At 45.6% G+C, this 71,592-nt stretch overlaps 1 protein-coding gene across 1 annotated transcript; it reads left to right on the forward strand.

Annotated features, from left to right (window-relative positions):
• The first annotated feature begins 11,369 nt into the window (after positions 1 to 11,369).
• ASB1 (ankyrin repeat and SOCS box containing 1) lies at positions 11,370 to 40,890 on the forward strand. The gene is made up of 5 exons (XM_036766245.1): positions 11,370 to 11,606; positions 15,406 to 15,547; positions 19,852 to 20,154; positions 25,998 to 26,383; positions 32,917 to 40,890. The coding sequence occupies exons 1-5, from the start codon at positions 11,474 to 11,476 to the stop codon at positions 33,048 to 33,050; spliced, it is 1,098 nt and encodes a 365-aa protein (XP_036622140.1). The 5' UTR covers positions 11,370 to 11,473; the 3' UTR covers positions 33,051 to 40,890.
• Positions 40,891 to 71,592: the final 30,702 nt, after the last annotated feature.

Genomic DNA, 71,592 nt, shown 5'->3' on the forward strand with positions numbered 1-71,592 from the left:
CAATGGGTGGGAACAGTAGAGAGATTCCACCTTGGTGTCAGGGTGGGGGAAGGGAAAATGCTTCCTAACAATTTGAGCTACCCAAAGGTAGAATTGGCTGTCCCAAGACCTAGGGCTTTTCCCTTCCCTGGAGGGCTTCACACAGAGGCTGGAGGATCACTTGTGGGTGATGGAAGATTCTGAAATGGGGACAAATTTGACCACGTGGCCTCTGGTAGCTTTCTCAGCTCTAGGTTCTATAATTCTATGACCTGAGTCCAGGGCTTCTAAAGCCACACCAGTTTCTACCTCTTACTAAAACTGGATGGTTTCCTTATTTAACCTTTCTCTGGGTTCAAAGCTTGGGTTTGAATATGTTCTGGGATATAATCCAAATTACAGAAGCTCTTCTTAATCAGTTCATTGCCTCCTGCTCTAGTCCTCTGACTCTCCCTTTTGGACTAGCATCCTCTCTCTCAGTATCAATCTGTACACCCGATTCCCTTTCTCTGCCAGCTGAGGGGGATCGGGATCAGATCTTCCTCTTCCTTCTCCTTTGTCTTGGTGACAGCACATCTCTCCTGGAAGGACCTTAGAAGTCTTCTGGGAACTAAAAGGACCTCAGTGTTCCCTCTATGGTCTTCATGTACTCTAGCCAGTGGATGAAGATGTCACTGGATGAGGGGTGGCATATAAAAAGTATTTTCAAGAGAGAGGAAGTCCTAAGTCAGAAGTGGGCATTAGGAAAGTCTCCTGTAGGAGATAGTGCCTGAACTGTGCCTGGAAGAAAGTGAAGAATTTTATTGGGTGGGGGGGAAGGATGGCAGAAAAGATCATTAAATCATAGCATCAGAGATCTATTAGTGCTAGAGGAGATGGCAGAGATCAGCTAGTCTAATCCCTTCATTTTACAGACGAAAAAACTGAGGCTCAGAAAGTTGAAGTGAGTTGTCCAAGGTCACACATGTAGTAAGTGGATGCTCTGGGATTCCCACTCAGGTACACATAATGTCCATGTGTAATGTCACACAAACGAGGTAGCTGGCATTCCAGTTTGAAATGGAGAGTGTATGAAGGAGAGAAGGATGAAGAATTCATTGTGCAAAGGTGGGGGGTTGCATTTTGTAGGCTTCCAATCCCAAGCAGAGATTGCTTTACTTTACCCCAGTGGCAGTAGGCACTCACTGAAGACTTGTGAGTCAATGGAGTGCCGTGATGGGGCCATGCTTTAGGTCCATTGATTTGGCGGCTGGGTGGCATTAAGGCATTGTAATAAGAAACACATGAGAGGCGGTGTTCCTTGGCGCTCCTCCCAGATCAGCACTGATGTTCTTGGACAAAATTAAGATTGACACACTACAAGCTTTGACTCTGCCAATTCCATACTAGTCTCCTGCCTGCTGAGACAAAAAGCCTCTCTCAGTAAGCCCCATAGATAGAATGGTGCTCTGTTAACAGCCCCGAATGCTATTGCAAAGAGATGATCTTGAGGGTGAAATGGCTATTTTAGATGGACTCAACCTGGCTCTTCTTTCATTTTGCATCTGGCCAACCTTCTTAAAAAATATCTAAGAAGATTCATTGATGCCTTTTTTTATATCACTCTCATTTTAGGATATTATCTTCTCTCCTCCCCTGAACTAAACCTTTCCTTGTAATCAAAAAGAAAGTTCAGCCCCAACAGCCAGTACAGAGACCCATGTGTCGATGTGCGTCTTGTGCCCTCGTCGTCCCCTTCCCCCACCCAGAAGAGGGAGCGATGTGTCATTTTCCTTTCTCTGGGACCTTCACTCGGGGGCTCACATCTTGACTTCCTTTTGGTGACTTTCCATGTACATCGTTGTAGTCATGGCACACATTGGACTCGTGGCTCTGCCTGTTTTTCTCTACGTTGGTTCATACAAAGCAGCTCATGTTGATCCAAATTCCTGATACTCAGCCCTTGTTACTTCACAATATTATTTCATGACATTGGTGTTCTACAATTTCTCAGCCATTCACTAGTCAAAAGGCAGAGGCTTTGCTCCTAGTTCTTGACTATTGCAGTGTCGCTATGACTATGAGGCACATCATTGGTTCTTGGCGTCTGTCTTCCTCCTCCTTGGGACATGTGACCATTTGGGGGATGGTTGAGTCAAAGAGAGTTCAGTGGGTGGTTCTTCTTGTGGATCATCCTTTTGCAGAGGAAGGTGGCCCATTTCTGAGCACCCCCTCCTCCATCGATTCCTGTGTCTCCAGATCACTTCCAAAATTCATGCCTTCACTGAGGTCAAATGTAGACATGCTATGAATGTTAGAACTGAGCCAAGAAAGTCGGGTGTTCTTACTTTCAGTTCTGTACTGTCGTTGATCCTTCCTATAAATGCACCTCCTGGCCTCTCAGGCAGCTTTGGACTTTACCAGTTTGATCAGTGTGTGGCCTAGTGAAATGAATGCTGAATTGAGAGTTGGGAGGCTTGAGTCTTTCTTTGACCCTTTCTAGGGCCAGATCATTTTCACTTTCCTGGTCTTGGTTTCCTCATATGTAATATGAAAATAATAATGCCTGTGGCACTGCCTCACAGCTTTGTTGTGAAGTTCAAATTGGATATAGACATAAAATGCTTTGCAAATCTTTTTTTTTTTTAAGTTTTAAGTGGAGAATTTATTAGCCGGCGGCCACTGGGGTACTGCACCACAAATCAATGGCCATGTGTTGGGGTATGCTTTGCAAATCTTAAAATGTTTTCTAAATGTCAATTATTATTACATTAGTCTCCAACATGGTCTCCAAGGTCCTATACACTGGCAGCAATGGGAAAGGAGAAGGAACCACTGGCCATGCCCTTCACTCAGGATATTACCTGGATAGGAGAATGCACTCATAGAATCAGCCATCGAATGCCCAAGTCAAAGTTTTATACTGCTAGCGGGAAAGCAAAAACGTCTTTTGTTCTCACAGCCAGCAGTGTTGGACATCAGGCTGTGGGTGCCCAGGTTGGCGCTTGGCATCAAGAAGGCACTGCTCATCCTTGGCTGGGAAGTGACTTTACATGAAGTCTTCATTAGTCATAACTCCAAAAGAAGCAATTCATGGCCCTTTTCTGTCTCCTTCCTCCTCCTCCTCCTCCTTCATCTCCTTCCTCCTCCCTTTTCCTCTTCCCTCTTCCTTCTACTTCATCCTCTTCCTCCCTTCCATCTTCTTCTCTCTCCCTGTCCTTTCCATCTTCCTCCCTTCTCTTTCATCTTACACTGTCATTTCATTTCCTCTTCCTCCTCTTATTTCCTAGCCATCCTCCATTTTCTTACACCTTCCTCTTTCTCCTTCTCATCTTCTTTCTTCTTGCTTAGGGAAGCTGTTTGTCTTCTTCTTCCTACCTTTTTTCTTCCTCTTCTAGAGGCAGAGTGGCTTTTGTTTTCATTCCTTCAGATCCTTGAGAGGACAGAGCTTGGGACTTGGAATTGGGAAGTTCTGCCTCAGATCCTCCAGAGCTGTGTGACCCTGGGCAAGACATTTTACTTGTATTCGCATCCCTTTTCTCAACTGTAGAATGGAGATAATAGTAATGCCCCCTTCACAGGGTTGATGTGAGGATCAGATGGGACACTTGGACAGAGTTTTGCCAGCTTTCAAGCTCTATAGAAATGCTAGACGGCACTATTCATCCTCCTTTCTCCAACAAAAATCTGTATTTTCCTCCTTTACCTAATCTTTGAAAAGATACATTTATCTTCCAGCAAATGACGTTTATTTGTGATCTGAAAACGAAATGCCAGGTAGATTGTTCAAGACAACCCCTTTGTTTCTCTGCACTGAGAATACAACATTCAGGCTGGTGTGAGTGAATGATTGAACACAATCCCTTGGCCAAGAGGAATGCTGATGTTTGGGAGAAAAATGAGACCAGGGACATGACATGAAACCATGGGGATTGGCTGGCCTGCCTCTGCATCTGACCCAAAGCCTGGGTCTACCTAGAGCTGGCTCTGCCTCTGGTCCAAGGGCTCTTCAGCTTAGTTTGGCATTTAGATGGAGCCTGAGCCCCCCAAGACAGAAGAAAGACCTTTCAGGTCAAGAGGAATGCTGGTTTTCAGTAGATGTCATAACTAAGGCCTCCTTATGCCACTCAGGTATTATAAAGATTAATGAGCTGGTGTGTGTAAGCTGCTCTGTTTGGCCTCCTGAGGAAAATGGGGCTGTATAAATAGGAGACATTATTAATCTTTCATAGAAAGAAATATTAACTTTGGCGAAAGTTAGAACTTCTTTGCTATGATAATAGAAAAAATAAACATTTGCTGAACACTGCTATGTGGTAGGCCTGGGACAGAACAGAAAAGTGGACACAAGGACTCTGGAGAGAGACAATGGGTCTCCTAGAGAGGGCAGAAGAGACCCCACTTCCAGTCCTGGTTCTCCTTATAACTCACTGTGTGTCCTGGGGGAGCCCCTCTAACCCTGGCTCTCAGTCTCCTCACACAGTCAGTAAAGAAACTAGACTAATGTAGATCCCACCACTGTAATTTACTGTCTGTGTGACCCTGGGCATGTTCATGAGCCTCAGTTTCCTCTTTCTGTCAAATGAGGGGATTAGACCATCTGGCCCCTCAGTTCCTTTTCATCTTGAAATCTGAGATCCTGAGCCACTTCACCAGCACTGGCCTCATTCTCCTTAGCTGTAGAATGTGGGCCTCCCAGGTCCAGTCCAGCGAGAAGCCTAGGCTTGAATACTATTATGGTCCTCTGGAGCTCTAAAGGGCCGTTCTAATGTAAGCTCAGGAAAAGAGTCACATAAAGTTCTCCTCTTCCTCTCTATTAAAAGACTAAAAAGGAGCCCACAAATCAAGGGCAAGGTTGGAGTTACCAACCCAATCAACCTCTGTGCACAAACTTACCTCATCAAATGGTTATGAAGCCAAACAGCAGCTCCTGTTGCATCTTGGTTTTCAGTGGACCTTCCCCCGACCTTAAGTGCAGAGACTAATTTATACTTTGAACAAATGCCCAAAGAGATGAATCTGCTTGCCTCAGGGCACATAGCTAGGATGTAGGACTTGAACCCAGAGCTCCTGACTTCAAGTGCACTGTTCTTTCTCCTACTTTTCACTGCCCTAATGACACAGAGACTATTGTAGGCTTGGTGGAACACCCTGGACTTGCAAGGGATTAACACCAGTTTAATGAGCCAGCCAGCTCTAAGTCTAAAAAGTACATTTAGCCTGGCCAGGCAGAGACAAACTACTGATTGCCTGAAAAAGGAGGGCAAAGCTTGGGGCTCTCTCCACTGCTCTGGGTCACTGGTGCTTTCTCCTCAGATGGCCGGCCATCTCAAATTGCTCTAAACAACTATGCCAATCACATATATCATGTGTGAGTGCGAGTCCCTCTGATCTCTGCTAGGCTGGACCTGAGGACAGACCCAGAGTTCAAGGCCAGGGGCAGAACCCAGATTTTCCAAATCAGTAGAACTTTGGGCTGTGCTGTCAGAGCCAACAATGAGGAAGGGTCCCCTTCCATTCACAGGATGGTGCCCGCTCTTCTTTGGCATAACTTTCATGGTCAGGAAGTTAAATTAGCCTCTTTGCAATGTTCACTCCTAATTTTGTGCCCCCTTGAGCCGAGCAGATTCTGTAAGGGCTCACTGTTCCCCCACAGGACAGCCCTTCCTTCCACTATTAGGACTAACCGTTACCTCCCTCCCAGTCTTTTGTCTTAGGAATGACATTCCCGGTTCCCTCAGCTGATCCTCACATGGTACAATCTGGAAGCCCTCCACCATCCTGCTGCCCTGTACTTTTTAATGCCTTTCCTCCAAGGTGGTGCCCACACCTGAGCACAACACCCCAGGTTCCACTGGGTGCACCATCGGCTGAATGACTCTAATCAAAGATGGCTCATTAATCCTTCAATATCATTGTGTCAGGAGGTCTCCAGTGGAGTGCTCTGGGATCTGTGCTGTTTAATATTTTTGATCAAAGACTTACAGAAATGAATAGGTGGCATGCTCATCAAATTTTCAGATGACCCCCAAACAGGAGGGATAGCTAAGACGCTGGATGAGGAAGGAGGAAGGGGCAGCATCGAGACAGTGGGCTGCTAGTGCTTCCCTTAAGGATGACTTTCCATAATATTGCATGCACATACTTGTTTATACATCATCTCTCCCAATCAACTGTAAACTCTTTGAGGGTAAGAACTGTATTTTGCTTGCCTCTGTATCACCGGTGTTTAGGAAAGTGCCTGGCACATAGTAGGTCCTTAATAAATCCTGTGGACTGACTGACTAGGGCAGGGGTGGGAATCAGGGACAGCCTCCAGAAGGGGGTGGCAAGCAGCTAAGTAAGCCTTGACTTCTGATCAGTGCTTCCTTCACTTCACAGAACCACCTCAGAAGCTCTTGGAGGGGCAGGGTCTGTGGCTGCCTTTCCTCATTCTGCCTCAGCACTCGAGTTGGTGTGCACACACTTCAGCTCCAGTGTCCACCGAATGCACGAATCATGCTTCAGCTTCTCTGATGGCTGAGCCTGGCTCCTGCCATGCTACAAGTACAAGCCTACTTCTCAATAGATTCATCTGCTTAACCTTCTCTACTGATTTATTGCCCCAATTGAAGGATTTGCTGGCCCCTCTGCTGATACCTCCATATATCCCAGGGCAATGCAGAAATATTACAGTGAAGGTCTCTGAGGAGCTTTAAATAAAATTACTATGGGAATTTTCTCTCCATACCCTGACTTAAAGGATGGCCTATGGTCCATTTAATCATTGGAACGTTTGTTTTGCTTCAAATCCTAAAGGCATCTGTATGGTATACCAGTCTTTCATTTCACATAGAGGAAGAGAGAGGGAGAGGGGGGGGAGGAGAAGGAGGAGGAGGAAGAGGAGGAGGAGCAGGAGGCGGAAGAGGAGGAGGAGAGCCACAGAGAGGGCACTTATTTGTTTAAACAACAGCCAAGGGTCCAAAGCTGCTGCAGATACACAGACTGTAACTTCTCTCCCACACTCGGGGCCTTCCATTGTTTGCAGGGTGTTACATGAAAGCAAGCTGCTCAGCAGGCCCTCTGATCTACAGACCTGCCCCCCAGAGACACAGAGCAGGCCTTCTCTCTGCAGGACCTGGGCAGTGTCTGGTTCCTGTCTTGGGCTCACATTTTTATAGATGAAATGCAAGCAGGATTTTCCCCTTCAGGGAGGCCAATCCTCTTCCAGCTCTGTCTGTCTTCTGGAGGTGGGTCAGGCTGGAGGAGCTGAAGGGCATCTCCAAGGTCTTAAGTTCCAAGGCTCATCTACCCCTGGAACCCCCGGCAGTGAAAGGCAGCATGGGGGTCTGGAAAGAAAACTAGAGTGCCAGTCTGGCTCGCGTCCAAGTTCTGCCTTCTACTCAGTGTGTAATCTTGAACAAGACACTGCCCCATGGGCATCCTCAATTTCTTCATTAGGAAATGAAGGGGTTTAGGAGATGGATTCTGAGGCCCTGCTGAGCTCTGCCATACTTGAATCTATCCATTCCTATCCTATTGAAGGTTGGGGGAAGGAAAATCCTTCCATCTTCAGCTTTCTCAAGGGGTTATTACATATATGATTTATAGACCCTCCCAGACATTCTCTACTGGTGTAGATGTTGCTTCAGTGGTTTGCACAAGTAAAACCAAGAGCCCATGCCTGCATGTTGGAGGAGAGCTACAAGGAATCTGGCATAGATCCGATGGAAAATGGCTCCCTTTAATTCCCCCCACATCAGGGTCTCCTGACAGGGTATCTCTGAGTCAAAGACTACACTCCCTTCACTTCAAACAGCAAAGGCAGAGGGCCATGGACCGTGGCCTGATTGTGGGGGCCACACGGCTACAGAGGGGAGAAAGCACCAAGGCTGTGCCACTCCCTGCATGGTTCTCACCAGAGAGCATGAATGAAGAAGTCAGTAAAAGGCATGACGAGAGGGGGGCAGAAGCTGACTGGGGCCTTCTGCAGACACCCCGAGTTGTGGTTATACGGCCAAAAGGCTCCTCCCAACAAGTTACAGAATGTCCCGGTGTGCTCCTAGGTCTCCCCAAGGCACCTTCCTTACAGGGCATCATAACTCTATGGGAAACAGGCATCAGCCATGCACTCTGGTGAAGTCTGTGCAGAGAAATCACCTAGCATCTACTCTGATTTGGTGGTGAGCTTCTGTTTGTGGGAGAAACCAGCATTTTATTTTTATTTAAAGTTTGTCAGAGACATTTTTTCTTCACAATGCACTACAAGCAGTTAATTGCAGGAGGAAGCAGGGACTGACCCCACAGAATTTCTTCTGTCCTCCAAGTGAGTTGTAATTACAAGACATTCCCAGCTAGAATATGCAGCATAAAATAAGGAAACAAAAAAAAAGGCCTGGCCACGAGCTGCCACTGATTAAAAGAAACGGCATGTTCCGTAAAGGGAGAACTGGGGACCGAATAGACAGTGCTCGGATATGACTGTAGGACGTCACAACATGGCGCTCCTGAGAGATGAAGGGAACACTGGTGATAAGAAGAACATAGTCAGGAAGATTTGATCGATGGTTTGGATTTAAGGGGTAGGGCAAGATACACGTCTCCAAATTCTATCTGTTTGCCTCAATCCGTCATTAGGAACTCTCTACAATCTTTAAGTTTCCACAAGTTTAAAAGGGCACAAGAATCCCACGAGGGACTCTGGAGTGAGAGAATCCAGATAAAATGACAAAATTACAAAAAAAATGGTTACTTTTGTTTTTGTTTTGTTTTTGTTGTTTTGGTTTTTAGAAGATGCTGTGGTTACTGTAGGCACCAGAAGCAACTGATGCTGAGAGAGGTCAGTGTACCCAGGCTGTAATTTTGGTGCCAAGATAAGTCAATGAACATCTCTACAATACTGTAATGCAACAAGAGGAAGTCTGGAACACTGGAAAGAATGCTGCTGGATCTCAGGTTTAAATCTCAATCCTGACATTTTCTATCTTGACCTTGGACAAGAAAGAGGACACTAGGATTGCCAGTCTGGAGGCCCGGAAGGATGGAGGTGCCCTCGACAGCAATAGGGGAGTTCGGATGAGGCGTAGTCTTGGGAGTAAAGATGATGATGAGTTCACATCATCTCTGCCACAAAGAGAACCCCGTGTTTGGACAGGTGAGGTGTCAGGTGGTGATGTGAAGCTTAGGAGAGAAACTAGAGGAGGAAATACAGATCTGGGAGCCCAGTTCTCTTCACAGAGGTAATAATTGGACCCCGGGAAGCAAAGAGCTAGCCAAGTGAGGGAATGTGGAGACCAAGCCTTGGGGAAAACCCACAGTCTATGGACATGACTCAGACAACGGGGCTGCCAGGGAGGCTTGGGAGGAAGTCAGACAGTATCAAAGACTACTGGGAGGTGGAGGAGAATGAGGATTGAGGAAAGGCCATTTGACTTGGCCTTAATTGGTTTAGAAGAGAGTGAGAGAAAAGAAAGAGATGCACCTGGTGGTTCTGTCTTTTTGTAGCTTGGTTGAGGGGAGGAGAGAGGAGGATGATAGCTGCAGGTTTCTTTTTTGTTTTTTAAGATGGGAGAGGTGTGCGCTGGTCTATAGGCAGCAGGGCAGGATTCAGTGGATAGGAAGTAGGTGATGATCGTAGGGGTAACAGCTGGAGAAGAGGGGAGGGGACGGATCAAGGATACATGGAGGGGGGCCCCTGTTGTCATTTTGTCTCCGTATCCCAGCCAGTAACACAGAACCTGGTATACAGTAGGCACCTATTAAATGCTTGTTGAATTGATCCATCAATTGATTGAAAGGATCTTAGAGAATGGATTCAAGCCCCTCATTTTTCAAAGAAGTGCCTTGCCCAGGGTTGCCTGGGGGCAGAGCTGAGACTGGACCAGCTCTGGACTCTTGGCCTAGAGGACCAGGGTTTTTCTACTCCATCATCTTTTAGGTTCTTGGTTCGCTGAGGTCCTTTGTGAGGCGGTGACCGCCGACACATTTGTCAGGATGAGAGCTCTGGACTTGGGGTCAGGAAGATGTGAGTCTGAATCCTGGTTCATACACTCACTAGCTGTGTCACCCTGGAAAAATTACTTAGCTTTTCTCAGCCTCCATTTCCTCACCTCTAAAATGGGATAATAACAGTGCCTGGCTCTCTGGGTTGTTGTGAGGATCCAGTGAGACAATTGTAAAACACTTAGCACAGGCCTGGCACATAGTAAGTGTTACATAAAGTTATTACTGTTATTATCAACCCCCTAAGATTTCTGGGAAGTTCAAATGAGATTGCATTTTAAAAACAGTTGGCAGATATTAAAGTGTTAAACTCAGTGGCTCCCTATTTTCCCCAGGATCAAATATCAAGCCCTTGATGACCTTCTCCTCCCGGGGCCTTTCCAGTCTTTTTGCTCCTTCCTCCCCCTCCCCCAGTATGATCCACTGACACTGGCCTCCTTGCAATTCCCCGAACAAACCGCTCTGTCTCTGGGCATTTTTCTCGCGCTGTCTGTCTTCCATTCCTCCACCGACCCCTCTCCTCATCTTGTCTCCTGGCCTCCCCCGAACCCTGGTAGTCCAGGCTAAAAGCCCACCTCCTCTCGGGAGCCTCCTCCAGTCCCTCGGAATCCTAGTGCCTTCCCTCTGGATCGTGTCTGATTTATCCTGTCTGGGGCTTGTTTTCTTAGTGTCTCCCCCGTAGAACTGTGAGCCCCTGGGGGCAGGGATGGCCTTTTACCTCCGTATCCCCGACCTGTGCTTAGCTCAGTACCAGGCACCTAATAGGCGCTTACTGAATGCTTATCTACGGGCTGAAATTGGAGTGACAATACTAAAATAACCCCGAAGGGGGGGCAGAGTGGTCCCTCCGAGCGGGCCTGGGGTACTCCATCCCAGCGGGTCCTTCCAAACAGACACGCATGGATGAACCGTGGACCGGAGGCCAGCTCGTGTGGGCTCCTGGGTCGGGGAGGCGGTCAGCTCTGCCAGCTGATGCCGAGCTGGTCCCCTCTCTCCCCGGGGCCGCAGCTGCATCCCACCGGCTGTGATGGCCGGAGAGGAAAGGGGCAGTGAGCGAGCCGGCCCGTGCGTCACGCCAGCCGCTCCTGCGCCTGGCTCTGGGGCCCTCCCGGAGCCGACCCGCCCGCCGATCTCACCCGCCGCACCAGAGATCGGCCCGCTGGGCTTGGGGCATCCCGGCCGCCGGGAAGCGGGCGGATGGCTGGGGGCGGCCCGGGGCCGTCCTGGCCGGGGCCTTGGCGCTGGTGCCCTTTAAGCGGGCGGCGAGCGCAGGAGCCAGCGAGCCGCCCACTGCCCTCTCCTCCCCCGAGGGATCCTCCCCCGCCCGGGCGGCTCCCCGAAGGACGCGGCGGCCCGTGCGCAGCCCGGCCCCCGCCGAGCAGCCCCCGCCGCGGCGCCGATCGGGCGCGGAGAGGGCGGGCCGGGCCGGCGGGCGGGCGGGGAGGGGCCGCCCTGGCCATGGCCTTGGGCTTGGCCGCGGCTCCCTGCTAGGGGGAGGGGAAGGTTCGGGGCCGGTGCTGCAGCCCGGTGACAGATGGCCGAAGGGAGCCGCCCGGACAGCCGCCTCGCTGGCCCCGGGTCCCGGCCGAGGGATCCTGGCCACAGCCTGGAAACCCAGCCCGGCGGCTGGAGGGGGGCCCCCTTCGGAGCCACGGATGGCAACGCAGGTAATGTGCCAGGCCCGGGAGCCCCTTCGCTCTGGGAGGGGGAGGGGGAGGGGTGGGGGTGGGGGTGGCCCCGGCTCGGAGTCCGGGGGGAGGCTCGCTCCCGACCTGCGCCGCTGCCTCGGGGCCTGCCCCTCGGACCCCGCCATGCGCTTCCCAAGCGGAGCTCGGGGAGGGGGAGGGGGAGGGCCCCCAGCCTGGGAAGGAGCTGCCACCTGTCTCGGCCTCTCGCCTTTGCTCGAGCCCCGGGCCTCCCGCAGGCAAGCAGGGTGAGGCTCGAAGTGCCAAGCAGGCAGTGTGCCTCGCCAGGCTCGGAGAGCTAGGAATGGCAGATACCGTGGCTGTCACTGACCAGGCTCAGGCCAAATCCCGGGACTTGGCCCATGTAGTGGCATTAATGGAGGCCGAAGCCTGGGTCCCCCGACACCCCCTGGGTGTGTAACAGTGGGCCTGCCCGTCAGGGCATCTCTGAGCCTTGGTATTCTCCTGCGAGCCAGGGGCCTGCGCAAAAGGCTCCATAGACACTTGATGAATACTCGCTAGTGGACGTGCCCCTCCCCCCACAGGGCTGAGGTTTCTGGAGTCAGGGGCTGTTTGATTGTGCCCGACTTTGTATCCCCAGCGCCCCCCGAAGGACCTGGAGCTAGCCAGGTGATGGGGGGCGGGGAGGGCTGGACTTGGGCATAGGAAGAGCTGACTTCGGATTCTGCCTCAACCACTTACTACTTGTGTGACCCTGGACCTCTCTCGACCAGTTTCTTTTTCTGGCTCTTAATAGACCCTTCTTGGAAGGGGTTGCTGGGAGGATGAACATGCTTATTGATCCCCTGATTGGGAATCATGATGCTTCCACTGCCTCCTTATCAGAGTTCTTGGGCACATTCTTCAGGCACTGCAGAAGTGGGGAGCAATGGAGGAATGCAGCGAATTTTAGGGGCAGGTGGAAACAGATCGGAGAGAGATCAAGCACTCTTGTCATGGAAAGCTCACTTTTATTGGGAGGATGAGGGGGTGGAGGATGGTCAGAAGGCCTGCGCTCTAGCCCTGGCTCTGTCACCAGCTGTCTGTGTGACCTTGTGCAGGCCTCAGTTTCTCCATCTGAGTTGGCCCCTCCCAGCTCTGCTATTCTAGATGTGCTCCTGTCTCTGGAGGGCCAACTTCAGTTGTTCATCTCTGTGATCCAGACCAGGGGAAGGAGCAGGAGGTTGTCCGTTGAAGGAACTCGGGGCCACTGATTTCCCTTTCTAGCCCTCGGAATTGAGGAGGTGACCTTAGATGGCTTCCAGTTTTGCATTTATTATGACTCAATGGTCCTGCAGGATGCTTTCTTCCCCTAAGCCTCAGTTTCTTCAACCATGAAATGGGAGGATTTGACAAATCAGAGTTCCTAGGATAACCTTTCTCTCGTGCCATGGATCTCTTGGCAGTCTGAGTAGTCCTGTAGATCCTTTCCAAGCATCATGTTTTTGAATGCTTATAATAACACATATAGGATTACAAAAGAAATCAACTATATTGGAATATAATTATAAAACAAGATGTTCCTGGATGCCAGCTTAAGACTCCCTGGATAAGATAAGCGCTAAAGTCTCTGCCTATTCTTAATCTATAATCGTATTTAATGGATTTATATTTTTAAAGGAAAAAATGAAATCAGCATAATCAATATGCATTGAGAAAGGCTGTGCAACACAGCACACTCGTGGGCCTCCTGCAGAGGGCGTGGGATGGGAGCATCTTCTCGGATCTCCTGAGCCTTCCTCCATCTTTGTAATTCTGTAACTTTCACTTCTGATTTTTTGCTCTGTCCATCTACATCATTAGAGTCATTATATCCCTTGTTCCCCTGGCTCTGTTGACTTCGCTTCGCATCAGTGCATGCAAGTCTTTTCATGCTTCTCTCTGTTCATCAAATACCTCATTTCTTACAGGGTATTTATATTCCACGGCATTCATGAACCACAATTTTCTTAGCTGTTTTTTTTTCTTTGTGGTATGTTGGTAGATTTTATGTTTTTTCTTCTTTCAGTTTTATTTAGTCCAAGTCATGGCAGAGAGCTTTAGTTTGTATTCCAATCAGGTCCTTCTGAGAAGAGAAGATTTTTGAGAGAATGGACATTGGGTTAGGGATGAGGGGTGTTCCCTTGACTGCACCCCTCAAATGAGGAAACTCCCATTGGCACCTTCTCCATTATTTGGAGTCTTAAAGAGTTGCCCTGACCATGGAGAGTGTAGATGACTTGTCCAGGGTCACACAACTAGTATGTGACAGAGTCAGGACCTAAGCTGCCTGGTTTCTAGCTCAGCTCTCTGGCCATGAGGCTTTCCCACCTCCTACTGAAGTGTCAGATTCAACTCAGCAGTCATTATTAAACAGCAGCTATGTGTCAGGTTTTGTGTTATGTGCTGGAGTAACCACAAGAATAATTTGAAAAACAAAATTAAAAACTATTTCTGGCCTTCAGGAAGTTTACACGAGGGAGAAGGGGAGTGGTATGCATGCAGTTAAATAAGCACAAAATGTATACCAAGCAATTGGGATACCTTGCTGAGGATGGGGGGGGGGGTAGGAGAGCCAGGGGGAGGAAGCATCCTATAGGAAGGATCACTTGAGCTGAACCTTGAATTCCAAGAAGTAGAGGTGAGTAGGAAGAGCCTTCCAGATGGTGGGAGATGGCACGCAAGACCCGGAGAAGTGACCTTCGAGGTCGTTCAGTGGGATCGCCTCCTTTTATTCTTGAGGAAACCAACCCCAGAAAGCTTAGGTGAATTTCCCATGCACACCCAGCATGATAACAGTCAGTTGGGGCCCAGCCTCCAGGTTGCCAGGCATTAGCCTGTACTCATGATGGAGGTCTTCACAGACTTTAGTGACTGTCATGCACAAGAGGGAGTCAATGTCTTGTTTCTCCATAGGGTAGATTTAGGACCAAGTGAGTGGGGATTTGGAGCGGTCAAGTTTCCAGTCGGGGTTCTGTTAATCAAGTTCTTTTCTTGTTAACTTGTTCCTTCATTCAGGGGGAAGATCCCATTGGGAAAGCAGCTGCTTAGTTTCCATGCTGGCCTGGGCCTAGTGTGACTGACCCCTGCTCATGCTGTGGCCTGAGCTTCCAACCAGTTAACTCTCTCTAGGCATAGTTGAGTCAGCCTTCCTCCCTGCTTCCCACCCCCCAGCCTAGGCCCAGGTCCATCTGGCTCTTTAAAATCCCCCACTGACATATTGGATGAGAGAGAATAGGGTAACTAGGAGAGGGTGGGGATGGATTCTTTGGGGCTCCTGCCAATGGTTCTTCTGGTGCCTTCAGCTCAGCCTCCACAGTTCCATCTGAGACAGTCAGGGATGGAACAAATGATGGGACTGGATGAGGCCAGGATGGTCAAACTTCCATCTTCCACTGGAAATTAGTGGTTTGGCTCCCAAGAATGGGCATCCTTGGTTAGTTTTTGTAGTAATCCAGGCACGAAAGGCTGAGGGCCTTGGCTAGGACAGTGGAGGATCGTGGGATCATCACTCTTGAGCTGGCAGGGACCCCAAAGGTCATTATTCCATCTCACTTTATACACATAGAAACTGAGGGCCAGAGACCTTTAGTGTCTTGTCCAAGGTCACATAGGTAGTAATAGGCAGAACCAGGATTTGAATTCAGGTGTTCAGAGAGCCCTTAGGGAGGGCTCTTGAATTGGAATGGAAGGATGGAGATGTCATTTTGAGGTCAGAGCTGCTAAGATGTGAGTTTTCACTGGGATGAGCTCTCACACACCCCCTTCCCCAGTTAACAGGAGCCCACTCTCTCTAGTGCAGGTCCTAATCTGAAGGAGTGGCTTCGGGAACAGTTTTGTGACCACCCGATTGAGCACTGTGAGGACACCCGCCTGCACGACGCGGCCTACGTGGGCGACCTCCAGACCATCCGCAGCCTGCTGCAGGAGGAAAGCTTCCAGAGGTGAGTGCTCTCCTCCCTTTCCTGCGTACCCCAGATGTGTCCCTCCATGACCTCTCACGCCCCCAAACACTTGAATGATGCTTCCCAGACCTTGGGAGAGGCCAGGCATGCGGCTGCTTAGAGACTTCACTTTGTCAGAAGTACAAGGCAGAGTGGGGGAATTGAATAGAGTGATGGAGTTAGAGGTGGAGACATGTGAGTTCAAATCCTGTTCTGTCACCTAGCAGCTCTGTGACTCTCAGCAAGTGTCTGAGCCTCAGACCGCTCTCTAAGACTACAAATTACATACAGTTGACAACCTGCATCGGTGAGTGAGTTTGCATACCAGGAGTTCCCACCCCGATGAAATCATAGGTCCTCGACATGTGCTAGCCACCCAATATAGAGCTGGAAAGGATTGTAGAGGTTGTCAGCTCCAACACAGCATCTTACAGGTGAGGAAACTGAGGTCCAGAGAAGCTAAGCTCCGTTCCTATACACAGCTAGTAGGAAGCTGGATTTGAACTCAGGTCTAAACTCTAAGTGTGGTGTTCTGCTGATTACATAACACACTATGCCGTCTCATCTTGAAACCCACTAGAGAAAGTATCATAGAATCTCACATCTAGAGCTGGAGGGACATTGGAGAGGGCAGATGAGAGACTGAGGCTCAGAGGAGGCTTGGTGACCCTGGGAGTGTGCCATGTCTTGATCCCACCCTACACCTAAATGTAAAGACATTTTCATGTCAATCCTTGTTCTGGGATGTGGAGGGGTGGGCAACCCAGAGCTACATGAGCAGCACCTAAAGGAAGCTGGGTGTTCTAAGGAGGTGGCACCCTCTGGGCCGATGGGCCATGAGCTAGCTGGTGGGAAGGCACTGAGGAGGGGGAAGAGGCTGAGGTTAAAGTGATGAACCATGCTACCCACCTCAGACATCGAACGATAGAGTTTGAATGCAGATCAAATCAGACTGTTTTTTACTTCCTTTCATTCTCTGTCTCTCTGTCTCTGTCTCTTCTCTGTCTCTCTCTCTGCTTTTCTCTATGTCTCTCTCTCTCCTCACTCTTCTCTCTCTGTGTCTCTCTGTTTCTGTTTCTGTCTCTCTCTCTGTGTGTCTCTTCTCTGTCCCTGTCTTTCTTTTGTCTCTCTGTCTCTCTCTCTTCTCTGTCTCTGTCTCTCTCTCTCTGTTTTTCTCTCTGTCTCTCTCTTCTCTCTCTCTCTCCTCTCTGTGTCTCTGTGTCTCTCTGTCTCCCTCTCTCTTCTCTCTCTGTGTGTGTCTCTGTCTGTCTCCATCTGTCTCTCTGTCTCTGTCTGTCTGTCTGTCTTTCTCTCTGTCTCTCTCTCTCTGTCTCCCTCTCTCTTCTCTCTCTTCTCTCTCTTCTCTCTCTCTCTGTGTCTCTGTCTGTCTCCATCTGTCTCTCTGTCTCTCTTTCTCTCTGTCTCTCTGTGTTTCTCTCTCTGTCTCTGTCTCTCTCTCTCTGTCTCTCTCTCTCTCTCTGTCTCTCTCTCTTTCTCTTGTCTCGTTTTTTCTTTTGCAACATGACTAATATGGAAATGTTTTACCTGACTGTACATGTATCTCAAATTGCTTGTCTCCTCAAAGAGTAGGGAGGGAGGGGAGGGAGAGAATTTGGAACTCAAAATTTTTGAAAAATGAATGTTAAAAATTGTTTTTACATGTAATTGGAGAAAAATAAAATATTTTTTTAAATTAAAGAAGATGATTTTGGTAGCTGTGTGAAGGATAGATTGGAGTGGGAAGAGATTAGAAAGAAGCTTGGAGGCCCATTTATCACTTCCATGCCTCAAGTCTTCTATCGTTCATATGTCCCAGATCCAGTCTTCTCCTAGAAGTCTCCTGTGGGCAGTAGTCATGCCTTGTCCCCCTCTGTCCTGTCCTCTCCCCAGGCATGGAGAAAGTAGAGGTTTTGTGAGTAGCTGAGACATGGAGCTGGGAGGAACCTTAGAAATGAGCCGATCTAACTCCCTCACTCTCCAGATGAGGAAGTGAAAGCTTAGGGAGGGGAAGAGATTTTTCTAAAGGTCACTCACTGCTCAATTCAGAGGCAGTTCAAACCTAGTTGAGTAGGAGTTCCTTGAATGCCAGAGAGAGTTTCCTTTTTGTCTTTGGATCTCCAGCTTTTAGTGCAATGCCTGGCACCTGGTGCAAAATGAATGTGGGTTGAACTGAATTAAATTCTGACTCCAAATACATTATTCTCTCTGCTCTACCTCCACTCTCACAACCTTTTTTATTTACAGACAAGGAAATTGAGGCCCAGAAGAGTTGTGATTTTTTGTGTGATGAGGTCACACAGTTTATTAATTGATAGATTGCCAGGTGACCCATTCTAATGGCGTTTCTGCAGCTGGTTCCCAGGGAGACACTCAGAGATCCCATTTCCTTTCCTCGTGGCTTGTGGCATATTCCTCCATTAGGGAGACATCGGTGTTTAAAGGGCAGGGCAGCTATCACACCCCTGCCAAAGGATTAGTCTCCCATGCTGATAGAATATTAGCCTAGGCCAAAGTCAACTCCCCTAGCTTTGGTCTAAGGGCAAGACGTACCTGTGAAACCAATGCTTTTGTGCTTCTGTCTCTGAATGTTTGTCCCACCCCCTCCAGAATCAGGCTGGGAGGTGCTGATTGTCCTGGCCTCTGGAGGGGGAGGGAGAAAGGACCTTCTCTTGGCCCTCCCACTAATTTGTTATGTGACCTCTGGGCCACAAGGTCCTTCTCTATCGAATGAAGGGGTCAGACCCAGTGTCCATTTCAGGGGTCACTGCGTTGGTTTGGATCCTTTTTTCTCCTTGTCCCAAGGAAGATTATTGATGTTCCTGTCAATAAAATGTGAAAAAGGATGGATGGCTTCAGCACTCTCCTGGCCCCAGCTTTCCTCAGGGTTTTTCCATCCCAGACCTCGTTCTCAGCCGCTCTTCACTCCTGTGGCGGTTCTGATTAGCGCTGAGACCTGTCAGGGTAGTGGGAAGGAGGGGCAGTGTGTAAGAAGGTAGACAGAGGGTCCTCTCCCATCACTAGGTGAAAAAAACTCTGAACTCTGGGTCAGCACATCTAATTAGAAGTGAAGTGACCTTGGGTCAGTCATTTATCCTTCATGTGCCTCAATTTCCCCACCTCTAAAATTATGCTGAAGTATTTCCTTCTCCTGTTGTTCCTTGTGGTCCAGGGACCTCCAGAAGAGATGCAGCATTAACAGACAGGACTAGCAGTGTTACCTTGATCTAGTTACTTTCTGTGCCTCAGTTTCCTTATCTATAAAATGTGCCCTGGGGCCCATGGGCTTCTAGAAGAGACTCTGGGCTTTCATGGACCAGGTGCCATCTAAGTAAGTTTATCCCAAATGGTTTTCCTTCCTTGATCTCACTGAACTTACTTGGATTATTCTAAGAAACTCTCCAAGATAAAAAATGAGGTGTAGTTCATGTAGAAGAGGTCCTTAAATGGGGGTGGCCAGGTCCCTAGATCCTTCACTGAGCCTTACAGGATACTAAGGTTCCTTCTTGAGTTGAATCCTAGCTACCATTTACTATCTGTGTGAATTGGGTCAGCTTCTTCTGCTCTCTGAGCCCCAGACTGCTCATCTCTGACATGAGAGAGTTGGAGGAGAAGACTTTGGAGTTCTCTTCCCTCTCCCAATCTGTGCTCTTCTGTGCCTGAGGTAGAGACAAGAAGGGAGAATATTCTAGTCATGGGCTGTCTTCATGCAGAGGCACATAGTCAGGAGATGAAATGTGTACAGGGCATAGCAAACAGGTCAATCTGGCTGGTACAGAGAGTATGGGAGGGGGAGCAAATGGAAAGAAGCCTAGAAAGAAGTTTAGAGCCGGATTCTGAAAGACTTCACATGCCAAATAGAGGACTTTGCGCTTTATCCTAGAGGTAATAGTAAAGTCACTTTATCTCTCCGAGGGAGACTCCTCCATTTTCCTCTTTTGTGAGATGATCTTTCCAATCCCTTCCAGCTCTGACTGAGGTCCTACCTCTGGCGTGTCACACCATAGCTTCTTTGCCTCTTTTCAAACATTAAGGGTAGATCGTCATGATGTTAATATCTGTAAAAACAAGACTCGTTTCTTTATCTGTCAAATGGTGAGAGTACAGAACTAGGTAATCATTCAAATTCTTCCCGCTCTAAGTTCCCTATTTTTGGAACTCATCTATGTCTATGTCTTTGTCTGTTTCTAGACCGTGGCCATGTCTTTGTTCAGTCTGTTTCCATTTAAAGATGAATTCACCTGTCTCACCCACTTTCAGGGCTCACTCCAACAAAGCTAAACTTTCTATTTCCACTCTCTTCTCAGCCGGATCAATGAGAAATCAGTCTGGTGCTGCGGCTGGCTTCCCTGTACCCCACTGCGCATCGCGGCCACTGCAGGCCATGGGAACTGTGTGGATTTCCTGATTCAGAAGGGGGCTGAGATTGACCTTGTGGATGTGAAGGGACAGACTGCCTTGTATGTGGCAGTGGTTAATGGGCATCTGGAATGTGCCCAGATCCTCCTGGAAGCTGGGGCCGACCCCAATGGCAGCCGACATCACCGCAGCACCCCGGTGTACCACGCCTCCAGGGTGGGGAGAGCCGACATTCTGAAGGAGCTGATCAGGTAAGTGAGGCAAATGAGGCAGGTGCTATAGCTGTGACGGTCCCTATTTGTCCAGAGGAGGAAACTGAGGGTCAGGCAAGCTCAGTGACTTGCCCAGGTACATATAGCAATTAAGTGTCAGAAGCAGGATCTGAACCCACATCTTTCCTAACTTCAAATGATTCTGTGACTCTATTACTTCAATGTAGTCCAAGCAGAGTCTAATGAGACTGGACCATTAATCAGCTCTCTCTGTCACTTAGGGACAGCCTTGTGAGCCACACAGCTTCTCTAAATGCGCACTGACCCCGTCTTTGTGACCTAGAACTTAAAATCTCTATAGCTTATACTTTGTGTGGTGCTCCACCTCCTTAGAGAATACAACAACAGCATGTATTGAATACCTACTGTGTGCCAGGCACTGCGCTGATTACTCTACAAATCCTGGCAACCACCCTGGGAGGTAGATGCCATTACGTACAGTTGAGGAAACTGAGGCAAACAGACGTTTAGTGACTTGCCTAAAATCACAGAGCTGAGTATCGGAGGCAGGATTTGAACTCAGGCCTTCCTGACTTCAGACCTATAAATCCAAGTTGACTGGAAACTTTGAGCTGACTGAGGATGCCACATTCAGATGCTCTGCCTTCTCCAGAAACTCAGACTGAAACCCACCCCTGGCTTTTTAGAATGCAGTGAGTGACTTCGAACATTAGGCTCTAGGCTGGTGTCGCAGTGGTTAGAACCCTGGGCTTGGAATTGGGGAGTCTCATCTTCCTGAGTTCAAATCTGGCTTCAGACTCTTAGTGGCTGTGTGACCCTGGGCAAGTCACTTACCTTGAGTTTCGTCATCTGTAGAATGAGCTGGAGAAGCGAATGGCCAACCCCTCCAGTGTCTCTGCCCAGAAAACCCCAAAAGGGTCATGAAGAGTCACAGACTGCCGAAGCGACTCAACAACAACAAAGGCAGTGCGATAGGAAGGGCGCTCGCTTGTCAGAAGCCATGAGCTGTGTGCCCACCTCTGCCCTGCTTCTCTGCAGGATGAGAAGTCACGCAATGGCACTGAGCTGCAGGTTCTTCACCTGTAAGATGGGGAAGCTGGACCCGACGGCATCCAAGGTCCCTTCCAAAGAGGATTCTGCCAAGAGCGTACTTTGTTCTAGGGAAGGGGTTTCATGGAATCGTAGCTGCGGAGACAGAAGGGACGTCTGAGGACCCCGTGCACACTTTCTGGCCATAATTAATGAATACTAAGACAGAGCAGGAGCCCAGGCCGTTGAGCTGAAAAGCAGAGATTCCAGATGGAGAGCACATCCAGACTCTGCCACCTGCTCTGTGTGGGACCTTGGGAAGTCCATCACCTCCAGGGCCTTCCTTTGCTCTCAGTAAAGTGAAGGGGCTGGGTCAGGAAGCCTCTGAAATCCCTGGCTGCCCTCTGGCAGATCACCGTGCTTCTCAGCTTGCCCTCCACCCCTCCAAAAGAAGGGTATTGGACTGGATGATTCACCCAAGTCCAAGATCCTAGAATCTCCCAGGCCTCAGTTTATCCATCCATAAAATGGAAGGGTATTGTGAGATGATCTCTGAAGTCCATCATCTCTGAATCTTCAATTCTTTGACCCCCACGTTCCCCTCTCGCTTTATGCCGATGTGCCTGTGCTCTCTTGCATCCCTCCTTTCCATCGGGTGGGATCGGCTTCTTCTCTTCCCTGTCATTCTTGAAGTCAGCTCGGTGGGACTCCTGGGCTATAGCTTTAAAGCTCCCCTCCCTGACTCCCTAGGAATAATAATATTAATACAAGGCTCTGTAACAAGTGGTATTTCTGTGCATGCGTGAGAGGCATTGATTTATACAGTTCTCCCCAGCGACAGTTTGCCAGCAATATTAAAAGCAAGAGGGGAATTTTGGAAAATATTCAGGATTAAAATTAACTGGCCCCCATCCAGTACCTTTTTATGAGGGGATGAAGGGATGTCTCTTCCACAGCTAAGCTAATACCAGATTGTCATATTGCCCAAAAATACAAATATCTTGGAAGATCCTTTGCTCTGAACCAGCTACAAGGAGTTAGTTTGAAACCACTCCTCCCTCCTTTTTTTCCTTTAACAGGGCTTTGGTAGGTCTTTTAAAAATGAGTTTAATATGTGAAGCAAACAGCAAGATTTCTGTTTGTTTGTTTGTTTGTTTAGAAGGTTTAATGAATGATAGTTTAGAATGTTATTTCAGGTTTATATAGACAGAAGGGAGATTGGTTTTGAATCCTAGGGCCTAGATTTGAATCCCATCTTGGACCCTTAGAGCCCATTTGACCCTTGTCAAGTCAACCTCTCTGGGCCTCAAACTTTCTTATCTCTAAAATAGCATTGGATTAGGTAACCTTTGAGGTCCCCTCCGTTTCTGGATCCCAGGAGTCCATTCTTCTCCCAGTCACTGTGAGAACACAAGGAATAGGCTGGCATGCATGGGCAGGGTCGAAGAGTGAAGAGCACGCCTTCATTTGAACACAGACACTTCATGCTTACCCAGATGAATGGGGGTGGGGGCTGGGGGGTTGGGGTCTGTTGTCTGACTGGCTTTAATAACCAGTGCCTGCCAGCTGCAGTTGCAATTCCTTGGTCTCCCAAAGGGGAAGAGCTTTTGGAATAGGCTTTGAACAGTGCAGAAGAGATCATAAAAGTGGATTGCATTCTGGAACTGTTGGCTTCACCACTCCCATCCCCCATGCCTCACAAAAGCCCAAATTGAAAAGAAACAAAAATTTCCTTTTATGTGCGTGCTGAGCCTCTGAAGCCCTCGTGCTATGTCTTCCCTGGAAGCACACTCACATGCGTGCACACATGTGCACATGCACACCCATGTCTGGTGTTATCAGTCTTACTCTGCCTCATGCAGCCATTTGCTTTTACAAAGGAAGTCCAGAGAACAAGATTGAAAACAAAAGTCACACCCTTTGGTCCTGCTTGGCATGCCTAGCCTTTGCCTTTGCCATCACTGTTGTTTGCTTAGTGCTTGAAGACAGGGCTTTGGTTCTGCCCTCCGAGAGCACAGGATGGAGCACCCAGGTACACGTGGCGCCCTGCTTCCCTCCTCCAGCTGTCACCAGCTGTACAGTTTGGGATGGAGAGGAAGGACACCTAATCCATGCACTTTGCATATGTGTGCTTCAGCAGTGAGTGGGCTGAGTGTGGCTGGGAGCCTTGGGATCAGACTCAGAGTCCTGGCTCTGGTCCTTCCCCAACTGTGGGCAAGTCTCTCTCCACAAAATGGAGACAACCAGCCTTGTTTGCGTGTGTGTGCTCCAAATGAGCAGTAGCATTAGCCTCAGAGAGGAGCAGAATCAGAGATGGAGGAAACCCAGACGGCAGCGCTAAGATTCTCCTTCGGACCTCCAGGAAGGAGTATCGATCTTCCTATGCCCTCCGGCATCTCATGTGCTTTCCGACTGTCATAATTAGCAGAAAGTTTTCCTTACATCTCACTGAAATGCACCTCTCTGAAAATCCTCCCACTTGCTTTTAGCTCTTCTCTGGCTTCTGTATGATAGTTCCTCAGATACTGGAAGACAGTCGTCTTGTCACCCCTAAGTCTTCTCTTCTCCTGCCTAAACCTTCCCTGTTCCTTTGATAGATCATCCAGAAGCAGTGGTTTCCATGGAATGAACCCCAAATGCTACAAATCAGCTAGTCAGCCAACAAGCATTTACTAAGCATCTACTATGTGCCAGGCATTGTGCTAAGAGCTGGGGATGAAAAAAGTAGGCAGCTGGGTGGTGTAGTGGATAGAGCCATGGACTTGGACTTAGGAAGATTTGATTCAAATTCAACCTCAGACACTGAATTACCTATGAGACCCTGGGTAAGTCACCTAGGCTTTCTCAGCCTCAGTTCCTCACCTGTAAAATTAGGATAATAATCGCTCCTACCACACAGGGCTGTTGCAAGGATCCAGTGAGATAATACATGTAAATAATTTTGTGAACCTTAAATACTACGTAAATGCTAGGCACTGTTGCTAGTGTGGTTGTTAATAATAATAGTGATAAATAAAACCAGTCCAGGTCCTCAAGGAGCTTACAGCCTTATGGAGGAGAGAACACATAACAAGACTTAGATGGAATAAATGGGCGATAATCTCAAGGGGGCGGTGCTAAGTTTAAGGAGGACTGGGAAAGGCTTTTTTGCATATTTTGTCGTTTCAGTTGTGCCTGCCTCTTTATGACCCCACTTGGGGTTTTCTTGGCAAAAATCCTTGAGTGGTTTGCCGTCTCCTCCAGCTCATTTTACAGATAAGGAAACTAAGGCAAACAGGGTTAAATGACTTGCCCAAGGGCAGCCAGGTGGCGCAGTGAGTGGAGCACTGGCCCTGGAGTCAGGAGGACCAGCCTCAGACACTTGACACACTAACTAGCTGTGTAACCTTGGGCAAGTCACTTAACCCCAATTGCCCTGCCTTCCCCCCTCCAAAATAAAAATAAAGATGGCTCCCTGAGACAAGTGTTTCTCTATAAAAACAATGGCTTGCCCAGGGTGACACAGCTAGTAAGTGTCAGAGGCTGGATTTGAACTTATGAACTCTTTCTGACTCCAGTCCCAGAACTCTATTCACTGCTGAGACCTGAAGGAAGTCAGAGGCAGAGATGGGGAAGGAGAGAGGCATGGGGAAAAGTGCAAATGCTCGGAGGTAGGAGACAGAATTCCATGTGCAAGCAATAGCAAGGGGCCATTGTCACTGGAGCCCAGAGTCCTATCTATGGAGGGGGGAGCAAGGTATTAGAGGACAGGAAAGGGAGGAAGGATTCGGATTCTGAACGTCTCTAGAAGTCAAACAGGACTGTTTGTTTGATCCTGAAGGCAATGGAGTGCCACTAAAGTTTATTGAATGAGTAGTAGTGTCATGGTCAAACCTTTTAAGAAGATCCAATCTGGCAGATGTGAGGAGGAGGCCCCATAGTGGGGAGAGACTTAAGCAGGGAAGCCCACTAACAGGCTCCTGAACTAGTCCAGGTAGGAGGTGATGAAAGCCTGCACAGAGGTTGTGGCAGCATCAGAGGAGGGAGGAGAGGCTGTAGGAGAAATCTTACACAGGTTAAGTCCATAAGCCATGGCATCTATTGGACTTGGTAGTGAGAGTGAGGATTCAGGTGAGGATGACATCTGGGCTGCGGGACTCAAGGACTAGGGCTCTTGATAGTACAAAGAAAGTGAAGAAGAGGGGAGTATGAGAGGGGAAAGCTGATGAGTATGACATGGCCAAGGAGGCAAGTGGAGGTGTGGGACTGGAGGTCAGGAGAAAAGCTAGGGCTGGACAAATGGATGTGATCTGCATGGAGATGATCATTGAATCCAGGGGAGCTAGGTGGATTACCATGCCAGGTAGTATGGACAGAGAAGAGAAGAGAAGAGAAGAGAGGAGAGGAGAGGAAAGGAGAGGAGAGGAGAGGAGAGGAGAGGAGAGGAGAGGAGAGGAGAGGAGAGGAGAGGAGAGGAGAGGAGAGGAGGGACCAGGCAAGAGTCTCAACCATCTACATTCTTAGGCTTCTCTTTGTCAACATTTTGATTTATGTTCTTGAAAACACATTCTTTGCTATGGCTTATAGCCATCATAAGTCATCACCAACTGCTTTCTCTTTCCCAGTAGGATGATCATAGATTCATTCATTTACTATGACTATGTCCAAAGCTGCCTGAGGCCAGAGTCAGCCGAAATGGCTTCTGTTATCCTTGACCAACATGGCAGCCTTACTAATGGTGGAATTGATGGGTGTATATGAGGGTGGATGTGAAGATGGCTTGTGTCCTTGGCAGAAGAAGCATCTCCATTAGGCATGTGAGTATATCTGACCCTGCTTCTGCTCTCCTGTAGGTATGGGGCAGATGTGGACGTCAACCACTACCTGGCTCCTGGGATGCCTCCCCCTTCTTCCCGACGCCTCACTTCCCTCGTGGTCTGTCCGTTGTACATCAGCGCAGCCTACCACAACCTCCAGTGCTTCAAGCTGCTTCTTCAAGCTGGAGCCAACCCTGATTTCAACTGCCACGGCCCTGTCAATGTCCAGGGCTTCTGCAGGGGCTCTCCTGTCTGTGTCATGGATGCCGTTCTGCGTCATGGCTGCGAGGCTGCATTTGTTAGCCTGCTGGTCGACTTTGGTGCCAACCTGAATCTGGTGAAGTGGGAAGCCTTGAATGCTGAGTCAAGAGGAAGAGTGAAAGTGAACCCAGAGGCTTTGCAGGTTTTCAAAGAAGCCAGGAGTAAGTACAATGAGCTTAAGACCCTACTGTTGCCTTTATGTCCATTCATTTGTTGAGCACCTACAGTGTGCATACTGTGCCAGGTGCTGGGATAAAAAATATATGAAGCACACAGACCCTGTCCTCGAGGGGTTACAATCTACTGGTTGGGGAATGGAAGACAGGGGGAGGAGATATTTACATGTAGCTATGATAAGAAGTTAGGTAAGATAAATCGATTCAATCCAACAAGTGTCTGCTGTATATACTGAGCACTGCGCTGGGTCAGATCAATGCAACGCAACATCCCAGGTAAGGAACAAGGACAGATTTGAGGAGGGGGATACTAGGGAAGGAAAGGCAGGATGCTAGCAGACATAGGGGCAGGGGCAAAGTTCATTTCAAGTACAGTGGAGGGCATGAACAAAGCTACAGAGAAGGAGGAAAGTAGGAGGAGAATGGGAAATAGAAAGTCACCCAATTTGGCTGGAATATAGAGTGCATGAGGAGGAGAAATGGGAGAGGCTAGAAAAGGAGACACATAGTTAGAGCATCCCCTTGCCCCATACATTCAGGCATCTGTCTCTGACCCTGGAGCCCTGGGCTTCTCATTGCCCAGAGTGCATCATATAGAACTGTCCCAGTAGCCAACACATTACTGCTCCGTACCTATCTTCATGACAATCCATGCAGCCTGTGAGCCCCAAACTTGACCTCTAAACAGTAATTGAATGAATAGCAATTTTCTGGAAAAGATGGCTCCACTCACCACTTTTGTGACTTCCCATATCAAAATGCCAAAATTCTGTGGCTCTACCTCCTCGGCCATGGTGTTCTCTCCTGCTAACAAATGGGATCCAGGCTCTGTGGAGGAGCTTATATTCTTTTGTTAGCATGGATGCGTTTGTCCCACTAAATAAAGACAAAACCCATCCAACATTATACAAGTAAGCTTTAGTGCTCTTTAGTGCTTTTAATGTGGTCATGCACATTAGTCTCTGGGGTGATCCAGAATGGCTGTGGGGAGGGGGTGGTCCTGAGCTGTGCTTTGGAGGATGCCAAGAATTCTATGAATAGAGCTGAGGAGGGGGTGCTTTCCAAGCATGGGGGGACAATTTGTGCAAAAGCTCAGAGGTGGGAGATGGATGTCATGTCTTGAACTCCAAAGACCTCTTTCTGCTCCAGTCTTTAGCTGTGTATGACCATACTTATGCATCAGATGCCACCATCTTTAGAAGTGAGCCTCCTTCCAACATCTGGACCTTTGGAATTCCTTTCTGACTCCAGCTCTTTCCCTCATACCCAATCCATCTTCTGTCCTCATCGGAACCTCTGGTTTCTCGGCTCATCACCATTCTTCCAATCTCTCTCTCCTCTATGATTTCTCTTGCTTTCGTTGCTTTCCTTGGTGACATAGCAAACCAGCTCTTCTGTCTCTCTAGCTAGGACTGCCCAAGCATCCTTTCCCCTGCTCTCTTAACACCATTCTTGGCCTGTGGGGGACACATCACCCACCCATAACACCCACTAACTCATTCCTTTGCTCTTGCTCTGGGTTGTGTAGGCATTCAAAAAAAGCCCTCACACAACTTCTCTAACTTTGCTCCAGATTTGGTAATTAGCTTCAGCTACTCCTAGTCTGTTTTTGTTGACTCCCTCTGACCCCTCTTCTTTTCTGTACCCTGTCCTCCTTTCTCTATATCTCTAAGCCACCCAAATTCCAATACTCATCATTGAGAAGACTAAGGCTACCCAACATGGGCTCTCTCCACTCTCTTCCTCCAGTCCTAAAGTGATTGCAGCAACTTCTACTCATCTTCCTTCTTCCCTCTGGTCACAGAAGAAGAGTTAAGTTAGTATTAGTCCTCTCCAGGGAAAATTTCTCTCTACCCCCTCCTTGAGGACATTCTCTCCACCCTCCTCAAGGACCCAGCTTTGGCAATCATACCCTCTCTCTCACTCATCTGCCACCTTTCTATCGGGTCAGTTCCTACTCATCCTTTCAAGACTAACTCAGACTCCATCTTCCTTTTGAAGCCTTCCTTGATCCATTAGCAGATAACAGCCTTTGCACCCAGGCCTTACTAGCATGGATTCCCCAGTTTATAGGTACTCTTTTCCTGTAATTTTCCATATGATGGTCATTTGGGTCAAGGGCTTTGCAGCTGGAAGGGTCCAGAAAGACCTTCTGGCTCAAACCCCTCATCTCACAGATGAGGAAACAGAGGTTCGGGGGCATCTAGTGATTTGCTCAAGGTTATACAGGTCATAAGTCCAGAGCCAGATCTCAAGTCAGGTCCCCTGATCCCAAATCCAAGACTCTTTGCTGAATCATCTTGTTCCATGAGAGCAGGGCTATGTCTTCTCTAAACTTTGAGTCCCTCTGGTATCTAGTAGCAATAACAATGATAAATGTAGTAAATGTTTATGAATAAATAATAAAATAAAAATTTTTACTGAATGAATGCTCTATAGAGGACCTTAAATGCCAGGACTGGCATTATAAAATTGAACATGGATGCAACAAATAAGATTTTCTCTATAAGACAACACTGAGCAAAGCCACATTGGAAATTGAAAAGAAATGCATTCTTTGTTGGGCACAGGACTCTTCTGCTGAAGTCTCCATGAGGCCTTTTCACTTCTAGGCCTTAGTATTGAGAAGACAGGGAAGGTATGCTTGCCACAGTTTCCCCACTTTCTGGTGAAGTCCACTTATTCAGTTACTTTTCTTTGTCCCCCAAATCTAAACCATTCTATGGAAATAATCTCCTTCAGCAAAACATGTCTGTTTTTCTAATTTATTTTTAAATTAGTTAATTTTTTTTTCAGTTCCAGACTCTCTCCCTCCCTCCAAACCTTTCCCCACCCTGATTTATTATTTTTAAAAGACCATTCTGAACAGCTCTGCATGGAAGCCTTCCTTCTTTGCAGCTCCTTTGTTTAGAGATATGTGAGAAATGTTCCTGGGTTGGGCGTGTTGACCTTTGCAGTAGTTAGGACCAGTGCTCTTCTTCAGGTAAATAAGGTTTCTGGGCTGACTCTAGAGGCCTTCAATCTATATGTGTTTGTGCTTCAGTTACTCCATGATGGATTCTCCTTTGCCCAGGCTAACAGGGCTGTAACCCCTCAGCCAAGTGGAGGCCATTAATTCCGACTTAATGGCTGGTCCTTCCCTTGGAAATGCTTGGGTTTTGGGTGAGCCCAAGGTTATTATGTTCATTTGCAAGGCAGCAAGTGTGTTTCTTGACAAATATTCTGCAGGTCTGGTTAGCTCTTTTAGATTCCCACCTTGCTTCCCCTCCCACTCGGGTCGTTTTGTGGAATAAGAACCAAATCTCCTCATCATTTCCTCCTAGGTAGTAGAACATAGGCCACCCTGTAGAAATGGAATTTGTCTCCTTGGGGATGATGGCAGATGTGGGGTGGGTGTTGGATCATCTCTGTGAGTGACTGATGCCTACAAGTGAAGTGGATCCAGATGGTCCCGGAGTAAGGAGGAGGAAACTGAGGCACAGAGAGCTGAGACTGACAGCAGGGGGCCTCACGTCTCCTTGACCAAGACACAAAGTTGTCCTATGACCACTGGTGACTTCCTTTGTTTCCATTTTGCTACAACCCTAATGATAATGAGAATAATGCCACATACTCCGAAGTTCTGTGACCTTCCCAGCATCGGTTTTGCCTCCTTTGACAGAGATTGCAGCTTCCAACCCCACTCCTACCTCATAGCTTTGTCCGTGGCCTTCTAAGATCTGTGTTGTGGAAGAACTCATCCTGGAGCGCCCTCTTGCTGAACTTGGTGAGGCCGGCCCTTGGACAACAGAGCGGAGGATCTAGATCGCTGGGCCTTTGCTTGAAGCCTTCCTGGCTTGGCCAGGCCTTCCAGAATGTGCATCTCTTTGATGCAGCCTTTCTTCTAGTCCATGATGAGGGACTGGAGGTTGACTTCAATAATAATGATAATAATAATAATAATAATCATATTTCATGCATTACGTGAATTATCTCATATTATCCTAATAACAGCCCCCGGGAGGTGGCTGCTATTACAGTCTTCATTTTATAGATGCGGAACTGAGGCAAACGGGATTAAGTGACTTGCCCAAGCTCACACAACTACCAAGTGTCTGAAGCTGGATTTGAACTCAGGTCTCCTGCTCTCTGGCTGCTACCATAACCCGTTGTACTTTAGCGCTGTAACAATAACAACAATCTTCTCCAACAGCGTGTTCACCAGGAAGCCTTGGAGAAATCGCTATCTTCCCGGTGCCTGCACACAGTAGGTGCTTAATAAATACTTGTTGATGGGTTGATTGAGTCATGAATGTTTGTTTGTCAAAATAAAGGGACTCAGGATGGTGATGCATGATCATGTCATTACCAGCAGAAATTACAAAGGAGCTCATTATCTTTGCGTGGGCCAGACTCATCAATCGCTGCAGATGGTGCAATAAAGCGGGGGGACCACCAAGGTAGCGTAGGAGGTCACAGCATTCCTCATCTCCCGAATACCCAGAAAACGTGGTCCAATTGCTAGAATTAGACACTTTGTAAACTAACAGACAACAGATCTCCAAATAGCCTTAAGAATTCAGTAAATAAATAACCCAACTGAAACTAGAGGATCGTGACCATTAGAATTGCTGCTCACAGCTGCTCAGGTGGGACCTTGGGCCAGAAAAACTAGGAGCAGCGTTTTTGATAGATGTCATCACACTGAAGACTCCTAATTTCCCTTTTTCCTTTAAAATTCCATTTTATTTTATTTTCCATTCAAAATTCTCTCCCGCCCTCTTCCCCTCCTCCGACCCACCCACTGAGAAGCAAGAAAAACAAAGCCCATTGCAGAAACTTATAGTCATGCTGAACAATTCTTACATTACCCTTGTTTGGAAGAAAGAAAGAAAGGGAGAGGGAGAGAGAGAGAGAGACTGTGAAGAAATGTTTCATAACTTTGGTTAAAAAAAGAAAGAAAGAAAGAAAGAAAGAAAGAAAGGAAAAAAAGAAAGAAAGAAAAAGAGTGGAAGGAAGAGAAAGGAAGGAAGAAGGAAAGAAAGAGAAAAGAAAAGAAGTAGGGAGGCAAGGGGAAGAAAAAGCACCCTCTATGCTTCAGACTGAACTCTGAACCCTTCAGTGCTCTCTTGGGCGGTGGTTAGCATACTTCTTCACATATCCTTTGGAACTGTGGTTGGTCGTGGCATTGTTCAGAGCTCTTCAGTCTTCCAAAGGTTTTCCAATTTAATTTCCTACTCAGAATGAAAAAAATTTCAAAATAATAGAGACCTAGTAAAAGAACTAGGGCCCTGTGGAAACAGGCCTGGTCCCTGGGTCCTCCCTGCTGCCTTATCTCCTGCAGTTGTCCCAAAGATGCTTTCAGGAGCCTCTGACTTCATATTCTTGTTCCATTCTGAATAGTTGTCTTCTCCCCTCAGCCATAGTTCAGAGAACAGCATATAAAAGAATACTAACAGACTAAAGATTGGTCCTCAAACCATTTTATCTGAACTGCATTAAAAAAAGATTAATGATAATAAAATAATCATTACTCATCAGTATTATTATTAATAATAACAAGTTATTGTTAAAATCAAATGTGTATATTAATATATTATATATACATGTTAATTTTGAGAAGCAGCTTGGCACGGTGGCTAGAACATTTAACTTGTAGTCAGTAAGACTCAGGCAGTTAGGTGGTGCTGTTAGGTGGTGATAGAGTACTGGGTCTGAAGTCAGAAAGACTTATCTTCCAGAGTTCAAATCTGGCTTCAGATACTTCCTAGCTATGTGACCTTGGGCAAGTCACTTAACCCTGTTTGCCTCCATTTCCTCTTCTGCAAAATAAGCTGGAGAAGGAAATGGCAAACCATTCCAGAATCTTTGCCACAAAAACCCCACATGGAGTCACAAAGAGTCAGATATGACTGAAAATGACTGGCCAACAATGGTAAGACTTGGGTTCAAGGGCCATCTCTGCCATTTCCTAATTGTAAGACTCTGGAACATTCACTGCCCACTCTTGAGGGCCAGGTTGCAGTCTGTGTTCAGGGATGCTGATAACTAGAATTAGGGTTAGGAACACAGTGAGAGTAATAGAAAACAGAATAATAAAAGCACCGTCCAAGGGAGGAGAAGGTAATCACAGCTAGGAAATTCCAAAGCTTGGGGAGATGGGATGAAGATTTTGTTCCATAGCCAGATTTAAACCTGAAGTAGCAAATAAAGGATTCCAATCATATCTTTTCTTTTCCTTTGACCAGCCCAGTGGCTCAGCCCATCAACAAGCATTTATTAAGTACTTACTGTGTGCCAGGCACTGTGATAAGTACTCAGGATACAAATAAAAGGCAAAAAAATGTCCATGCCACCAAGGAACTCACATTCTAATGGGAAGACAGTACATCTCACTTTGATTCTTCCCAGGAAGCTCCCCAAGGCAGGACTGTGTCTCTGAGAGCTGAGAGGTGAGGGCTGCTCAATGCCTGGATTCCATCTCATGGGAGATGGTGAAATTGAGTGACTTTTTTCTCTTTCCTTTTTCTCCTCTCTAGGTGTCCCCAGGACCTTGCTGTGCCTGTGCCGGGTGTCTGTGAGGAGGGCCCTCGGCAAGTGTCGGCTGTACCTTATACCTTCTCTCCCCCTCCCTGACTCCATCAAACAGTTTTTACTTTATGAGCAGAGTTAAGATGCAGGGCATGATTAATTGGATGCTTTTCAAGGAGGAAAGCAGGTGATCTAAAGAACCAAATTGGTGTCTATTCATTACTGTCCATCTCACACCCTGAACTGTTAAGGAATGTCCCAAGTATCTGTTGGTAAAGAGATTGCCTTGGTTATTACTGATGTTAACCAGCTCTGGTGCTTTTGTCAATATGCTGTATTTTGTGAAGGATCTCTCAACTGACTTTGATCTAGCCTTGGCTTATTTTCAATGGTGGGGCTATTGCAATGTTTTCTTTTCCCTTGATATCCCTGTGTGGAATTTTCATAGCTGAGATGTTATAATACCTGCGAATAATCAGAATGGGGATGGAATGTGTTTCCAGGGTATAGGTCAGCTTCCAGAGGTCAGCTAATGTCTCCGTAAGGATAGTGTAATTAGCGACCTCATGGTGTATATGCTTCTGTATAAATATTTATATTTCTAAAGTGAAATATTTACTTCAATATCTGATGGATGCAAATAATTAATTTTGGGAAAATACATTTAACCAAAGGTAAATATTAGTCAACAAGCATTTATTAAATACCTACTATGGGCCAGGCACTGTGTTAAATGTTGAGAATACAAAGAAAGACAAAAACATTGTCTTTGCCCTCAAGACACTTATATTCTGATGAGGGAGGTAACATAAAGCTTAAGACATGTAGGATATAGGCAGAATAGGTCAAAGGTCATCTTAGAGGGGAAGAACAGGCAAAAACAGGGCCTATTGATATTCATTGTCCTCTATTAAGAGATTAGCTGGCATTTAGTATTTAGAGGTGTGATATATCACAAATTCAAAGAATCTGGGAGTTGTCAAGAACCTCAGTGGTCATCTTGTGGGTCATCCAACCCATACCTGACAGTATAACATTCTCAACCAGTATGGATATTTGTCTTCTCACATAGTCATCTATACACACACTGGAATTGCTTATAATCGCAGGCAAGGATGTCATGGCCCAGATTAGGAGACAAAGATCCAGAAAAAGGAAGATGGTATTTTCTTTAAACTCAGCCCTACTCAGATCCGATACGGAATACTGGGTTCAGTTCTTGGGGAAATATTTTAAAAACAAGATGGATTGAGTGGGGAATACTCAAAGGAGGGCAACCAAGATGGAAGGGGCATGGATTCCATGCCATTTGACAACTATTTTAAGGAATTGGGGATGTTCAGCTGGAAAAGGAAGCCTTAGGGAGGACATGGAAATGGTCTTCAAGTATTTGAACAGCTACCACATGGAAGAAACAACGGACCTGTCCTCTTTGTCCAAACCAGGTGGTAGCTGAAGAGGTGAATTTATGGGAAACTTTGTAAGAATGCATCTGTTGCAATGTGGAAGGGAGAGAGTTTCCTCTCATCTGGGGTCTTCACACAGTGTCCCAATGGCCATGTTGGTTGGTGTTTTAAATGGCTTTCCTTTTCAAATGGGGGTTGGATCAGACAGTGTCTCTAGCCCCTTCTCACTTTGACACTTTTTCCTTCTTCATTCCTTCTCTTCCTTCTTTATTGAGTCAGATTAACTAATTCTCTTTAGTCACTTCTTGTGTCCTTTCAAAGACCCTTCCTCAACTGCATTTGTGTCAGGTTAAACCTTGACCTCGGTCTCCCCTGAATCCACACGTGGAGTAATTGCAATCATTGAAATATCAGTCCAAGTGTGAGAGCCTAGAGTGTCTCCCAGTTTCTCCACTTTCCATCCCCTAGATGAAGCAGTCTTCAAAAGAAGATGGGTCAGTTTCAGAAGCTATAACAAAACAAATGAACCAATATTTAGTTATTTATTAAGCACCTGCTGCATACAAGGCATTGTGCTAAGTATTAGGAATATAGAGACACCAAAGTGAAACAATGCCTGCCCTCTAGGACTTTACATTATGTACCAGTCTACAGGCGGAAGAAGTGTTATACCAACAGCGTTCACTGCCATCACGTACAAGACAGTCAAGGGATAAGCTTTGATTAATCACCTGCTGTGTGTCAGTGTTCAGGATGCAAAGGCAAAAATGAGAGTCCTTGTTCTCAAGGAGCACACATTCTGTTGGGGGATGGGGGTGGGGGAGATAAAAGGTTTAATGCTCTGTTGCAAAAACACCAAACACACACTTGGTCATTTCAGCCAGATGCGTGGGTACTTCTGAATGCCTAGATGTTTGGTGCTAGACACACAACCCTTCCGGAGAATTGATTGCATTTGCTTTTTGGCTCTGACATCTTGGTGCCCCCAGAGACAAGCTCACAGTATTCCCATGGCTCTAAAGCTGGCCGGGACCTCTGAGGTCTTCTACAAGGGCCAGGGGGGAAACTGAGACTGAGACCGAGAGGGGAGAAGAGAGTTGTCCAGAGTCACACAGTATCACGATAATGACATAGTACTTTCCGATACAAAGCACTTTATAATATATACATTAGTCCACATGATTATCACATCAGCCCACTGAGGTATAGAGATGGTACAGGGGGCACTTATGCTTCACATATGAGGAAATTGAAGTTCAGAGAACATAAGTGACCTGTTTAAGGTCACAGAAGAAGCAAGTATCAGGGCAGGATTTGAATACAAGCCTTTCTCACTGTGAATCCCAAACTCAAGTGTCGTACTCTTTTGGGTTTATTGATGATAATTCAGAGATGGCCTGGCTACTTAGCCTCAGAGGTCCTTTCCAGCTTTGAGATCCTGTGATTTTCTGGCCTCCATTGCTATCCATGCATTCTCAGGTGTCCTCCTTTCCTTGGGCACCTTTGAATCTCTGAGGCTGGGACTTCTCAGCACGAAAGCAAATGGTGATTTATTCAATCAATCCAATGAGAGGGAAAAAACCAGTCAAGCCAATTATTTGATTGAATTGGTCAGTCCAGCCGCGTATATGTAAAACTGAAATTAAGTCCGAGCTTGTTGGCCAAAAGTCACAGGACCTCCCTGTACACAGCGTCTTCTTCTGACCCTGATATCTATGATCCTACCTTGGGATTAGCTCAATTCCATCAACAATTATTAAGCACCTCTGATACGTGTACCAGGAAGTCACCTTCAGAGGAGCATAGGATGCTTGAGAGTAGGGGCTGGACCCAGCACGAGAACATGGCTAAGAAGCGCAGCAGTCTTTCCTCTAGACCCCGTTCTTCTCTGCTGACCTTCTCTTCTAGGTTACTTTGTCTTGACTTTGTCTCGATTTTGTCTTAGTTATCTGTGCCCTTATTTCATTGTTTCTGTTTCTCCCTAGTGAAATGTAAACTCCTCAAAGACGGGAGCTTTTTTTTTGTCTCGGTTTCTCTGTTGCCTAGCACTATGCCCAGCATACAGTAGGTGATTAATAAATATCTGCCCAATAAATGATTGGATTTTCAGCAAGGACTCAGGAAGAAGAGAAAGATTCAATCCAACTGAACTCGTGTAAAAGCAAGATACAGAGAGCAAATTTGGAGGTGGGTCAGGGCCATGGCTAGCTCATTACCAGGTTCCTAAGTTTAATTTCTGGGTTCTCAAGCAAAGTGTTGTGAGGGGCCCTTCTCCTAGCCTAGTCCCTTGTTACACATCTCGGGCCCCAATTCACCTCCGGTTTTCCATAGATTTCTGATTTTCCCATTGAATGAAATGTGAAGCAGGCAAAGCTCTGTGCTCTCCCATCCCAGGCTGTGCAAATAAACTGGAAACCATTAAAAATTTGCTGGTAGACCCACATCCTCTTGTTTGTCATGACTGTGAATGATAGTTTCTCATGTGGAGGGAGAGAGATTGAAGAGGCCCGAGAGAAGCCTGAGTGAACTGGCCACATGTTAGAGATCCAGGAGAGACCAGGCCTGGAGTGCCTGAATTGGCTCAGCTGGACCACTGACCAATCAGCTTGAAGGGGAGCTGGAGACCTTCCTTAGCACATGCTTACGATGGGCATTAGAAATGTACTGGGCAATGACGGGGGTGCTAGGAATCCAGGTTTTGGAAACTCAGGGTTTCACTGTGGCTAACTGATAAAAGGGGGCACAGTCAGCTTCTTTTTATTATGTAATTGTGTAGTGGTTAGGGAGCCAGCCCCAAAGTCAGGAATTCCTAGATTTGGTTCCTATCTCTTAGATACAGGGCTGGGAGACCCTGGGCAAGTCTCCTAACCTGTCTGTGCTCTATGTATCCCTCCAAGACTAGAAGTTGTAGAAGAAGTACCAGCCTGCATTGATAAAGGAAGTCTCCTTGTGTAGGAACCCCTAGACCATTGGGACCAGAGGTCTGGCCCTGGGCTCTGTCCTTGTATTGACTTTGGTCTGCACCTGTGGTTTCATTGATGTGTGGATACCCCTCCCCTGACACAGATTAGCCACTCATCTGGACCTATGGTCCAAGAGACTAGCCTGGGGCATTGAGATGAAGGAACTTGTCTAGGGTCATTTACTCAGTAGTCAGAGGGAGGATGGGGATGGAAGGCTGGTTCTCTGTTCACAACATCAGATTCAATTTACTTCTCTTTCCCCAAATTCATTCATTCATATTCTTTCAACAATTTTTTTATTAAAACCCACCAATTCTCAAACCCAAGGGCCCCACAAGCATAGATGGTGGGGTCCCTGGCTTCAGGCTATTTGAATTTTATAGAAGGTTCCAGGCTTTGGGTGGCCAGCAGTCCAGCACCCCCTGCTCGCTTGGGAGCGATTTACACCTCATTACCTGTTTGGACATTTGGGAAATTTAATTAAAATTTTGACTTTTCAAAACTGTAGCCTTTTGTGAACCTGCCCAGACCCCAGTTATTTTCCAGGTCTATAATGATTGATGCCAGATATGGTCAGCTTCTGTGACTGAGTGAAATGCCAGCTTGTAAAGGTGTTTATTCCTTACAGATTGTAAGCTGACAAAATAAAAGGGTGATGGTGAGAGGGGGAGGAATGAAACATGAGTAGATGACATGGCCAAGGAATCGGAAGACAGAGACTCCAAACTAGAAGGGAACCCAGAGACTAACTGATCCATGCCAGACTCGAATAAGGGCCCCCTCTGCCACACTCCAGACTCTGATCCTGAATCCATGCTCTGCCAAGTGCAATCCCTGGGATCTTGGGAAAACCATGCTACCTTGTTGACACTCAGCTTTCTCGTCTGTGAAATGGGGATAACAATACTTATCATAAGATAAACGTGATGGTGTGTATGAGAATTCTTTGTGAACCAGAAATGGCGAGGTAGACGTCAGCTGCTGCTGTCAGTGGTGGTGCTGGTGCTGGTGTTAACCTTTTCTATGAGAGGATAATAGTGCCAGAAATAACTCATGTTTTTGAGGAAAACCGGGTGCCCAATTGTGCCTCGGTGGAGCCCAGACCGTGGAGTCTCTGTGGATGGAGCTTGCATGTTTCCATAGCATTGGAGGCTTTAGATCAGGGAGGTCCTTAGGGGGAAACCTGTCACTTTACAGATGAGAAACTGAAAGAGTACATGACTGACCCAAGGTCACACAGCCCTTGTGTCTCAAGGCTTGAACCTAGGTCTTTCTGACTGAGGCCAGATCTCTGTGACCCCATCTGACTTCCTCATGATTATTATTATTAATATCATTGAACCTCATAACAGCCCTAGGAGATGGGTGCTTTATTATCCCCCTTCTGCAGATCAGGAAACTGAGGCTTGGGGAGGCTTAGAACTTGCCCGTGGTTGCCTGGCTAGTCAGGGTCAAAGGAGGGTTGAATGCATGGCTCTGGTTTCCAAGTGCAGCCGTCGATCAGCCCTGTAAGATGCACTGCCCCAAGTTACTTGTGGAGAAGTATATAAATAGTCAAGGGAAGTGTAGACTGCCCCGACCATGTGATTTTTCCCAGATGGATCTCACCTAACACGTGCGGGTACCCAGTGTGGTCACTCTTCATCTCCTCGTCTTCTGATGGGGACCAGATCTTACAGATAAATAAAATGACCACCCTTTCAGCTGGTGATGGAGATCTCTGATGCTACTCCCCTTCTGTTAGACACAGGCCCTATCCTATGGAACGATAATCTCTCCTGGGAATGTGGCCTGAGCAGGAGGGCCTCCATCTTTGCATGTGACGCTCCTGAGGCAGAATCCTCTATATGGAGCTAGAGAGAGCTCAGAGGCCACCGAGCCCAACCATCTCATTTTTCAGAAAAGGAAACTGAGTTCTGTGCGTTGATGCTCATGCTGAGTTTATACTCCACACACTGGTATTGATAACTTGATTTGGACATCAGTACCATGCAGGTATCCCCAGCTGGGCCGAGAGATGATTTTTAGTGGTACTCTGGCTGGCACCAGGGTCTTAGGCCAAACTGCAAAGTTTGTAAAGTTTCTGAACTCCACACAGAACTAAGGTAGGGCATGTAGCACTTTACCCAGGGGTGCCAACATTTAGAACATACCACTGACATTTAATTCCTTTGGAAGGTAGAAACAACTGAGTTTGGGTTCACTTAGCAAGAATAATTAAGCTATTAACCAAGCAAGGTGGAGTCTCCTCCTTCTCGCTTCCAGGCTTGCTCTTGCTCTGCTCCATTCACTCCATCTGTTTTACCCCTGGGTGTCCTGGGGTCTCTGTCTATCTAGCACCTTAGTTCTTCTGTCTGAGGCCACCACATAAGGTTTCTCTTTCCACAACTGGATTTCTAAAAGATATTGATTGGGAAGCTATTAGGCCAGGGTTCATTTTATAATTCTTGTCTAGGTCCCAGTAATGGAGCTGTGACTTTGCCCCTGTCCCCATCTCCCCTCTAATGTCCGGCCCCAAATGCCAACTTCTGGTCAGCCAGAGATGACCCCCTCCCCCATATCTGCACTTCCCTGAGGTGCCCTGGTTTCCACCAGTAACCTTTCCTGGTCTCAAGCTCCCAGCATGGAGGGCAGCTGCCTAATTCAGATACCTCAATACAGTCCAATTCAGTGAGCATCTATGAAGTACTTACCATGTGTTAGTCACTACGCTAAGTTCTTGAAACACCAAGAAAAATTCTGCCAACCCTACCCTCAAAAGCAGGGATTATTTGACTTTTTGGGGGGAAGAAGGGGATCAAGGAGGCTTTCCAGAGAGGGGCAAGTGAGCTGAAGCCTGGAGGAAGTCAAAGATTCTCAGAGGCACAAGTAAATGAACAAGCATCTATTAAGCACATACTCTGTGCCACTGTGCTGGGCCCTGGGGATACGCTGACAAAAAGGCATCAGTGCCTGCCCTCAAGGAGCTTCTGTTCTATTGGGAAAATGTTGCATGTTCTCAGAGAAGTAAGTACAAGGTAAGGGCCAAAGATGTAGAGATGGAAAAGTTGTGTGACCTTCTCCTGAAGGTGATGGGGAGTGGGAGGGGAAGGGAAGCTCAGAATACCTTGGATTAGGAATTCTGGGAAGTGAAGTTCTTCTGTGTATGGCTTATTATTGCCTTCAAATAAATTTGCCACCTCTCTGCAATGTACAAGCCCCTTCCCTTCTATTAAGGGTCTGATCAGAGGGAATCTTAGGGGTGTGGCCTGTCAAAGTAAGATCGTGGGTGCCCTGATTTCAGGAAAGTGTGCTTAAACACATCTTCATTATATATCATTGTAATTCATTGTAACAAGTATTGCATCTGTGTGAACGCATACTCTGTACTCTCCTATTTGCGTAGCCCTCAGTGCTGGGTCTGCTGTGTTCCTCGGGCAAATGAGATAATCCCAAGATAAGACAATTGGCCAGAAGGAATGACCATTGGGTGAATGCCCCTTCATTCTGCTGATTAACCTGCATTTCCTGGGCCTTCATCCTCACTATTTCTTGTACCCAGTTCAGAAGGGCCAAGCTGACTGTGCTGTGTGCTAATGTGCTGTCACCTCAATAAAGGTTGTGTTTCCCTCACCATGGCTGCCAAAGTCCTCCTTTGTTGGGACCATTCAGGCAGAGAGTTGTGTTTATGATGATGCATGTGCTTGGTGAACACGTTTTAGCTAGAAAAGATTTACATCTGAGAAAGTTCTCGTTAAAAAGAAGGATTTTAACTTACTTCAACCTGATATGTGACTGAGATTATTTTGGGGGGAAATAAATAGTCTTCAGTTGGGTGTGGTGATAGACACATGTAATCCCAGCTATCTGGAGGCTCATGGATCATTTGGGCTGGGGAGTTCTGAATTCAATTAGGGTTACACCAAATGGGGGTCTGAGCTGAAGCTATGTGTGTATGGAGAGGGCCAGCAAGCTGCCTGAAGAGGGGTGAACCATTCCAGGGCAGAAAGAGCAGATCAAAGCTCCCGTGGTAGACAGTAGTAGCCCATGAGTGACCACTGCATTTCCAGTGAGCCGGGGAGACTCAGTCTCCAAAAACAAATAAATAAAGCACAACAGCAAAAACTTCAGTTTTTAGCTTGTAGAGATTTTTTTCCTAGGGCTAGATCGGGGGTTCATAACTTGGGGTCCATGAATAGATTTCATGGGGTATGTGAACTTAGATGAGAATAAGGCTACATCTTTATTTTCACCAGCCTTCAAATGAAATTTATTTAAAAATATTCTTCTTAGAGGACTCCACTGTCTTCATCAGACTGACTGCCAAAAGTTCAAGATGCAAAAAGATAAGTATTTCTCTGGTAGGTGATAGTAAAGAAAACTCTGTGGTTAAGCAGTATGATGTTAGCTGAATAAGAACATTTGGATGCTGAGAAATGCTGCTAAATGCTGGGCCTGTGGTCTGATGATGAATGTTGTAGTTTGCTCTGAGTGAGTTATCTGGAACTAATGATTCCCAACGTTAGGTCTGAAGGACTACATAGATCCCTTGTGGTGGTGGTGGGAGGAAGTGGACATTCTTCTGAAGGGACAGACATAGGATCACCACAGAGTTAACCACCTGCACAGTCCATATAGCTCACAGTAGCAGCAGCAGGTGCCAAGTTCCAGCAGGTCTGTTCTTCCATGTCTGGGTTTATATGTAGAATTAGTTGTAGAGCCAAAAAGGACGTTAGAGGCATTTTAGTCTCACTCCTTCATTTTGAGGATGGGAAAACTAAGCTGTGGCCTTTGTAGAGCCTTCAGCTGTGGGGACTCTCTGCTCCTATCCTATTCACTTCACACCTGAGGCAGAGAGGAGCTCTCCCCTCCAGGAGCCTTCATTCAGGAGTTCAGACAGAACTCCTCTTTGTTGAAGATTGGTCCAAGAACTCCTCTGAAGGATGCTTCCTCCTCTTGGGGCTATTGCACTGTTGTCACAGCATCTCCTCAGCCACTCTCTCTGACTTTCCCCTCTTCCCACCCCCACCCCCCAAATGCATACCTGCAAACTCTGAACCAGTGAGTTTGACTTTAATTCCTGGTGAAATTCTAGACCATATTATTAAAGGGATGGTTAGTTATAGAAGTGATGAGAGAATCCCAAAGGACCAGCCTGGCTCCATCAAGAATAGGTCATGCCAGACTAACGTCCTTACCTTTTGTGACCTAGGCTGCTAAAACAGGGAGATGCTAGAGAGATGGATCACCTGTGCTTTAGTAGCACCTTTGACAAAAATCTCTCATGCTCTTCTCATGGAAAAGATTATGATTCACAGGATGGATGATAGTCTCATAGGTGGGTTCAGGACTAGTTGAATGGCCAGAGTAAAAAAAAGTAGCTACTATTGATTAAACGTCAACTTGTCTTTTCAGATTTATTGCACATTATTCCCCCTTATTTACTCTAACTGGACTACTTGCTGTAAACCACATTCCATATCCCATCATGTGCCTTTGTATGGGTTTTCCTCCATGCCTGGAATTCCCTCTCTCTCCTTGTCTCCACCTCTTGGAATCTGTAGCTTCATTCAGGACTCAGGTCAAATGCCACCTTCCATAAAGGTCTTTCCTGAATCTACCAGCCATTCCCTCTGCCTTGAAGTTATTTTTCATTTACTTTGTTCTGCACATATTATCTCTACCTTATTCCCTATCTCAGTAGAAAATAAGATTCTTGAGAGCAAGGATCATTTTGTTTCTGTTTTTGTTTCCCTATTGGCAGAAGAGGAGGAAAAAAGCAAAATTTGAAAAAAAAAAACAATATTAGAGACAGATGGAGGAAAATATTAACCTCACTCATAACTTTAAATGTGAAGGGATTAAAGAATCCAATAAAATGAAAAAAATGATGGATTGGATAAGAAAACAAAACCCTATAATCTGTTGCTTACAACACTCGTGTCATAGACTTGAGAACTTTCACTATTATGGCTATTCTCCTCTTGACCCTCTCTTTCCTAAAATGTGTCACCCAAAAATAAACACCAACCCTTCCTTTCTTCCTTCCTCCTTTCCCTTCCCTTTCTTTGTTTCTTTCTTGCTTTCCTTCCTTCCTTTCTTTTATTTTGAGTTCAACAATCATTCCCAAACAAAAACAATGCATTCTTCCAGACAGTACTCCCACTTTTTTGGGGGGGGGGTGAGCAGCCACAAAATTCTAGAATAATTAAACTAATGGAAATTTCTGATATAATCATGCCAAATATGGAGTGGTGAACAAGTCATCTAAGGGTCAGCTGATTTCAAGTCGACTCCTCAGGCTTCAGTTATGGCCACACATGAATAGACTTGGTGCTTTGGTCATGGTATGGTACTCACCAAAGTCTGAACAACAGTCAACAAGCATTTATTAAGCTGTCACTATGCTCCAGGCACCGTATTAAGCAGAGGGTAGGGAGGAGAAGGTACCTGGGCAGGAGCCTGGTGGCTAAGTCTGGCAAGTCGGAGGTGGAGCCTGGAGAGGAGTGAATGATGACTGACCTGGACTGTTTCTCAAAATGGAGGTACTAGGAGGAATTGACCAATAGGCATGGAATGCTGCAGGGGTGGGGGGTTCTGCCAGGGTGAGAAGGAAGCTGAAGCATGAGGATGAGGTTCAGGGAGCCAGGAGCAAAGTCTGGAGAGGAATGATGGATGAATGAATGAGTCAATAACTATTACTGTGTGCCAGGAATCATGGCAGGCAGTGGGGATGCAAGCATCAAGAAGGAACCGATCCCTCCTCCAAAGGATCTGATTATCTAAGAGGAGAGAAAATAAGTAGTGCGATATATATATATATATATATATATATATATATATATATATATATGTGTGTGTGTGTGTGTGTGTGTGTACATGTATGTGTATATATGTGTATTGTATTGTATGTGCATGTATATGTATGTGTATGCATATATATATGCACACTGTAGATATTTGACTTCATTAAATTTATATGTATGCTGTATTCGTGTATCTAGAACATAAACATAAATTTCATGTACAGCACAAATTTAATATACAGCATAAATATAAATTTAATAAAAGCGAATATCTGCAGAGTAGTTAGGTTTACATTTATGCTACATATATACAGTATATATACAGCATATATAATATACATGTATGTTGGATTATATATATTTGGGGAGTTAGGAAAGGAGGGCACGGGCAGTGGGAATATCCAGAAAGGCTTCATGCAGAAAGGACCGTTTGAGTTGTGTTTTAAAACAACTCTGTGGACTTGGTTTTTGTACCCCTTTAAAGTCTAATCAAATCTGGGCCAGGGATGGATAAGGCAGGGGGACAGGGAAGATGGGCAAACTGAGTGTAAATAACTAGTAACTAACAACACAATATCTGGAGATAAGTATAGGAAGTCATGCCTCCAGCTAGCTATTTGGAGATTTTTGGGCCCCATGGATGGAACTCTGCCTGAGTGAATAGTGTATACTCTTCAATTCCAGAGCCAGTCTATCATAAGGACAAGAAATGTCTGGGGGCAGCTATACTAGAGTGGCCTGTATTGGGACAGATGGTTGGTACAGTGGATAGAGCACCAAGCCTAGAGTCAGGAAGACCTGAATTCAAATCTGGCCTTAGTCACTTATGAGCTGTGTGATACTTCATCGCTGTCCACCTCAGCCTTCTCACATTTAAAATGAAGATAATGATGGGACCTACCTCCCAGGATTGTTGGGAAGATAAATGAGATAAAAACTGTAAAGTCCTTGGCACAGAGCCTGGCACATAGTAGGTCTATGTAAATGTTTTATTACCATCGTCATTATTATTAATGAGATTGGGAAAAGTCAATGACATGGCTAAATGCTTGAATAGGTAAGGATTCTAGGACACAAGAGCTGAAAGAGACCCGAGGGATGCCAGTGCCTGGCGAGTACATAGGAGAAGCTGAAAAAGGGCTTGAGGGTTATTGTCTGATTGACCTGTCCACATACTCCAGAATCTCAGAGGAGGAAGGGACCTGAGCAACCAATCAGTCTGACCTTACCTGAATAAGCATTCCTGCAACGATTTCCCAACAGGTGGTCACAGCCTCTGCTTCAAGACCTCCAGGGACAGGGAGCTGACTACCTACCCAAACAGCCCATTCCTCTTTGGGACAATTACTGATTAGGACATCTTATGTACGAACTCAGTTCTTCAGAGAACTGAGGCACAGAGATAAAGTGGCTTCTAGAGGGTGGAGTGTACCTGGAGCTAAGAATGCAGCTGAGTTGGAATCCTGCCTCAAACCCTTACTAGCTGTGTGACCCTGGGCAAGTCACTTAACTGCTCTGTGAATCAGTTTCCCCATGTATAACATGGAAAGAATCATAGCACCTCCCTCTCAGGGCTTTGGCAAGGACCAGTGGCGATAAGCGCCGTGAAGCACAGACCTTAAAGTGTTGTAGAAATGCTGGCTGGTGTTATTACCGATGGCCATGGTCCAAGACCAAAGCCTAGGTGCTGCCTGGCTTTGAGGTCTCCTCAACGCTCTAGGTGATAATCCAGAGTCCCTCCCACCGGCCTCCCGGCCTCCCCTTGAGTTGGTGTAATATGTTTTATTTTATGAATCCTCACCTTCCTCCAGGTGTGAGATTAATGAGCTTTAAAATAAGAGCAAAATTATATTTATATTCAGCTCATTAATAGTCAAGTAGCCCCGAGCTGCCTGTGAAACGTGTACCCTTTCACGTTGCGCGAGCTGCCGGCCAGAGACTCATTCACTTATACTCTTTGGGATGCTCTCCATTTCCTCCCCCTCCCCAAACTCCCCACACTTTTCCTGTTCCCTGGGTGGCTGAACTTGAGAGAACCTGAGAAAATGACTCCATTTTGCAAACAGTGTGTGTGTGTGTGTGTGTGTGTGTGTGTGTGTGTGTGCGCGCGTGTGTGTGTGTGTGCGCGTATGTGTGTGTGTGTGCGCGCGTATGTGTGTGTGTGAGTGTGTGTGTGTGTGTGTGTGTGTGTGTAAACAGGGATAGCGGCATTTTTTTCTCTTTTCCTTGAGTGCTTAGCTTAGTGCCTGACATACAGTAGATTCTAAACGATGCTCAGGGATGGAGTGCCTAGTCCAGTGCCTAGAACATAGTAGGGATTTTAAATGACTATTGATTTATGATTGAATTGAGGATAAGCATTCGGTGATTCACAGAACGAGGAGTGGCAGGTGGGAAGACTGGGTTCATTTTTCTTTTCTTTTTTTTTTCCAGAGAGCAATTTTTATTCTCAGCAGAAAGAATTGTGACCTCCATTTAAAGCAAAAAATTACCAATAAACATCCCTCACAGATAGATATGTGCACAGGCTAGAGAGGGAGATGAAAAGAAGAAGAACCACTACGAATGTTAAGGCTATGTTCTAATAAAACAGTTGCATTCAGTTACAAAGAACAAACCTAGTCCCAAAGACCCTTCCCTCTACTTCTTAGCAGAGGTGAAACATTGCATATATTAGCAGATTTTAAAAAAGACTATTGATAAGTTCTGCTGAATTTTTTCCTCTTCCTCTTTTAGAAAATTCTGTTATAATATTGGATGGCTTTTAATGAGGAGGAAGGAACATGGAGGAGATTTAGGCAATATAAAAACAAAAGATGTCAATAAAAATTTAAGGGGTTCGTTTTTCAAAGAGCCAGTCTCATCTTAGGAAAGAAAGAATGCTCTTTGCTGGGAGAAATCTTACTATACTAAAAGTTCAGGGACTTCATTTCTCATCTTGGCCCTCTCTGTCTACCTTTGAGGCCATTCCTGTCCAGGCCACTCTGTTTGGAGATGAGCAATCAGAAGCTCAGACAAGTTTATGGATGTGCCTCAGGCCCCATCAGTTGTAAACTGAGAACCAGGCTTTGATTGTAGTTCCTTGGACTCCCAAGTCAATCAGTATTCTTTCCACTCTACTCTACCATCTCCAGTCCCTCCATCTCCATGGGTCTCAGTTTTGTAGAACCTGGATCGAGAACCGGAAGGGACCCTAGTGACAGAGAAAATGTTCTTATTTTATGCATGAATAAACTGAGGCAGGAAGAGGAAAAGTGACTTACTTAAGGTCACTCAGGGAATAAGTGGCAAAAACTGGAATTCAAACCCAGGGCATCTGATCCCAAATCTAGTGCCCTTTCCACTGTAGCAGTTTCTCCATATGCACAATGAGGCTCTTGGAATAAATGATTTCTAAGGTTCTTTTCAATCAGTTAACAAGCATATACTAAGTTCTGACTATGAACCAGGCACTTTGCTAGGCAGGGAAGACACAAAAATAAATGTTAAACAGCCCTTGTCCTCAAGGAGCTTGTATCCTAATGAAAAAGTCAACATGTCCATATTTAAGTGTGTGAAAAGTACATTAACTATGGGGTAATTTGGGGGGATGGCTCCAGAGCCCAGAGCGGGGAAGGGAATGCTTCATGCAGGAGTGAGTGCTTGAGGGGAATGCCTTTCAATTGGTACACTCTATGAGAGTGCAGTGTCTGTGAATGGGGGATTGGAAGAGACCTGAGTGTGAACCACAGCTCCATCACTAACTTGCTGTGTGGCTTTGGAAAAGTCTCTGCTTTGCCTCTGGGCCTTCACTTTCCTTCCTTGGAACGTGAGAGGCATCGGACTGGTCGTCTCCAAGGGCGCTCACTCTACAAGCTGGGATCCGATGACCAGGGTCAGGGGGAGGGGGGAGACAGTGCTGCTTCAGGGGAGGACAGTAACCACCCGAAAGGTTCTTGTTCTATGCAATGGCAATGACTCTCAGCCTGCCAGACTGCTCCTGCTGAAGCCAGTTATCTAGAACAGGACTTGGACCTTGAACTTGCTCAGCCCTGGGTTTTATTTATTTTTCACTTTAGTAGCTTGCTCCAGCAGCCCTGGTTTGGTGTTCAGGCTACAGACAGTACAGTGGAAGCTCCTCGAGGGCAGTTGATGGTCTGAAGAACATCACATTTCTGTCCCCAGTGCCTGGCATACAGTGAGTGCTTAATAAATGCTTGTTGGGTTGACTGGAGCAGACAAGGCCTCTCCCTGTTAATTTCAAGGTTGAGCTCTATCACACCTTCTCCACGAAGACTTTCCTGCCCACCAGTTGCTGATGCCCTCCCCCAAATCATCTTATATCTGTTTGTGATATACATGTGCGCATAAACACACATATTTTGTCTCCTCCAGCTAGATGGAACCCCCTTAAGGGGAGGGGCTGCTTCACCTTTTTCTTTTTGGCTCCAGTGCCCAGCACTCTGGCACATAATAAAGGGCTTAATGAGCAGTGATTGATTGCTTTTTTTCTTACGGCACTTTTCAAGACCATGGTGAATCACCAACAGCCTGCCTACATGTGAAAGCTCCTTAAGATTTTGGAAGGCCATAAATCATTGTCTGCTTTCTCTACATAACCCTAAACTGGATTCTTCCTAAGAAAAGCTTGTACTCTTTTATATTTTCTCTATTTTCATTCTCCTGAATCTAAAAGCAGATTCATTTCCATCTGAAATACCATGCTCATTTTAGAAGCTCTCTTATTCAGAGGAAAGTGAACTCTTGGGGGGGGGGTGGCCTTATCAAGGTATCAACCCACGTGTGCATTACAGAGCTAGACAAATTCTGACATTTCCCTTTCATGAAGGCTGGGTGGGTTGGATCGTCTTAGGCTGAAAAGTATATGGGTTTACCCTGGCTAATTAGAGAGAGATCTACAGCTCTCAATTGTCTTTATTTTTACCCCAGAGCTGCTAATTTTACCCTATTTATCTTGGAAAGGGCTATATGTGAAATTAAAGCCTGTATGACAATACTTTTTTTGTCTCCAAGGTCAGGGAGTCCCATTCACAAAGGACTGGTGCATCTTTGAAAATGAAACCAAACCTCACTTCTCAAATATATTTAGAGATTTAGATTATAAGAATATGAGCCATTACCCAATTGATAAGTGGTCAAAGGATATGAAAATAAATTTTCCAGGAGAAGAAATGAAAGCTATCTATAGTCATGTGAAAAAATGTGCTAATTCACTATTGATTAGAGAAATGTGAATTAAAACAACTCACACCCATCAAATTGGCTAATATGACAGAAAAAGAAAATGTTGGAGGGGGTGTAGAAAAATGGGGACACTAATGCATTGTTGATGGAGTTGTAAACTGATCCAACCATCCTAGAGGGCAATTTGGAACTATACCCAAAGGGCTATAACTGTGCATACCCTTTGACTCAGCAATACTACCACTAGGTCTACATCCTAAAGAAATCAAAGAAAAAGTTAAAGGACTTAAATGTACAAAAATATTTGTAGAAGCTCTTCTTATGGTGGCAAATAATTGAAAATTGAAGGGACGCCCATCAATTGGGAAATGGCTGAACAAGTTGTAGTATATGATTGTGATGGAATACTACTATCCTATAAGAAATGATGAATCTGATGCTTTCAGAAAAACCTGGGAAGACTTACATGAACTGATGCAATGTCAAATGAGCAGAACCAGAACTTTGTGCATAGTAACTGTAATATTATCTAACAATCAACTGTGAATGACTTAACTATTCTTAGTAATAGAAAGATCCAAGACAATTCCAAAGGACATGTGATGAAAAATGCTCTCCACCTCCAGGAAAAGAACTGATGGAGTCTGAATGGAGATTCAAGCATACTTTTAAAAAAAAAACCCACTATTTTTTGGTCTGTGTTTTCTTCTGCAACATAATTAAATGGAAATGTTTTGCATGATTGCACATATATAACCTATATCAAATTGATTTCCATCTGGGGGGAGGGAGGGGGAGAATTTGGACCTCAATTTTAAAAAAAATGTTAAAAATTGTTATGCTACATGTAGTTGAGAAAAATAAAATAAAAATTAAATTAAAAAAAATACAGCCAGAACTACTGAGGAGAGTTTATTCCCAGCTTCATCCCATAAAGCCTGAGTGAATATCTTCTAAATGATTCTTGTCCAAACACTTCAAGGAAAATAGTTTGATATAGCAGAGGGAGATATGGATTTGGAGTCAGAGTTTCTGGGTTCAAATCATGGCTCAGTTATAAGCTACCTTGTGAAGCTGAGCCACTCATCTGATCTCTCTTGGTGCCCAGTTTCCTCACTTGTAAAAAGAAGCAAACATCACCAACAAAAACAGCAACCTTGGACTCAGCTTCTGAGATTGCTTCCAGGTCTGGATCTGTTCTTTTATGATCCCTGGTGACCTCTAAGACAACTTCTGGCTCTAAATATGAGATCCTCTGAACCATCACAAAATCCCCACCATCTCTTCATTTGCTACCAGCTGCTCTGCCTGATTTCAACTTCACCATCATCATCATGTCCCCATTTCTGGTACCCTCTGCCTCACTTCTCCTTCAATTTCCTTTTATGAATTGCCTTTCCCCATTACTTTATAAGATTGTTGAGGGAAGAGACTGTCTTTTTCTTATTTATATGCTCAGTTCTTAGCACAGTCTATGGCACATAGTAAATACTTAACAAATGTTTATCATATTGTATCTTTGGGGAATATTGTGTGGGAGCCTAAAATGTAATCAGTGGAAATCTAATTATGACAATTCCCCCTCCAATATTGGAAGTTCAGTGGTATTTGTGTAATAAAGTGGATGTCAGAGGACAAGACCCACACTAGACCTATTGGTGATTTTCAAAGTGTTTTGTTATTTTTTAAAAATCTGACTTGGGGAGTGTGGAGCTAGCCTATAGAGGCCATGCTTCCTATGAGACAGCACAAGAGCAGAGGGTCACAGATTGACAGTTGGAAGGGACTTCAAAGGCCATCTCATCCAACACCTTCATGAATCATATGATACCAAGCCCTGGGATATAGGGATCCCACTATATCTGCTTGTAAGAAAAATCTCCAAAAGCATTCCTGGGCACAGGAACCCAAAGGATTTCAACATGGTTTGGGACAGAGATTTGAGTCTGCCATCATCAGCCATTGTGCTGAATGAAATTTTAGATGTTCAGGTTCAGATAAACCAGTCACTTATTTCTGATGAGAATCAATGGTTTCCCAATGTTGTGTCTCATCAGGATTTTATACAGTGCAGCAGCAGGCATCTCATTACCTGGAGTGAGGGTATCTTTGCAGGATGGAATGGAGATTTATCCAATGAGTCTTTGGCCCACAGAAGCAGTCTTTGGACTGAAAAAAAAGGTTTGTGAATCCCCATGTTGTTTCCATCCAGAACTCCGCCAGCATTCCAGAGAACTAAAGACTCCTCTCAACCTGCATTTCAATATTATGATTCTGGTTCTTTAATATGAGATTTGGCCTGGTACAGGGCTGAGAAAATGCATTGTCTTATTTCAACTCTGACATTTTTATTGCATAGAATTTCCAAAGCTGTGGGAAAGGCTGTTTAGGTTGTTTCTTTGGGAAACACTTTAAGAGATGCAGGTCAGCTACTTGGAAGAAGGAAGAAGAGATGGAAAAAAATAATGAGAGGGAGTAATAAATGAAGAAAGGAAGAAGAGAGGAAAAATGACAGAATAGAAGGGAAGATAACAAGAGAAAAGAAAAACAAGGAATCTGAATTCTAATTATAAATGGTCAGTTACATCTACCATGACATAATTGCCTTTTATAGGATGTGCAATTTTGGTTCTTCAGTGATTAAGGTATTTCCTGATTCATGGGGGTGGAAGGGGGAAGGTGCATGGATTTGATGACATCTATGGTCTGTCCCCAATCTATGATTCTGCCCATACTAAAATCTATGATCATGGATCACCCAGAAAAACTTAGTTACACTGATTCTCAGGCAAGGGAAAGAGTCCTTCAATGGGTCAGTCAAAGCTCATTGTAGGAGTTGGATTTGGCACAGCATTACAGAAGTGATTGGAAATCCCACTGTTGTAGCCTTTGTCCATGATGTCCCAAGGCAGGTGAGTGGTTGAATGAACTATGAGAGGTCTCTCTCAACGTTTCCCATGAAATGGATCTTTTATATGCATGAGGAGTTCTCTGTTTTCCTTTGCTGATGTGCTGGCTGTCTCAATGTCCTCTCTATGCCCAGCCACAGGATCATGTTTATCCAGCTGGGGGGTAGGGGATGTGGTGATGTAGATTTTCCGGTTGTCCCGATGTGGTGCTGTGTTGATATCCATGCTGATCTAAGGTCCCCTTCCTGTTTCACTTAGAGCCTTTCAGAAAATAACTGGGCCTGATTCTTAATCCTTCTCAGTGCTCCCAACCCATAGAAGCTCAGCCCCCTGCTCAGTCTTATGTTTAGTAGAAAGGGAACACCACTACCTTGCTGAGTCAACTAGTTATATTCCAAATGAATAAAGGAAGTTCATATTGACAAGACCACTGGAGAGCTGTGATCTTTGTTCCATATTTGCAGCCACTTAGGGCACGCTGCAGTTTGATTCCCTGTGAGATTCCTGGGAAGGGCCTTCAGGCTGGAATCTCAGAAGAGAGGTCCCCAGGGCTGGATGTCACTGGACACACAGCCTGCTGGTTATTCTCTGACAGCTTCCTCTCAGCCTCTCCAAACATCTGAGTGGTGATAAATTGCTCTGAAGGGACCCCTTCTCTCTTCTATTCATTGCCCCTTTCCTTCTCCAAATAATAATAATCTTTTGCATTTGTATAATGCTTACATTGTTTTCACAGCCATTATTTCATTGGATACTTGTGAGGTAAGATGTCTTGGTTTAGTATTTTATATCAGAGGAAATAGAAGGTAAGCGACTGGCTCAAACTCACACAGTTAAGTGAATGGTTGAGACTGGATTTAAACTAACATTCTATGAGCTATAATGATAATAGTAATAATAATGATAATAATAATAATAATGATAATAATAGCTGGCAGTTGTATTGCACTTACTCTCTTAGGCACTGCGCTAAGCATTTTACACTTACCTCCTTTGATACTAGAACAACCCTGGGGGATGGGTGCTATTATTATCACCCCCACTATACAAATGAGAAAATCAAGGCACATAGAGGCAAAATGACTTTCTTAGGGTCACAGTTAGGAAGTGTCTGAAACTGGATTTGAACTCAGGTCTTCCTGAGCCCAGCACATCCACCAAGTCCCCTAATTTCCTCCTCACTGTCATACTGCTTTTCCAGGAAGCAGCAGGTCACTAGAGCTAGGATGAAGGGATAGTCAAGAGTTTATAGAAATGATTCACCAGCAAATCTCAACACCCACATCAAACTATTCTATTCTGCCTTCCCTCATAGATGTTGTCCTCCAAGAGCATCATGGGACAGTGCTGAGGGTGCTGGATTAGGAGTCAGAGGACATGGGTTTGAACCCCGATTCTGCTACTTTCTACTTCTATGAATTTGGGCAAATCCCTCCCTTTCTTCCATCAGTTTCCTCTTTCAGAAAATGAAGAGGCTGAATTAGGAGGGGGCAGGTTATGAAGGGCTTTGAATGCCAAACAGAGAATTTTTTATTTGATCCTGGAGGTGATTGAGATCCATTGGAGTTAAGTCTCTCTCTCTCTCTCTCTCTCTCTCTCTCTCTCTCTCTCTCTCTCTCTCTCTCTCTCTCTCCCTCCCTCTCCCTCTCTCTCTCTCTGTCTCTCTGTCTCTCTGTCTCTCTCTCTCTCTCCCTCCCTCTCCCTCTCTCTCTCTCTCTCTCTCTCTCTCTCTCTCTCTCTCTCTGTCTCTCTCTTTCTTTCTCTGTGTGCGTGTGTGTATTTGTGGGGAGGGGGCAGGAAGGTGACATGGTTAGACCTAGGCTTTAGAAAAATCACTTTAGTGGCTGAATGGAGTATGGACTGGAGTGGGGAGAGACTGGAAGTGGGTGGACTCCCCCCAGTAACTGTTGCAATAGTGCAGGGGTAAGGAGATGAAGGTCTGCACCAAGGTGGGGGGGGTGTATGTGTGAGAGGTATTGTGAAGGTAGAAATGAGAGGCCTTGGTACTAGCTTGGATCTGGGGGGTGAGAGAGAGTGAGAAGTCCAGGATGACTCCTGGGTTGGGAGCCTGAGGGACTGGGAGGGCAGTGGTGCCCTCTACAGTAATAGGGACGGTAAGAGGCAAGAAGGGTTTAAGGTGAAAAATAATGAGTTTACATATCAGCATAAATGCTTTGATATTGTGAAAAAAGGAGCCAAAAAGTCTTTCTCCATCTCAATGGCTTGGAATGGAAGCAAAGCAATCCACCCCCAGCTTGCAATCTCTGCCATCGCAGGAGGGTAAAATCTGCCCTTGCATGGACCATGATAACGTCTGCCTCCAGGACTGCTTTATAGCTGAGTCTGATGTTCACAGACTCTTCAAATGAGAAGGGACACTAAAGTTTACCCTGATCAACCCAGACCTGCCTAGACTCTTCTTCAGCAGCACCTTACAGTTGCTTGTCAGGCTTTGGCTGAAGAATAGCCAACAGAGGAGGAGAACCCTTTCCTTCCCACAGCAACTCATTCCCCTCTTGAATCATTCAGAAGGCTTTCCTTTCCCAAAAATGAAATCTACTCATTACACCTTGATGGGTATTGCACCCTATAAGGATGATTTGAAGGAACTGAGACTATTTGGGGGGCCTGGGAGCAGCAGCTAAGGAGATGCAGTCCTCACTTGGAAGAGAATGGAAAACCTGATTTCAGCAAGGTTCCTAGAAGGGCTCCACTCCTCTAGTTGGATATGGTACAGACTTTCTATAACTGGTTCCAGTCTGCCAGGCATGTGATGAAGAGACAGATTGTGCAGATGAAAATAGGTTGCATTCAAAAGACTAACCAGCTAAAGCAAGAGGGCAGGGGGGTCCTTTCCTTTCCAGGTATGTTCCAACAAAGAGGTAAGACCTGCTAAAACACCTCGATGGGGAGAGAGGCCCTGGGGTTCATCTCCTCACCAGAGCTTCCACCATGTGGCCCAGGAAGACATAGACTCACCATTGCCTAGTCTCTCTTTTATCTCTTCTTTATTATTTTAAGTCGAAGGAGACTAGATATAGGTATGACTCAGGTCTTCCTGATTCCAGACCTAGAATTATCCACTGTGCCACCTGGCTGCCTCTCTCTCTGTGTTTGTCTCTCTCTCTCTCTGTGTCTCTGTCTGTCTGTCTCTTCTTTCACTGTTTCTGTCTCTCTCTCTTCTCTCACTGTCTCTCTGTCTCTGACTCTTTCTCTGTCTGTCTCTGGGTCTCTGGGTCTCTGTCTCTCTCTCTCTCTCTGTCTCTGTGTGTGTGTGTGTGAGTGTGTGTGTATGTGTGTCTCTGACTGTCTCTGTCTCTCTTCTCTCATTGTCTCTGACTGTCTCTGTCTCTCTTCTCTCATTGTCTCTGTCTGTCTCTCTCCCTTCTCTCACTGTCTCTCTGTCTCTGACTCTTTGTCTGTCTCTGTCTCTGGGTCTCTCTCTCTCTGTCTCTCTCTCTCAGTCTCTCTCTCTCTGGGTCTGTCTCTGTCTCTGTCTCTCTCCCTTCTCTCACTGTCTCTTTCTCTCACTGTCTCTCTGTCTCTGACTCTTTCTCTGTCTGTCTCTGGGTCTGTGTGTGTGTGTGTGTGTGTGTGTGTGTGTGTGTGTCTGACTGTCTCTGTCTCTGTCTCTCTTCTCTCATTGTCTCTGTCTGTCTCTCTCTGACTCTTTGTCTCTGTGTCTCTGTGTTTGTCTGTCTGTCTGTCTCTGTGTACGTGTGTGTGTGTCTCTGACTATGTTTCTTTCTCTCTCCATTCCCTCTCCCTAGAGACCACAGCAGAATGGGGGCTTGAGTCAGTAACCTTTGAGAAGGACACCACCAATCTCTCAGGGCTATTGCTAGAACACGAGGGGCAGATGTGGCTGATCTGTCCCATGCAAAGCGAGGCCAGAGTACTCTATATAGGAGCATACTCCTTGAAGGACGTGACTGTTTAGCTCTTCATTTTTAATCTTTGTACGCTGCTCTGAGTCTGGTACCTTGTACAGAAAAGTGCTTAATAAACGCATGGTGAATTGCCTTAAACAGGGAGGGATCATAGAATTTATAGGTCAGAAATAGGGACATAATATAAAGTTGTGGACTGTCTTGTTTTTGTCTGTGTCCCCCCAACAACTAACATAGTGTTTTGCATACCATAGGTGCTTAATAAATGCTTATTGATCATGAACACAGAACGTAGCATGTCTGATGAACATAGACTATAAGATCCTTGAGGGCAGAGGCTGTGGAGTGTTGGTCTTTACATCCCCAGATTCTGGTGTTTTTCTCATTATAAACATTTAATAAATATGTGTTCAGTTTACTTGAACTACCAGGGCTCTTGGAACATAGGCCGTGGACCGTTCTCACTGGGAGGGCCCTAGAAATCCCTTAGCCCCAGGGGTCCTCAGGCAGCAGTGTCAGAGCTATCATTTCTCAGGATCTGCAGGCTGCTTGCACCTTTGCTTCTCTAAATCACTGCAGAATCCTCCTGGGCTCCTTTGGGTGCTAATCTTTGGCAGATGTAACTAGAGCCCTATTCCCGGGCTCCCTTATTAACAGCCTAGCATGCAGGGCTTGAGGAGCACAGCGATATATTCAGCTTCCCACCAGCTTTGCACAAACTTTCACACACTTTTCCAGCCTCACACGCTGAGTCTCACAGGGGTAAAGGTATGTCCAGCTCAGCATCCTTCACCATACAAGTAACATTTCTATTCAGTCCTTGGCTTTCTTTTAAAAATGAAAAATGACTTGGTCTTAATGCATCCTTCCCCCCAGCTTATTTAATGTTTTCTGCTACTCTTTTTTTCCTCCAATGCTGAGCTTAACTCCCTGGAGAAGAAGGCAACTGACTTTTCTCTTTGTGCAAGGAAACTGAGGCATGCAACGTTACCACCAAGTGAAATTTATTGTTGATATCTTATTGACCATGCCTTCTGTGAACCATTGCCTCAAAAGGAAAATTGAATTGGGAATTCCCTTTACCAGCTCTGTCAGTCAGTCAGTCAATCAAACAATAGGCATTTATTAAATGCTGTGTGCCATCCTAGGTTCTGGTGATACAAAGTTAAAGATGAAAAAATTCCTGCCTTCAAGGAGCTTATATTTTAGCATGAAAACAACAAACTAGATAAGAAGATGCAAAATATATTCAAAGTAAATACAAGATAATAATGAGTAAACAGAAGGTGATGATGAAGATACAATGTTGCCCTACAATGTAAGTCTTAGGAAGTTGCCTAAGGCACATAAAATGTGCCTGGTCACACAGCTAGTCACTGTGTCTCTGTGTCTGCCTGCCTACCTGCCTGTCCGTCTGTCTTCTCTCTCCCTGTCCCTGTCCCTGTCTCTCTCCCTGTCCTTGTCCCTCTCTCTCTCTCTCTCTCCCTCGTTCTCACTCTCACTCTCACTCTCTCTCTCATCATGCCTGGTCACACAGCTAGTAAGCTTGTTGTATAGTGGAAATACCCTTGGCTCAGGAGTCAGAGGACCTGGATCTAAAATCCCAATATGATGCTTCCTATCTGGGTAACTTTGGGCACAAAAATCACTGAATTTCCCAGGCCTCACATTTCTCATCTGTAAAATTGGGAGAGAGGTTTGGCCCAAGTGAGCTCTAGGCTATGCTCAGATTCTCAGTCTGCTTTCCTCTTTTCCAAAGTGTCAGAGGCAGAACTTGAACCCATATCTTCCTGACTCCCTCCAGCCCTTATCCATCATAGCTTCTTATCTTTATACTCACAGGACAAAAACTCACAATATCGTATTAATTTATATTTGACAAAAGACTCTGCTCACAAGGACCATGGCCAGGGAGGTGGCACAAGGAGCATTTTTGCCCTTCCCCCTATTATAATTGAGGAAACTGGGGCTCTGAAGGCTAGATTGTCTTGGCTAGGATCAAGAGGCTAGGAAATGGCTGAAGCAAGTGTGGCATGCAGGTCTCTCACCTCCAAGTCCATCTAGACCCCCTTATAATACACTGCTTCTCCCATGCGTATGTATACAGAGTGTATGTGCACAGATATTTACTTCAATAGAAAAAGAAGAGTCTGGGAAGAAGAAACTGGGAGATAATGATGCTCTCTTTAGAAACAAGGACCTTTGAAGAAATGGGCTGAAGACATAAGGGAATAAGTTTCCTTCTGGACATTTTGGGTTGGAGATTCTGATAGGACATCCAGGGGGAGCTGTCCAGCAGGCAGTTGGCAAAGTAGGACTTAAGTGTAAGAGAGAGACAGGGCTGGATACTGAGATTTGGACGTCATCTGCCTAGGGATAAAAATTAAATCCATGGAAACTGAGGAGGTCACCAAGAAAGAGCAGAGAGTGAAAAGAAACAATCCCAGGACAATCCTTGAGGGACATATGTCATTAGTGAGTGAGATGTGGATGATGATCCAGCAAAGGAGACTGAGAAGAAATGGCCAGAAGTATCAGGGAAGCCAAGGGCGGAGTACATTCAGGAGAGGGCTACACAGTCAAAAAGAGGATAGTCTATACAGTTAAAAAGTGGAAAGCTGAAGATTTCTCTGATGATGGAACCTGGGAGAAGTCAATTGATCTAAGCAGTTAAGGTATTACTCTATGAAAGTCAATCACAATCTGAGTAGGTAATGAGTGCAACCAGTGGGTGTAGATAACTCTGGCCTTTGAGGGACAGCAAGATCAAGTGAAGGTTTGGGGTGTGCCTGTGTGTATGTGTGAATGTGTGTGTGTGTTTTCCCCCAGGATGAGGGAGGCCTAGGTGTGTTTGCAGATCATAGAAAAGGTGTCATGAAGGTGAGTGATATGGGAATGACAGATCAGGAAAGATGGTAGAAAATGTAGGAAGGAACATAATCCCAGGCTTGGGTAGAGAGTCGGCCTTCACAAAAAGTAGAATCACCTCTTTCCTAGCAATTAGAGCAATGCTGGAGAGGGCAAGTAATGATACGCAGGGTTTCTATTTGTGGCATGGGGATTGGAGAAATGTGTGATAAATGGCCTTAGTTTTTCTCAGCCAAGTAGGGAGTAGAGTCATCCACTAAAATTCAGATGAGTTATGGGGATTTTAGGGGCTTGAGAAGAATGGAGAAAGTTTGGAATGGCTGCTAGGAGAAGTGCTAGAGACGCAACCAGGGAAGAATAAAAGGACTGCTGTTCAGCCGTGTAGGTGGGATAACACGTACCTGTCATGGATCTAGTTAGTTTGGGTGCATGATTTACTTCTGAGGTGAACAACAGCATGGAAGTAGAACCAGAGATTTGGATGGTGTGTGGTGGTCTCAGTGTTGAGGACTGGCAGGGGAGGAGAATGGGACAATCATTTCTCCCTGCCTTCAGAATTTCATTCTCCAGAGATTCCATCTCTCCTGAGCTGAATTTCCTCATGACATTTTAGTCCATTATTAACTGCCCTCCCCAAATCTTGGATGTACATCAGACTACGTATGGATTTCTCCTCCTTTTCTGTCCTGAATTCTACGATTGATTGTTCCCTTGCCTCCAGAATTCCAATAATTTCTACTGAAGCGACCAATCCCTTCCTGTTGGTGAGAAGCAGGGCCAGGCTACAAAGTCTATTTTTACTTCTACCACCATTTGAAGGATGAATTATGATCAAGGCAAGAAATTGTTGGCTGTTCTTTTACTCTTCGAGAGTGAGTGAATGAGTGACTAACGTATTTATTAGGCACTTACTTTGTTCAGAGCCCTCCTAAGCTCTGGGGATGCAAACAGCAAAGCACGATGGTCCCTGCCCTGAAGGCCTTTACATACTAATTCACCTCACCTGTTACTCATACTTTGCACATTTGTACATACACCTATATGACAATGAGTTCTTGCTAGCTTCTTCCTTGGATTTTGTCTTCTGTGAATTTTTCAGTATTTCTACACTGGCCTTCTTCCTATGATGTAGGCTCTCTTTATGATTTCTTATTCGGTGGGTGTACAGGACGCTTCTCTCTCCTTCCGTTTGCTTAGATTTGGCAAAGTGGATTAATTCATTTTTAATTGGCCTTTGGTCAGCAGATTCCATCTCTGGACAAGAGCACGGCATTCATATGCCTTAAGCCTTCACCCACTAATCCAATTCCTGATTCTCAGACATTACTGCATAAACTGCAATATCTCCTTAGTGGTCTTCCTTCAAACACTCATTATGAGCGCTGCAACATGAGATGGCCATGTATCCCATGAAACCTTGCCTCTTTTTGACCCTTGGATGCACAAGAAAACCAACTCTCCCATCCCCTTTATTTGCCTTTCCAAGGAGAACTGATGAGTCATATTTCCTTTTAGCTGCAACTTCTTCATGTCTTCTAATTTCATGAATACCTTCTTTAAGAACAAAGAAGGGAGTCAGTGGGTGTGATGAGCACAGAATGGCATCACAAAGAATGAAATTGACCATATAACCAAAGGGAAATGAGTAGTTACCACTATGGAAATCAGTCCTCTATCAGCTGGTTGTGTACAATCAGAGCTTCAACTTACCTGATCTGACAGTTCAGTGGTCCTGTCAGAAAAGGCCAGGCAGTGAATTTTCCCTGACTTCTTCTGAGTGACTCCTGTTTGTGTCATAACAATTACTACATTCATTTCTAAATGCTTTAAAAACCACATTTTCTCCCATTTTCTTGGTATGCAATATTAGGCTTTTATTGGTTTATAATCTTACCTTTCTTTTATACCTCAGCACAGTGCCTGGCACATAGTAAATGGTTCATAAATGACAGACTGGATATGTTTTATGGGATACAACTTTTGACATTTTGGTAAAATTCAGGAGGTCACTTTCATTTCCTCAGTCTTTTGACACATCTCCCATTTGTTGTCTGGAAAATAGTAGGTACTTAATAAATTCTTACTGAATTGAACGGTGTTTTCAAAGATTACATCCAGCGGCTTTGGGATCATGTCTCCATGTTTCTGGCTTCTGGTCCATTTGGTTTTGGATATGAACACTTAAAATTCAGTTCAATCCATTCAATGCATTTACTTTTCATCAGAGGAGACAGCATGAGCATAAATGAATAAATGGAGAAAATACAAAACAATAAGCTGAAGGTCATTTGGGTAGGAATGAGAGGCTCTAGCAGCTGGAAGGCCTCCTGGAGGAAGTGGCCCATGTGATGAACTGAGAAGGAAGCTAGGGATTCTGAGAAGAAGAGATGAGAGAGACTGGATATTGAGATCATGGAAAATTCTATGACTTTCCCAAGTCTCACAGACCATTGGTCTCAGATTCAGGAATGGAATCACTCTTAACATTCCTTATATGGCGCCTTTCTCACTGTATCCTGCTACTTCCCCAAACAAGGATTTATGGAGCCCCTACCCCATCTCTCACTGTTTTGGAGGCACAATGGAGGGTACCAAACAGGCCCTGCCTTCCATTCCATGCCTGTCAGCACACATTAATTAACTGTGTGCCGTTGCCAAGGCCCAGGGTTAATGGACTTTCCATTCTCGTTTGAGAGGAAAAGTTTGCAGACTCAGAGCAACTGAAGAATGGGACAACACCTTCACCAATAACAAGATTAATGGCTAGAATAACTCCTATTTGGGTGGTGTGTGGAGGTTTGCAAAGCACTTTCTTGTTTTATGCAATTAAATGAAGGATTGGAAATAGTAAAACTTAGTGCCTATAAATAGGCACTAAGAGACAGTGGGGTGCGGTGGAAGGAACTGGAGCTGGAGTCAGAGGACTTGGGTTCAAATCTTTCCTTTGACAATGCCAAAAGACCCATGATGAAAGAGGCTTTCTACCTCCAGAGAGAGAACCAACCAGCTCCGAGTGCAGACTGAAGCAGGCTTCTTTCTTGCTTTTCCTTGGTTTTTTTTTGTCTGTGTTTTTTGCAATATGGCTAATATGGAAATATGTTTTGTATAACTTCACATGTATAATTTATATCAAATTGCTTGCCTTCACAAAGAGGGGGGAGGAGTGGGAGGGAGAGAATTTGGAACTCAAGATTTCTAAAAATTGTTAAAAAAATTTACATATAATTGTAAAATAGTTAATGAAATAAATAAAAATGTATTTTCAAAAACAAATCTTGTCTTTGATATTTGTTACCTGTGTGACCTTAAGAAGACAATTTTGCCTCTCAGGGCCTCAGTTTCTCCATGTTGGCCTCTGAGATCCTTTCTATATATATGATCCAAAACGGGTGATCAGTGTTGACTTGTTGTTGGGGACTGGTTCACGTAATTTTGAATGCAGGCTTCGGATACCTTCTAATCCCAGCATGCTTTGGGGTTTATGAAGTACTTCTTCCTCTAAATACCCTGTGAGTTCTGATCATCCCCATTCGACAGGTGAGAAAACTGAGTCTCAGTGATTAGTCCAGGGTCACACATATCCAATAAGTGTTAGTGGCAGGATTTGAATCCAGGATTCCTGACACTGGGTTTTAAATTGCCTCTAAAATGGTGCTTTCAAAAGGGAAAGGACATCCCTGATGGCTGCAGTAGCACCCTCTAGGCTGCAGTTTTGGCTTCTTCACCATTTTACCAAAAGAAGGATCCACCAGGTATCACTGACCTAAAAGCAAAGAATGTCACCCTTCCAGAGCTACTCCTCTCCCCCTGGTCAGCACAATACCCAGGCACTGCTTAAGCTGTAAGGAAAACAATATATCAGACGTTGAATACTTTAAAGTTTGCAAAACACTTTTCCTTCAATAACCCTAGGAAGTGTGAATGTGATTATGATCATTTTATAGGTGAGGAGACTGAGGCACAGAGATGTTAAAAAAACCCTATCTTTTCGATTCTATTTTTGTTTTATACCCTAGACCTTCATTCATTTGATGTTCAAGACAACCCTGGGTAGTAGATTCTAGAGGTATTAGATTTTCCATCTTACAGGTAGAGAAACTAAGGCTCAGAGAGGTCAATGATTCACTCACAATCACAGACCTAATCAGAGCCAGGATTTGAACCCAGCTTTCCTGGCTCCAAAGCCAGAACTGCAACCCCCCCACCCTACCCCACTCCCATATGATAGAAGGGCTAAAAAATTAAGCCCTGACTGAGCTGCGTATGCATTTCATCTTCGGTTTTCCTAATGGTCTTAGAATAATGTCCCAGTTTAGCTGTAAACTCCGGGTAAATTACGAGGCAAAAATTTTCTGACGCTTCTTTATCTCATCTGTGAAGTGAGGGTAATAACACCTGCCCTTGGTTGTGAGTTAAACACTTTGTGGACTGGAACACCTTAGAAATATGTGTGATTATTCCCTTCAGGCATCTCTCTCAGTGGATGATTATTTGAGGCAGTTCAAGCTTAATGCTCAACCAGGCCACAGCCACAGAATCCACCCCCATAAAGGTCAGTTGGCTTTATTCTCTTCTGAGGACACACACTGGACTCCAAGCTCTGAGGTCATCATTACCCTGGCCAATCAAAGATACTATATAAATGCTTACGTCTCTCATCAGGGGCCAAGCTTGGTCATTTTAATTATGTAAATAACATTCCATTGCTTTCCCATGGTACAAGCTGCTCAGCTGTTCCCTGATTAATGACCCCCACTTTCTTTTCACAAATTCAGCCCACTGACCACTGACCAGATGCTCTAACCACTCAAGATGCCCTTTCTTCTCCTCTCAAGCCCCTTTTGTAAGTAAAACAAATATGTTGTCCTCTTGTCTCCCACCATCGTTCGGAATGTCAATGGTCAATCTATCGATTAATGTCAAGGCTCTGGGAAGCTGAACACTAGGAAAGCACTCAGAAGGAAGAGAAGGTGGAGAGCCATTTGGTTTTGAATTTAGAAAGAGCTAAACAAAGGCTGAGCCTTTGCTTTGCTGACCAGAGCCAACAGAAACGCTGGTAAGCTTTTAATAACTTCTGAGTTGTTCTGTCATCAATGAAATAATACAAACAGGGGAGGAGCTGAAAAGCGAGGAACATTCCTGCTGAAGACTGGAAGAGATATTTTCTGAGTTCCCTGTAGAGTTATGTAGCCTACAAATTCTTCCAGGCAGGTCCTACAGGGAAATCATATTTTTCAGCTGTCTCCACTGTAGGTATGTGTTAAAATGGAAAAAAAAAATGAGAGAGAGAGAGAGAGAGGGGGGGAGAGAGAGAGAACACATGGAAATATCACTCTGTCTAATCAAAAAACAAACCTAGACCTGAAAACCAAATTCAACTATTACTGGCATCACTCACCTGGAAACAGATTGCTAATAGATGCAATCTTGGAAAAGCAAGGGTGAGGGGCTGCGTTCTGAGGAGCAAGTTTTATGTTTCTTTAAACTCTAATCCCAAAACAAAGTCTGCGAGGTGTCAGAAAGAAGAATGGGTCCTGGGGGCTGCACCAGGGAAGGGAGAATAAAAATTGCCCCTCCTTTTCTCCTTCCCCACCTGTTTTTCCTCCCTCTCCCCACCTTTTCTCTCCCTCTTCCTCTCTCCTTTCCTTTCTTCCTTTTTCCTTCCTTCCTTATTTCTTTCTTCCTTTCTTTTCTTTCTTTTTTCTTTCTTTCTTTGTTTCTTTCTTTGTTTCTCTTTCTTCCTTTCTTTCTTTCTTTCCCTCCTTCCTCCCTTCTTTTTTGCTGAAATTTATGTATATTGTTTTTAAAGCAATATTTTTTTGCTTATTTTTGTTTCAGACATGACAGTTCCTACAGTCTTTTTAAAAATCATTTTTTTCACTTAACACACATTGATTGGTCCATTGAAAAATGAAGATAAAAACAAAACCCTTATAACAAATATGCATATCCATGGGGCCCAGCTAGGTGGCACAGTGAGTAGAGCACCGGCCCTGGAGTCATGAGGACCTGAGTTCAAATCCAGCCTCAGACACTTGACACATGTACTAGCTGTGTGACCTTGGGCAGGTCACTTAACCCCAATTGCCCTGCCAAAAAACAAACAAACAAACAAAAAAACAAATATGCATATCCAATCAAACTAAATTCCCCCACTAGTGTTTAAAAAAAGTACATCATTCTGCACTGAGTCTATGAGCTTTCTGTCAAGCCCATGCTTCATTACTTATCTTGAATTAAAGTTGGACGTTGCACTGATAACATTCTTGAAGTCTTTCAAAGTTATCTGTCTTTGCAACACTGATACCGTAGAACTTTTGGTCCTGCTTCTCCTCACTCTGAATCAGCTCAATAATATCAGCAGGTTTTTCTCAAACCACCCCTTTCATAATTTTGAATAATTAATTGATTAATTTGTGATTTTCAACATTCACTTCTGTAAGATTTTGAGTTTTAAATTTTCTCCCCACCTTCTCCTCTCCCCTCCCCAAGGCAGCGTGCAATCTGATACAGGTTCTACATATGCATTCGTACTAAACATATTTTCACATTCTTCCTCCCTTCTTTTTTTTGCTTCCTTCCTTCCCTTCTTTGTCTTCCTTCCTTTAATGTTAGACTTTCAGATTTGCAGATCAAACCAGTGGCTCCCATGAGTGGAGATCCTTGTCCACACCCAGCCGGGGTCTTTGCTAACATGGCTTGTAGGCCAGCCAGCCAGTCTATCAACATGCATTTGTTTATCATCTGCTGTATGCAAGGCACTGTGATGTGACCCACTGCAAAAAAGCCTGCCTCCACAGTGACCTAGGAATGGGTCATCCCGGTGCTTCTGGGTTGCTTCCTTTAAGATGGAACTTTTGGTTCCACAAATATTCTGCAGTCAAAAATATGAGAGCCAGCACTTATATAGTATTGAAAGGGCAGCTAGGTGGAACAGTGGATAGAGATCTAGGCCTGGAATCAGGAAGACATGAATTCAAATCTGGCCTCAGACACTTCCTAGCTGTGTGACCCTGGGCAAGTCACTTAACCCTGCTTGCCTCAGTTTCCTTATCTGTGAAATGAGCTGGAGAAGGAAATGGCAAACCATTCCAGCATCTTTGCCAAGAAAACCCCAAATGGGGTCAGGAAGGTCAGGAAGAGTCAGACACAACTGAGACAAATGAACAATAACCATATAGCATTGTAAAGTCCATAAAGGGCTTTACTTCAGAGGCAACATTAGAACAAGCAGAGTTGCCAACGGGTAACAGATGATTGTGATAAAAAATGCAAATGATCCCCAGTGGCGATAGAGGGACTTAAAGCTTAGCAATCCAATGGGAACTGCAGCATTGGTGGCTCAGGACAACCATGGGAGGCAGAAATGATCCTAAGATGTGCTATTAAAGAAGTCCTCTACACCCCAACCACCCTCCCCCAGCCCAGCAGCCTGCCCTGCAGAAAGAGTAGGATGAGCAGGAATGTCAGTCCGACATGAAGTAGGGGGAGAGGTCCAAGTGGGTTTTCCACCATCTTTGGTGAAGCAGCCCCAATTCACCCAGTCCATGACGCTCCTAACCTCATCCCTTCACAGCTCCTTTGAAGGCACAGTATCTGCATAGACACCATTCACAGTACCGAATAAATGTTCTCAATAGCTTTTGCAGGAGAGTTCCCATCTCAGAGCTTCTATTTCACATAACAGAATAACAAAGGAATGCTTTCTAAATCATCACACTCAGTACCTTGTCATGCAGTTGAGGGCTGCAAGAATGGGGCCAGGAGAGGGCAGGAAGGAGTTAGGAAGAATGACCAAGTCTTTTTTCAATTGAATTGAAATCCCACACTTCAGTGCCACAAGAAGGGAAATCAAAGGTTGAGTCCTTGGTTTTCACAAATTCTCCTTGGGACATCTCTTTCTATAAGTTATTCCCCTTGAAAGCATTAATGGATGGAAGGGAAATCAAAATTTGTGACTCCACTGTTCACATGTGGGTAAAACTGCTCTCCACCTATCGAAGGCCCATAGAGATTCAAAGCCTTCAAGAAAAATAGAAAACTGTATTTAGAGGATAAAGGCCTGAGGGAGGCACCAGCCATTGGGGGTGGGGAGGGCAGAAGGGGGTTAGACCTGGTATAGGGGCAGCATCTGGATTGTGCTTTGGAGAAAGCTGGGGCTTCTAAAAGGCAGAAGTGTTGGAAGAATGCATGCCAGGAATGGGGGACCATCTGTAACTGTGAACATCACACATGGACTTTCTCCCTTGGAATCCCCTACACTAAAAGGGTGACTCTCGTTGTTCATTCTCTGACTGGAAGCATAGAGAATTCTTTGTGTTTGACCTCATAGGTTGGATTAAGGCCCTGGTTGGCCCTTGATGTCCTCAGTGGCCACAGTTTCAACTTTGCCTTGAGGCTACAGAATAACAGTCTCTGAGATGGATGGGGAATCATTTGCTAGCCATTTGTGACTGAGGAGTTGGTACAACATAACAGCAAAATGTCTTCTAACTGGTTATGGAGCCAGAGGACTTGATGACTCAGGGATGCTGGTCCAGAACTGAGTGAGCATACAAAGGAGCCAGCCAGTCCTTCTTTGGTCTTTTTCACAGCTTCCAGGGAAGCAGGACCGTGTTAAGTTGGTCCTGAGAGTCAGTGAGGGGGGTGGGGGAGCCCTGTCTCCCACCTGGCCAAAGAAACTGTGACCACATGGCCATCTCAGTCTTTTAGTTTTTGTCCTTCCCAAATCTTAGGTGAATAATATTATGAAATGGAAGGGTGCAGGAGAATTTGTGAGTTTGGGAGGACTCAAGGTCCTAACAAAGGTCCCATTGGAGCTGAATGGCTGTAGTCATAGTAATAACTGGAGTGGAAGTGGCCAGCCACAGTGCAAGCAGCCCATGTACCCTCATAGATAGGCACATGCCAGACATGGCACTCAAGGTATATACTGTTTGTTAGAGTAGACCCTTTTCCAAGTGATGCTGAAGCTTCCTCAGCCTGTGATTTGTTTGGTGAGTGGTGCATAGTCTTACCGTCATGCTTCTCAACCCAATTCAGTCAGCTCCTGTTGGCCAATGTCTCAGAATTTCCAGAAGACTTTAAGAGTTTTTGGAACAATGGGGCAGACTGCTTGAAGGCCTGGGTTAAAAACACCGAACATGACAAGTTCCATTTCGTAGGAGATTTTCATAAACATTTTAATCAGATTTGTTTAATAGTATGGTGAGTTTTAGCCACTGAGTTTTGTTTTGGAGTAGATTTATGCTTTCATCTGCAAAAGGAACTCCCAGTGGGGAAACTCCCCCTACCCATGCAGATAATGCCCAGCTCTAACTTAAAGTCAAAGAGCTGCCTGGGGCACTGACAAAATAAAAGACTTGCCCAGGGTCACCCGGCCAGTGGGGGGACCAAAGTTGGACGTGAATCAAGATTTTTCCTGCTCCTATAGCCACCTCACCATGCTGCCTCTTCCTGGCTGTTGTCATGTCCAAATCAGAGTCCAAATTAAGGTCGTTCAAAAGTCATCACTAGAGAATAATTGATTTATCGGAGACAATTGGGTAGCACAGAAAATTTCCTAGGCTGACATTCAGGAAAAACTTGATTTTGGATCCTAGCTCTGGCCCTTTGTAGCTTTTGTGACCAGGAACAATTCAGTCCACCTCTCTGGGCCTCAGTTTGTCACTACCTAAAATGGGCATTGTAGGACTCACCCCACCTACCTCACAGGGATGGTACTTTCTCTCTATGGGCCTGGTGCTCCCGCCCCTCCCTCCCTCTCACCCCAAGAGCTCTGACATCTGTGGGATGCCTGGAATGTGACCAACTGCTTTACCCAAGGCTGCCTCCAATTAGCCTTCCCCTTGGCCCGTGGGCCTCAAAGCACCGATGAGCTGTCCAAGTTGTTAAGCTGTTCCCCAATGTTTAGATGTGTTTTTCCTTTCTCTGAGGGGATCCTCTTGGTCACCACATGAATGGAACATTCCATCCTGGCCACTGGCAGCCTTGAGGAGTGACCACCTTCCCCCACCCTCATCCCCTCTTCTTTACTCCAGAAGGTAGGAGGCTGGGGCAGCATCATCTTCCAGGAAGGCTGAGCACCAAATCCTGAGGCTGTGGATCATTGACTTTCTTCTGCAGCAGCGGGGCTCCGACTTTGACTGAGAGGAATAAACATCGTTTTCTCACAGACAGCCTGGGATATCAAGCAAGGATTGGTGTTGTCTGTGGGCTTTGCCCATTCAGTGAAGGGTCCAAGATGGAAAGAACACTAGGTGGGGCCGCAGTGCACAGAGCAATGAATCAAGAAGACTCATCTTGGTTCAAGTCTGCCTTCAAATACTTCCTATCTGGGTGACCCTGGGCAAGTCACTTAGCCTTGTTTGCCTCAGTTTCCTCATCTGTGAAAAATGAGCTGGAGAAGGAAATGGCAAACCTCTCCAGGATCTCCAGAAAATCCCAAATGGGGTCACAGAGAGTCAGACACAATGGAAAGGACTGAACAACAAGTGAGAGGCTGTCTCAGACCTGGGCACACTATGGCAGGTTGCAATGAAAAGACCACTGGGTTTGAGTCAGAGAGCCTGAGTTCCAATTCCCACTCTCCTTAATTAAAGAATGACCGTTGAGTTATTGGAGGCAATGTGGGGAGTCAGAAGAACCTCAGACTCGGGACCTGCCTTTGAGTTCCAGCTGAAGTGAGCCCTCAGCTTCCTCCTTTCTCAAAGAAAGGACCCAGTGACCCCTCAGACTGGACCCCAGGAGGATTCCACTGCATCCTTATTAAAATCCCCTCTGGCCCTTGGGCTGGGGTCAGAGGGCTTAGCTTAAGCTAGCTAGGCGGAGCTGAACCCCTGTTGAGTCTGTGAGGGAACAACGTTCATTTTCACTTTTACTAACTCCCCCTTTGGCAAACGTTTCTCCCCTGAGCCTGTTTTTAGGGCTGCTCTGGTTCCCCTCAAAGGAAAAAAGAATAAATTGGAAGCAGCATTTTATGGATAGGCTCCGAATCAAGAAATGCCTTTGCCCCAGGATCTGCTTCCCTGCAATGGGAAGCCCATCAATCTTGGGTGGGACCCACATTCCGACCACGGCTACAAGGTCTGCGATGGAAATACAGCCTTCTCTGGAGTTGCAGGCCCGGAATGTTGTCCACATCCCAGCCTTTAATTTATACCTGACACCTGAGCCGTGCCATGGATGCTTGCTTGTGGCTCCCATGAACATGTATGCAGCACCTTCTGTGTCCCAGACCCTGCACTCTCCCCACTGGAGATGGCAACACAAACTAGATCTTAGCTTCAAGGATTTAACCTGCTGGGAAGGGAAGAAGGGAAGGAAGAAGCTTTTCCAGTTTGTACACAGGTAAATAAATACAAAATAATTTCAGGAGTATCCTAGCAGATGGAGAGGTCAGGAGAGGCTACGTGTAGGTAGAAGGTTCTTAACTGAGCCTTAAAAGGGAGCTAGGGATTCTCAGAGGGAATGAGTTCCAAGGATAGATAACAGCATTCACAGTGGAGGTGGGAGATGATGTATTGTGGTCCAGCAATAGCTTGGAGGTCATTTTGGTTGAAGTCCAGATGTATGAAGTAAAGGAAAATAAAATAAATTTGGAAAGGTCAGTGGAATCTAGTCTGTGAAGGGTTTGAAATGATAGGCTGAGGAAATGTTCCCTCCTTGCTCCTCCCCCACCAGGCCAAAGGGAGGCCCTGTAGATATTTTGAATAAGTAACATTTCTGTTGTTTGCTGTTCAGTTGATTCAGTCATATCCCACCCTTCACGACCCCATTTGGGGTTGTTTTGGCAGAGATGCTGGAGGGGTTTGCCATTTCCTTCTCCAGTTCATTTGATAGATGAGGGAACTGAGGCAAACAAGGTGAAGTGACTTTCCCAGGGTCACGCAGCTAGGAAGTGTCTAAGTCTGGATTTGAATTCAGGTCTTCCTGACTCCAGGCCTGATGCTTTACCCACTGTGATGCCTAGCTGCCCTAGATAGTAACATTCTACACCTTTATTTTAGGAATTTTCATCTGGCAGTTGTTTGAAGGATGGATTAGAGGGAGAACGGAGGAGTGTCAGGAACCTCAGTTAGGGAGGGACTGGTGGCTGAGTGAACAGAGATAAGAGGATGCAGGTGAGAGATGGCCAGGAGAGATTACCACAAGATTTGCCAACTGATGGGAGATAGTATAAGGGAAAGGAAGAAACTGAGTCTGATTCCCAGGTTGCAAAGCAGAGTGACGGGAAGGATGGTGGCCCCATTAATGGGTGGAGCATTTGGAGGGAGAATGTGTTGAGATGGGGCAGAGATGACAAGCTATTTTAGAAATGCTGAACTTGAGATGCCGAAGGACAGTGAGGTCCAGATCCTGATGCGATTTTGAAGAGGAGCATCTAACAGACAGAACTGCTCACAGGAGATTGGAATGGAGGAGAGAGATGAGGGCTGGATCTGGGAGTCACCAGATGAGCAGGACTTGGAGCCAGAGCTCAGAGGAGCCTCTGAAGTTATTCTGTTTAACCCCATGTTTCATAACAGGAAATTAATCCCCTGGGAAATGAAATTGCTTTCCCAAGGTCAAAACAGGTACTAAGTGTTAGAAGTGGGATTTGAATCCAAGTCCTGTCCCCTCAACTCACCTACATAGAAATAATAAAAGCTACTATTATTATTATAGCTAGCATTTCTAG

The sequence above is a fragment of the Trichosurus vulpecula genome, chromosome 7 (genome assembly GCF_011100635.1).
Source record: "Trichosurus vulpecula isolate mTriVul1 chromosome 7, mTriVul1.pri, whole genome shotgun sequence".
Lineage (NCBI taxonomy): Eukaryota > Metazoa > Chordata > Mammalia > Diprotodontia > Phalangeridae > Trichosurus > Trichosurus vulpecula.

Bases quoted from the DNA above. Each gene is read 5' to 3' on its own strand.
- ASB1 (XM_036766245.1), top strand. From the start codon at position 11,474: ATGGCCGAAGGGAGCCGCCCGGACAGCCGCCTCGCTGGCCCCGGGTCC. The intron at 15,548-19,851 runs GTGAGTGCTCTC...CTCTCTTCTCAG, and splicing joins CAGGAGGAAAGCTTCCAGAG to CCGGATCAATGAGAAATCAG. The intron at 26,384-32,916 runs GTAAGTACAATG...TCTCCTCTCTAG, and splicing joins GGTTTTCAAAGAAGCCAGGA to GTGTCCCCAGGACCTTGCTG.